The sequence below is a fragment of the Sorex araneus genome, chromosome 1, assembly GCF_027595985.1.
Source record: "Sorex araneus isolate mSorAra2 chromosome 1, mSorAra2.pri, whole genome shotgun sequence".
In the NCBI taxonomy this organism is placed as follows: domain Eukaryota; kingdom Metazoa; phylum Chordata; class Mammalia; order Eulipotyphla; family Soricidae; genus Sorex; species Sorex araneus.
In genome coordinates, this window is record NC_073302.1 from 334,346,903 (window position 1) to 334,401,919 (window position 55,017).

Genomic DNA, 55,017 nt, shown 5'->3' on the forward strand with positions numbered 1-55,017 from the left:
CATGTGCCAGACAAGTGTCTTATCTACTGTTCTGTTATTCCTTTGGCCCTCAAGGTAGAGTTTCTAAGTGCCCTGACAGCACATGAAGGTACAGGCAAATGGGGAGGTTAGAGGAAGAACAGCCCAGCTGGGACATGGATCAGATGTTGTCCTGAGGCCTGCACGTCAGAGTGCTGAGATGGGCCCTACACAGAGGTGCGACTTCCAGATGCGCGTGGCCTGCAGTCCCCACTGCCTGTGTCCACGGCCCCCTGTCTGTGGGAGGTAGTGTGACACAGGGGCTAATCTACCTCCATATGAGACACTCAGTACACATTTGATGGTCTGGATCATGGCCCAGGCTCCCTTTGGCTCCCCTGATGCGCCCCCTACCCGCCCTCCCCGAACCCTCCCCACCCACCCCCACCCCCCGCCGGCTCTGCCTGGAAGTCCCTGTCCATTGCACCTTCACACACACACACAGACACACACACACACAATGTGCCAGCTTAGGCAGTGGAGGGTCTCAAGACAGGTGAAGGGATTCAGCTTGGAACTCATTGTCCCTAAATTGGACCTCTTTCTCATCATTGGGAAAATTATAACTGAGGAACTCCCCCCACAGCACCCCCCTGCCCCCAATTCTTCTTCTTCTTCTTCTTCTTCTCTTCTTCTTCTTCTTCTTCTTCTTCTTCTTCTTCTTCTTCTTCTTCTTCTTCTTCTTCTTCTCTTCTTCTTCTTCTTCTTCTTCTTCTTTCTTCTTCTTCTTCTTTCTCTTCTTCTTCTTCTTCTTCTTCTTCTTCTTCTTCTTCTTCTTCTTCTTCTTCTTCTTCTTCTTCTTCTTCTTCTTCTTCTTCTTCTTCTTCTTCTTCTTCTTCTTCTTCTTCTTCTTCTTCTTCTTCTTCTTCTTCTTCTTCTTCTTCTTTTCTTCTTCCTCCTCCTCCTCCTCTCTCCTCCTCCTCCTCCTCCCTCCTCCTCCTCCTCCTCCTCCTCCTTCTTCTTCTTCTTCTTCTTCTTCTCCTTCTTCTTCTTCTCTTCTTCTTCTTCTTCTTCTTCTTCTTCTTCTTCTTCTTCTTCTTCTTCTTCTTCTTCTTCTTCTTCTTCTTCTTCTTCTTCTTCTTCTTCTTCTTCTTCTTCTTCTTCTTCTTCTTCTTCTTCTTCTTTATTGAATCACCGTCAGATAGTTACAAGCTTTCATGTTTGGGTTACAATCACACAATGATCAAACACCCATACCCATCCCTCCACCAGTGTACATTCCCCACCACCAATATCCTTGGTATAACGCCCCCTTTCCCACCCTTCCCTTGCCTCCATGGCAGACAATATTCCCCATACTCTCTCTCTACTTCTGGGCATTATGGCTTGCAACACAGACACTAAGAGGTCATCATGTTTGGTCCATTATCTACTTTCGGCACGTATCTCCCATCCTGACTGATTTCTCCAGCCATCATTTTCTTAGTGATCCCTTATCTATTCCATCTGCCTTCTCCCCTTTGCTCATGAAGCAGGTTTCCAGCTATTGGGCAATCCTCCTGGTCCTTATATTTACTGTCTTTGGGTGTCAGCCTCATGTGATGCTATTCTATACTCCACAAATGAGTGCAGTCCCTCTATGTCTGTCCCTCTCTTTCTGACTCATTTCACTTAGCATGATACTCTCCATGTCTATCCATTTATAAGCAAATTTCATGAATTCATCTCTCTTAATAGCTGCATAGTATTCCATTGTGTAGATGTACCAAGGTTTTTTCAACCAGTCATCTGTTCTAGGGCACTTGGATTGTTTCCAGATTTTGGCTATTGTGAACAGTGCTGCAATGAACATAAGATACAGATGTCATTTCTACTGTGCTTCTTTTGCATCCTCAGGATATATTCCCAGAAGTGGTATTGTGCGGTCATATGGAAGCTCAATTTCTAGTTTTTGAAGGATTGTCCATATTGTTTTCCAGAAAGGCTGGACCAGTCGGCATTTCCACCAACAGTGAAGGAGTTTCCCTTTTTCCCTACATCCACACCAGCACTGGTTTCTTTTGTTTTTTTGAATGTGGGCCAGTATCTGTGGTGTGAGATGATATCTCATTGTTGTTTTTATTTGCATCTCCCTGATGACTAGTGATGTGGAGCATTTTTTCATGTGCCTTTTGGCCATTTGTATTTCTTTTTTGAGGAAACTTCTGTTCATTTCTTCTCCCCATTTTTTGGTGGGCCCCAACCCTCTTCTACCTAGTTACCTAGCTCCTTACTCTTTCCTAAAAATGCATCCATTTCCAATACCCATTTTCAAGCTTAAATATTTTCCATTATATCAAAATAAAATCACTTCTTCCTGTGGTCCATTAGATTCTTCACTGCTCTGCAGTCTCCTCTTGTGCCGAATGTTTCCCTGGTCTCACAGAATCTCTTAGAACCAAAATGCACCTTTCTGCCTGCCCTCACTTCCCCTGATCACACGTGGACCTAGGAAACACTACCTCAGACCCCAAGCTCCAGCTCCGACTTCCCCCTGCTGGAATGCATAAGGGCACACTGCTCTGTCATCCTAATGCTTATGCCTTACTGCTTGTCAGAATACATGAAAATCATCCCAGCTCAGGTCCCCTGACTGGACACTAGCTCCTGAGGGGGGAGGGGGGAAAGTGCTGCACTTTACCTTTTACTCCTCATTTAAACACAGGTTCTGCTACATACTAAGTGCTCGGTGCATGTTTGAGCTGCTACAGGACCTCCCAGTAGTCCTTTGGTCTGTGTACACTGCCAGAGGCCTTTGGTGGCCTGATACTCTCTTCAGTGAGCTAACAGGAAGCAGCACAAAAGCCCAGCAGAGAAGGAACCCTGAGGCTCTCTCCTTTATTCTTGGTCATAATTGTCCAACTTCAAAATAAATTCTGTAACACACCTCGTCACCAGGCTTATCATACTATCAAAGGTTGTTTGATGTCAGTTTGAGTGAAACAAAGTGGTAGAGGCAGAGAGGAAGCCCCATGCCACAGGAGGGGTGGGCGGGGGGGGGGGGAGCCCCATGCCACGGCAGTTGTTGGCAGCAGTGCGGACCCCAGGAAGTCAGGTCCAGTCTGGGGAGGTGCTGGGCACAGTCCAGGAGGCACTGCCCACTGCATAGGCCTGGATGCTGTGTCAATGGACTGTGGGGTGGGGGAGGGGGGTCTGGAAGAAGACCCAGTCATGATAATGTCTCTGATGGCATATATAAGAGCACTGTAGACTTTTGAAAAGCATCTCACAGGCTAGGGATGCAGCTCAGTGGTAGAGCCCTTGCTTGCACATGTGAGGTCTTTGGTTCAATCTCCAGCATTGCAAAATACTCAGCAGCAGAAACGGAGGCATCCCCCAGAGGAGAGAGAACAGAGAGTGAAGCACTGACAGTACAGCAGGTCAGGCACTAGCCTTGAGGTTCAGTTCCTGGTACCACACAGGAACTTCTGCGCTCTGCCAGGAGTGGTCCCTGAGAGCAGAACTAGGAGTAAGTCCTAACCACAGCTGGGTGTGGCCCCCAAACAAAACAAAACAACACAAATAGAAAAACAGCTCCAAGAGCAACAAAAGATCCTGTCAAGATTGTGGAACAGACCCAAGGAATCCAAGGAACACTTTGGCCACAACCTAATTCCTCGGTGGGATTTGGGGAAAAGGGGATTTGGGTTTGGGGAAAGATCTCCTATAAAACCTCCTTTTAAAGGAAAAAAAATCAGTCTCTGTGGCCAAACTGCGATGTATCCTCTCCTCTTTCCCACCTCTGCTTCCTCTTCTTTCTCTCTCTCCCTTTCTCTTTCCCCCTTTCCCTCCCTCTGTTCCCTCCTCTTCTCTTTCCTTTTCTTTTTCCCTCTCTCCTTCACCTTTAAGATTTTTTTAAATTGGATATCTAAGAGATAGACCATTACAAAGCTGTACATAATTGGGTTTTAGTCATACAATGATCCAGCACCCACTCATACAATGATCCAATACACCATAGTGTACATTTCCCACCACCAATGTCTCCCATTTCCCCACCACCATCCCCTAACCCTCCATCCCCTACCGCCAGCCTCCCTCTATGGGAGGCACTTTCCTTCTTGCTTTCTTTCTCTTTTCTTTTTGTGCATTATGGTTTGCAATACAGGTGATAAGAGGTCATGGTGGACATGACTATAAGGGTCACATGAAGTCTCAATCATCATAACATCTTGTTTTTTTTTTAATTGAATCACCATGAGATAGAGTATTACAAAATTGTTCATGGTTGCATCTCAGTCATACAATGTTCCGACACCCATCCCTCCACCAGTGTAATTTCCCAGCACCAGTGTCCCTAGTTCAGGGCATTCGGTATTTTTATCAGGATGGTAAGGCTGGAGTAGCTTTCCAACTGGGTGGAAGCTTTGGGATGTGGATGTGACTGCCAAGGTTCCCAAAAGTACAGGGAGGTGGGGGGGAGGTAGCCTATCCCATTCCCAAGAAAGCCCAGAGATTTCAGTCACAAAACCCACATACCCAAATTTTCAGCAGATTATATCTTGGTGAGGTCTGTCCTGAGATGGTGGAGTCAGGCCGTCTCCCTCACCTTTTTTCCCTCCTTTTCTCTTTCCTTTCCCCAAATAAAAATACTTTATTTTATTCCCCAAATAAAAATAATTTTATTCACTAAAATAAACAGACAAAAGCATGTCACACAGAAGGCACTAAGACTAGCCAACACTGAGAACAATGAAAGCAGTAGAAGGAGAGTAAGATATGATTCAGTGGTGTGGGAGATGGATGGAGTCACGATAGAGGAGGATCCTTTATGACAATACTAGGTGGAAATGATCTCTCTGGACAAGAACTGAGTGTTGACAGTAGGTGAAGGGATGTATATGATAACCTCTCAGCATTTGCATTGCAAACCATATGCCTAAAATGAAAGAGAGAGAGAGAGAGAGAGAGAGAGAGAGAGAGAGAAAGAGAGAGAGAGAGAGAGAGAGAGAGAGAGAGAGAGAGAGAAGAGCGGGGCTTGCCATAGAAGTGGTTGGGTTGGGGGGATGGCTTGAAGGGGTGGGAAGGAAACTGGGGACACTGGTGCTGGGAAATTACACTGGTGGAGGGATGGGTGTCGGAACATTGTATGACTGAGATGCACCATGAACAATTTTGTAATACTCTATCTCATGGTGATTCAATGAAAAAAACAAGATTTTATGATGAGACTGTTTGAAACCCTTATAGTATATAAGGAATGGTATGTCTTCTCTAAAAGACTTGCTGACAAAAAATGCAGACCATAAAAGAAAAAAGCAGTGGGGTTGGTGCACTTGCCTTGTACAAGGGTCAAGTCAGGTTTGATCCCCGGCACCCCATCTGGTCCTCTGAGCCTGCCAGGAGTGATCCCTGAGTGCAGAGTCTGGAGTAACCCCAGAGCACTGCCAGGTGCAGCCCCCAAACAAAACAAAACAAAATCTTATTCAAAATTTAAATTAAAAAAATTGAAAATAGATTAAATTTCATCTGAAATCAGCCAGGCACTTGGAGACCCCATTCTTCTTAAGTCAATTTAACAAATGCAATACATTAAATAATTAATTATAAATTAGATTGTTTCCTGATTTACTGAGTGGCATAAATCTATAGAAAATAAATTTTCTGTGCTTCTCCCCATCATTTAAAAATATTTAAAATACATTTTGTTATTTTATTTTATTTTTTGCTTTTTGGGTCACACCTGGCAATGCACAGGGGATACTACTAGCTCTGCACTCAGGAATTACTCCTGGTGGTGCTTGGGGGGGTGGGGATGACCATATGGGATGCTGGGTATCGAACTGGGGTCAGCCGTGTGCAAAGCAAACGCCCTACCTGCTGTGCTATCGCTCCAGCCCCCATTTTGTTATTTTTTCTAATTAAATAACCCTAATATCAGAGGTCAATTTCCATTTTAAGGAGAATGATTTTACAATTGACAATTATTTAGAACAGCTGCTAGTATGTTCACAGTTTTTAAGCTATTTGGATTTTACATCTGGATGTCAGAGCTAATCAGAGGTACTTTTCTCTCTTTTCTATCTGTCGTCACTATCTGAAGCTCAGTTTGAAACTTCTCACTATATTTTGTAGCTCATTAGTTTTTGGCATCTTCTCTAGCAGAATGACCGATGTGGTTCATTTCTTTCTTTGGGCACAATTAGCTGTGAAAACAGATCTTAGAACAGACTCGTCACCCCCAAAGGATTACTGCAGGTAGGAAATGCAGGTGATTATCAGAGCGCTTTGATACAGACATCCTGCTCTGGCTGGCCCTTTGAACTAACTTTGATATGCAATAATTAAGAGGGAGTCAGCCCCTGGAGGAGAAGCTGCCGCAGCCCTGCCTCTGCGCTCCCTCTATTGAGTCCTTGTTTTGAACTATTGATCAAACAGATTTGAAGGGATTTGTTGCAGCCTGTGTGGGGTAAGAGGAAGGAAATGAGAGGAGGGAGGAGGAGAGGTGAGGGGCACATCTGGCTATAAACTGTTTCAGGAGGAACCTGCTCCTCAGACGTCTCTGGGTCCAGCTTGCCTATTTTTACCGGGTTGCTTCTCTTGCAGAAAGAGCTCTTCCAGAGGGCCGAGAAAAGCCCTCGCTGGGTCAGAGTGGCAGCCTGGTCTGAGGATGGTGGTGGCGGTCGTCCTGGGGCTCAGCTGGCTCTGCGTGCCCCTGGGAGCGCTGGTTCTGGACTTCAATAACATCAAAGGCTCAGACCTGCAGGGCGCTCGGAAGGTACAGTGCAGCCAGGGAGCCGGCCCTGTGCTGGGGCTGGGGTGCTGGACTGGGCTCAAGCGACTTCATGGTGGGGATTTTTCATCATCAAGGCAAATGGGGTGGTTTACTATTGTGGAGGCGTGCACCCTGGCAGAATCTGATGCTTAGCACTCACAGATTAACCAATGAACAATATGGCTGTGCAGGGCATTCAGTAATTAATCAGCCTGCTAATCAGGAGTTGGAACCACACTTCTAATTATAACTGACTGAAAACAAGATAGAAATATTGAGGAATTTTTTACCCCTTTGGTACCTGGAATTAACCTAGCACCTCATATATATAAAGACTTACACAATGCCACCTGCACGCTAACCACTGATCACTACTCCAGGCCAACAGAGTAATTTAACCAAGGCCACATAGTCAAGAAAAAAATACTATATGCAAGAGTCAAGGAACAGGGCCAGAGCAATAGTACAATGGGTAGGGCATTTGCCTTGCATGCGGCTGACCCGGGTTTGATCCCCAGCAATCCCATATGGTCCCCCGAGCACTGCCAGGAGTTAATCCTGAGTGCAGAGCCAGGAGTGATCCGTGAGCATCAGCAGGTGTGACCTAAAAAGCAGAAAAAAATTTTTTGTTTTGTCATTGATTCATCTCATAGAACTGTTTTAGGGATTCTTTCATATATGTCTAGTATGTCGTGTGTGTGTGTGTGTGTGTGTGTGTGTGTGTGTGTGTGTGTGCGCATGAGCAAATCAAAAGGATCAATTATTGATGAGAAAATGTTTTTGATATCTGCTTATTTGATTCTTATAAGTCCCTGAAAATACCAAAGGACACCATTTGAATAAGGGTTGTCAATGTACCTTGACTAGTGGATGTTGTGAGTGACTTGATGACTGGACTAAGATATCAAATAGAAATGCCAGAAACTGCCAACTCTATTCCACTAACTGTAGATGTTAACAGATTTATATTAAAGATCTCATATCTGTAAGAGCCACATGGGGAAAACTTTTTCTTCCATTTCCACAGTGTAAGAAAATTAGATTCTGGGTTTTAAAAGCAGGGCAATTTTTCATACATGAACACTTTTGTAGTACATAGGTCTTTGTGGGTGATTCACCCGCTGCTTTGTGGAAGAAAACCAATTCTACTGAAAACTTGCAATGCTGCCCGAGTTCTGTCACAGCTTTATAGCAGTGCTCTGACTTGACTTCTTGACACTCACACTAAAGTGGCTCGTCTTAGATTCTGCTGGATTCTTTAGCCCTGAGACAAGTTTCTCTTCACAGGGTTCACAGTGTTTATCTGACAAGGACTGTAATACTAGAAAATTCTGCCTCAAGCCCCAGGATGAGAAGCCATTCTGTGCTACCTGTCGTGGGGTACGAAGAAGGTGCCAGCGTGATGCCATGTGCTGCCCAGGGACACTCTGCCTGAATGGTAAGCTGCCACAGACACTCGCAGGCTGCGTGCTTCACTCAACTGAAGACAGCAGCTGAGTCTCATAGACTGGAATACTCCAAGATAGGCACTGTCAAAAGGTTTCTCAAAGCCAGCTTGAAGTGGATTTGTGCAGCCTTTTCTCAATGCCACAAAATTTATTTCCTAGCAGCAACACTAGGAGCCCGTTGGGGAGACTGATTTTATAGAAAAGGTTGAAATTAGACTCTTTCACATTCTCCCATTTTTACTTGAATTCCATTAACTTCTTTGCCATGGGTGATTATATGAATTTTGAGTATGTAAGTCTCCAAATCTAGAAGATTCTGTCTAAATTAAAGAAAGAAGCACTGCTGAGCTGTTATCAGTGTCATCAGCTCGTCTGTGCTTCTGTTCCTGGAAGCTAATACCTCTGACTTCCTGGCTGTCTCCCAGATGTCTGCACTACAATGGAAGATGCAACCTCAGTCCTGGAAAGGCAAGCTGAGGAGCAAGATGGTGTAGGTACAAAAGGAACACCTGGGCATCCAATTCAGGAAAACAAACCAAAACGGAAGCCAAACATTAAGAAATCACAAGTCAGTAAAGGTAAGAGCAGCACATTGGTTTTATTTGGTTTTTTTTGTTTGTTTTTGGGTCACAGCAAGCAGTGTTCAGGCACTACTCCAGTGTAGTGCTCAGGAGTCATTTCTGGTGGTGCTTGGAGGACTTATGAGGTATATCAGGGATTGAACCTGGGCTTTCTACATGCAAATTCCTGCGATGCAGGGATCAGAGCACTAGTCCAGAGGTAAAGCCCTGGTGGCCCTGGGTCCACCCACATACGCATGTGCCTCCCATATTCAGCAGCACCAGGAGTGATCCCTGAGCACAGAACACAGCCAGGAGTCAGGCCTGAGAAGCACACATGGGTCCAAACCGCCCCTTACCTGCCAAAACAACACCTTTGAGCTATCTCCCCAGCTTTGACACTTTTTTATCTTTTTAAGAAAAACACTTTTCTGCTAAACAGGTTGAAACTGACTTTATTCTTTTCTACCCCCAAAACACTGCTTCCAACCCCTTTCCATAAGCAGCTACAGAGATTACATAAGAAACAGTACAGATAGCAGACCAGCTGGCAAAGTAACAAACCAATTAGCCATAAAATCTCAAAACGTAAACATTTTTATAGACCACAACTTGATAAATGACAATTTCCCCTCTCTAGAAACTTCACCAAGACCAAGTTACTTGGAAAGCTTTTGGCAGCCTGGTCTTTGACATAAAGTAGCCCAAGTGTTTGAAGGCAGTGAACTCAACATTCTTCGGGGCTCCAGGTTAACTGGTCCCCTCGTAAGGGTCCATCATTCTGCTGGTGTAAATTCCATTTTAGAAAACATGAAGCAATAATACTTCATTCTTTAAGACAGGGGAAACATTTTTTTTTTCATGTTTTTGAAAGGTCACAAAAGAGATTGTGCTGGGTAGACAGGGCCAACACTTTTGACCCCTACCACTGTGACATGCGCGCTGGCTGTAGAGCCACCTGCAGCCTCTACTTCCCTTCTGCGGCCTTCAGCACTGTGCCATGTCGTAATTCTCACGCAGTCTCTCCTGCCCTCGCCCTTGTCACTCCCTGCTGAAGCCTCTGGTAACTGTGTTACAGGACAAGAGGGGGAAAGCTGTCTTAGAACCTCTGACTGTGGACCTGGACTCTGCTGTGCCCGTCATTTTTGGACTAAAATGTGCAAGCCAGTCCTTTTAGAGGGACAAGTCTGCTCCAGGAGAGGACACAAAGACACTGCACAAGCGCCAGAAATCTTCCAGCGCTGCGACTGTGGTCCTGGGCTAGTGTGTCGGAGTCAGGCCACTGGCAACAGACAACATGCACGGTTAAGAGTCTGTCAGAAGCTCTAGCAAGCTGCAAATACTTCAGAATAAACAAGACTCCCAGCTGTATTCAAGCAGCAGTTTGTTACAACCGAATATTATAATAACTGATCTAGACTGTGCTAGACAACATTGCTGCAGCTTTGAGGTTAATGGAAATTAGTTTGGAATTTGTTTATTTCCAGGAAAGTGCCATAATTCTGTAACCAAAAAAACGCTTAACTTTTATCTAGTAATATCAGTTCAAATTAATTTTTGAATAATTTCTGATTAAGTTTTGGTACCTGACAGAACTTTTGGGGGGGGGGGAGATATGACGTGAGGGAAAGTGATAGTATCTATTCTTCAGTAAATTCTTGTAACTTACCAGGGAAAAATAATCACAGCAAATATTTTATTTTTCCCTAATAACTCTATAGTTCATTTTTTTCCTTCTGGAAAGGAAAATGACATTTTATTACAAAATAATTTGGTTAAAAAAGATTTAATAGGAAGTAGCATTTTTATGCTTGAATAGCCTTCTGGAAGTTACCAGTTTTCAATAATTTTACTTATCATTTAAAATTTTTTTACATTTTGTATTTATTTAACATATTTCAAAACAGTGTCTTTCAGGAATGTTTTTACTTATATATCTTGACCACATGAACTTAAAAGTTACTTGGGGAAAAAAACTAGGGCAAAAAAGTGAAAAATGGGGGTCAGGGCGACAGCACAGTGGGTAGGGCATTTGCCTTGCATGTGGTCAACTGGATTCGAGCCCTACCAGGAGTAATTCCAGAATGCAGAGCCAGGAGTCACCCCTGAACATCACCGGGTATGACTCAAAAAGTCAAAACCAAAAAAGTGAAAGACATTTTTCCTATTTAAGAAGTTGTACTTTGTATATGAGTGCCTATTAGACATGATTTTGCTTAAGGAAGCTCTTTCTGATTATAAGCAACTATTACAGATTTCATTAAAAGCTAAATCATATACCTTTTTAAAAAAGTATTTATTACAAAATCTAATATGAGCTAATAAAAATAATGAATAAAGGTCTCTAGTATCTAAAAAGTAATGACCCCTTTTCAGATTGGTCTCTGTGTACACCTTAGTAGACAAACTTACAATCAGTAACAGGGGAAAGGCAGTGGGACAATGGAGGTGAAAACTGAAAAACTAAGAATTTTCTTATTAAAGACTTTTATCTCTTAATTCCCTCTATTAAATTATTCACAAAGTATGATCATGAACACAGTATGCAAATTTAAGCATGTTTGCTAATAAAAGAGGAACAGGTACTTCACACTGGCACAAGAGGTTTTATTCACTACAACACAAGCCAAAGCGTGATGAGAAACAACCATTTAAAAACACCAAAGACCCTTACATAGCAAAGGTTAGGAAATAAATTAAGAACCCTCTGGAGCCGTGCCTGGAGGACGCGCTGAGAGGCTCATTCACTCCTGTCCTTGGGTTCTCGGTATTCCCACTGGATGTAGTCGAAAATGTCTCTCTCACTGCCCACAGGCAGGGGCTCGCCAGCAACTCCTGTAAACAGTCAGGAAAGACTTAGGAGCTCACTTCACAGCTTATAGTTTAAGACCGAGAGTTACAGAAGAAGAAACGGGTAACTGAGCCACTAAAAAAGACACTGACCACCCCATTCTCCTACATAAGCTTATTTCTGAGTTTTGTCAATACTAGAAAATGAACCTGAGTATCCCAACTAAGGCCAATAAAAATGGTTGAAACTCAGAATTTTCCTGCTGGCTGGATCTCTACTAAAGCCACCATGAATACATGAAATAATCTTGTTAGCTCCTTTGCAATTCAAATATAGCTCTCTGAATGAACAAAATTGGTCTCACCTGCAAACTTACTAGAAATGCAGAATTTGTGGTACATTCTGCCCACTAAATCAAATCTATCCTAAATTAGATTCCCACATAATGTGTATATGTACACTGACATATATGTAGCACTGCCTTGGTCTACCAAGAATAAAAGCTTGATTTTATACTTTTAGGACTAGATCTTCATTTTCCTAGCAGAGAAAAGTAAATCACACAGAATATTGTGAAATATTAAAAATATGTATAAGCTGTCTTAGTCTTTATATTCAAAAGCATGGGTTATCATAATGGCCTTCCACTAAAGGCAGTGAGAGCTGGGTCCTTTAGAAATACATTAAAACAAAAACCCACAGAAGATTGTTTGGTTTTTATTTTAACCGATTCTTGACCATGATAAGTAGAAAGGATTTCATTCATTCTTTAAAAATCAGAATAGGGGATGAGAGATAGTACAGCAGATAGTAAAGTGTTTTACTTGCACACATCTGACCTGGGTTCAATCCCCAGCACCCTACTTGGTTCTCTATGCCCCTTCAGGAGTGATCTCTGAGTGCAGAGCCAGGAGTAAACCCTGAGCACAGCCAGGTGTGGCCCCCAAACAAAACAAAATAATGTAACATTAGAAATGACTAATTGAGACCTAAAGCCTCTTTTGTTGATTGAGGGATTAATGATACAAACAAACTACAATTAACAGAAATTATTACCAAAAAGACTTTTTAGAGAAAGGTAAGCTGCTAAAACTTTGGAAAAGAACAATCCTCTACAGATGATAAGACCAATGCAGTCCCAGCTACTCACCAGTGACTCCCAAAGGACGAATTGTGTATTCGTTAATTGTGAAGCCCTTTTCTAGGGCATGAGCTCTCATATTTTTATTGAAAATATCACTTCCAGTGAAATAGAGAACTCCACAGTAATACTGATCCTTGGGTATTAACCTGAAAAAAAATCAAAGCACAAAATCATTTTAAACATTTTAAAAATTAGCAAAAAAAAGGACTTTCAAATCTCTTTAAATCACAAGGCACAAAATACCAAAAATGAGTCTATGGTCTAATAACCCAAAGAAGAGATAATCATTAGGTGCCAACTTTCAGCAAATGATGGTCTCAGGAGCTGTGGAGAAGTGAAACATACTGCTTCATCTCTCCACCTTCTCCAGTTTCCCCACCTCATTTCTACAAGTAACTTTCCCCGGCAGGAAACTACTTCTGAGCTTGGGAGGCATACTGGTGAGGCGCAAACCTAGAGAAGACAAATTAGATCCTTCAGACAGTCATTATTCCTTATGACTGTCTCACAGTTCTAAGCTAGATTCTGTCTGCAGCAGGAATATATGACACTTCAGAATGTTCTAGATATCTGTGTTCCAAGACAAACACCAGGATAGCAGAAAGGAAAAGAGTTAATAGTCAATAAGTTATTAATAATACCTGATATCAATTCTTCTGTGCGGATATTCCTTTTCATCATTTTTATTTGGAAGCTGGCAAACACCCTAAAATGAATATTTAAGAGAATGTTTAAAAGATGTCTATATACTTAAGGTTTAATGTTAATAAAATGTATTTAATAAAACGCTCTTTATGCTGGTGTTCTCCCTCATGGGAGATGTGTTCATACACACACCTCACTTGCTCGTATGTTTCTTTTGCTTACTCTTTCCCACTTTAGAGAAGCCTGTGTTTGCTCTTGAATACGTAATTTCTTTCTTTTCCCCTTATATCTTTCTAAATAAGTCTCAATTTTTTTTCTAAAAACAATAGGTTTCAATTAAAAAAAACTTGTTTCACCACAAAAAAAAGTTAATAAAATGTTATTAAATGAGGGCTGGAGTGATAGCACAGCAGGTAGGGCATTTGCCTTGCACGAGGCCAACTCAGGTTTGAATCCCAGAATCCCATATGGTCCCCTGAGCACTGCCAGGGGAAATTCCTGAGTGCATGAGCCAGGAGGGACCCCTGTGCATCGCTGAGTGTGACACCCTCCCCAAAATGTTATTAAATGTACTTTTGCTTTAAAGAGGTACTTTTAGAATTCCGAGCACCGTTCTGGGGGTGGGGGAGCATGTGATACAGTGCTTGGTGGCACCATGTGGTGCCAGGGATGGAATCTCAAGACACGCGTTCAAAGCCTGCACTCCAGGTCTGGCCCCAGGGCATCTTTTTTTAAAACTCTGGATTGTTTCTCAATGTGATAAAATATGTGTATTTTATATTATTGTATTTTATATTATCACCATTTCCTATGCTTCTTTGATAAAAAATTGTATGCAGTAATAGACAAGGAATCTAGTTTCAAAAACATAATAGTGAAGTCTTTGTGTGATTCAAAATAACGACATAATCAAGGAAGAATAAACATGAAAGGCAGATACACAACAAACAGAATAAAGCATGAGGAAAGAAATGATTATTCCAGGAGAATTAAAATAAGCAATAAACTATTAGTAATATTTTCAAATACTTAAGATACTCTCTCCATGAAATAAGAACAGAGTACTACAGAAGAAGAACACTCCAGGAAATATAGAATGATAGAAGTAGAGGGATTTGAAATGGAGAAATTCTCCCGGAAAACAGAAAAGACAAAAATGAAAAAGAAGAAATTTAAAAGAAAAATTAGAAAAACATTCTCTTCTATCCTACTAGTGAAGTTTTACTATACTTCCACAGTTTTGAAACAAAATTTAATAGGTATGTTTTGTCACCTTTTCCTCTTCAAGGAAAATGGATAAAAATTCTGGAAGTAGTTAGCAATCCTTGAATAAGCAATCCTTAAGTAAGGAGTTAAAAATAGCAGCAAGGGGCTGGAGCAATAGCACAGTGAGTAGGGCATTTGCCTTGAACGAGGTCACCCAGGTTCGATTCCCAGCATCCCACATAGTCCCCAGAGCACCACCAGGCGTAATTCCTGAGTGCATGAACCAGGAATAACCCTTGTGTATCGCTGGGTGTGACCCAAAAAGCAAAAATAAATAAATAAATACATAAAAATAAAAATAACATCAAAATTTCAATTGAAGTTTAAAATGCCACAATCTCAGTAAGATACCAAGTGACAGGATTCTAGTCCTAAAAACTACCCAACCAGTACATAAGTCATTAAAAGTCATAGTTCTTCACTCAGCCACACAGAAAAATTAAAATAATTAAAATAGAAAATTCTAAATTGAGTATTTTCTTTAGCTATTTCACTGGTTGAAAGATTAATGAAAGCTGTTTGTCTTCAAAATATGAAACTTACCTTCTTAGGCATTAACAAGTCTCAACTCAACCTTCAAATGGATCAGAAATGATTTCCATCTGGAATTACCATGCGGTATTAGCTTGCGGATACGGGTGTTCAGATGCCACAGGCAATGATCTTGCTGTTTGTCACATCAGTAACAGGATTTCATCTAATGGCTTTGTTCCTTTCCTCAAGGCTAATGTTATTTCCTGCACCTTTTTCTGAAGTGCTAATGTGCTAAGAATTTCTATTATTGTAAATTCTTTATTAGACTGAGTGGATTAGTTTTGTTTGGAACTTCAGTTAGCTTCATACAGAGTCTGAAATAAAGCCTCTTTCATTCCCCAGGGTAGTCAAAGCATCTTCCTATTGTCCTTTGAATCTTAGCTGTCAATTGATTTTATAGAAAATCATCCAAGACAAAACTCTGACAAAATGCAAAAACTTAAATGGCATTCATCATATATTAAGTAATCAGACCATCTAAATTCAGAAGAGATTGGTTGACTTCTTCCAAGTGTTATTCTCACAGAGGCTGAAGGATAGACATAGTACGGTGGGTGGAGCACTTGCTTTGCACTGGGGCTGAGCTGGGCTTGATCCCTGGCACCCCATATGGTCCCCTGAGCTTACCAGGAGTGAAAATTTATCTTTTTATTTTTAGGTTTTAGGACCACATCCATGGTACTTACAGCTAGTCCTGGCTCTGTGCTCCTGGGTCCCTCCTTGTGATCAGGGAACCATGCAATGTTGAGCTTCAAACCAGCCTTGTGCATGTAAGGCGCTGCAGACACTGAGCTACCTGGACAACCCCAGATGACCTTTAGGCCCTGTCACGATTAGCTGCCAGTTCCTTCCTGTATCTCCCAGTTATAAGCTCTAAGGATTCCAAGGACGCAGGACAGGAAAGACTTACTATGAATATGCTCAACTGACTGACTGTATCTTCTCATTCTACTGCAACTCATTCTCCCCCACTTTGTTCTTGTGTTTTACTTTCTTTTCTTTTTTTTTTTTTTAACATTTTTTGCTTTGGTTTGTTTCAGGGTCATACCTGTGATGTTCAGGGGTTACTCCTGGCTCTGTACTCAGGAATTACTCCTGATGGTGCTTGGGGGACCATATAGAATGCCAGGAATAGAACTGGGGTTGGCAGACACATTTCTCTCTCTCTCTCTCTCTCTCTCTTCCTCCCTCCCATTTTGGGCATTACAGTTTGGAAGGCTATTCTACATATTTTTTTACTAAAAAAAAGTGTATCACTTGTATCACTTGTTATCCCATTGCTCATTGATTTGCTCGAGTGGGTGCCAGTAATGTTTCCATTCCTCCCTGTCATGTGCCAGTGTAGCCCAATGGTGTCTGCTTGCTCCAGGAGCATGAAGAGCCTCAAACCATTTGTTCAGGGCCTTGACAAAGAAGTCTGACCACCTCATAGGTGGGCGACCAGGCATTCATTTGATGTCCCATGGAATCCAGTTGATAACAGCTCTAGTCTAGCGGTCATTTCCAAATCTTTCTGCATATGTTAGTGCAGGAAGAATGGTGGAGTCGAAAAGATGTGCCAGGAGCCAGAGGTTCTCTGTCCTCTTAACAACTTCTTTGACGCTCTTGAAGGCATTCCAAACTGCTCTCTTCCTCCTGCACAGCTCAGGTGCCAGGTCATTCATCATGTTGAGTTCTCGACCTAGGTCACATAACTGCTGCATTCGGAGACGTTCGTTCCATTCAGAGCAAATGGAACGTCAGGAACTAGTTCATTTTTTATGAACATTGTCTTCATGAGATTAAGCTGCAGTCCGACGTTTCCACACTCATGGTCAAAGTCAGCCAGCATTCGTGCTGATTAGCTAATGGTTGGAGTTATTAGAATAATGTCACCAGCGAAGCAGAGGTGGTATAGTTTCCGACCGTCTATCTTCACTCCCATTCCTTCCCATTCCAGCCATCGATGATGTTCTCAATGGTGGCACTTAAGAGTTTTTGTGAAATGGTATCGCCTGGCCAAACCCCTCTTTATGTTGATTATCACTTCCTTGTAGAATGGTGAGATCCTGGTGGTGAATCCGTAATACAGCTCATGGAGGATGCTGATGTACTGAGTTTAAATGCCCTGTTTGGCTAGGGCTTCGATGACTGTTTCCGTCTCAACAGAATCAAAAGCCTTCTTTAAATCAATAAACGTTTGACAGAGCAGCATCTTGAATTCTCACAAAACCTCAATGAGCTTGGTCACCATGTCGATATGTTCGATGGTGCTGAATCCTTTTTGGAACCCGGCTTGCTTGCATGGTTGTTCTTCATCTCGTGTTCTGCTAATCCTATTCAGGATGACTTGAGTGAACAACTTGTAGATGATGGACAACAGGCAGATCGGGCAATAGTTACCAAAGTCGTAGATGTCTCCCTTCTTGTACAATAGGACAGTCCTGCTGGTTTTCCATTGGGATGGAACCCTGCATTTGACAGGTAGCATGGGAAGAGCCGAGCCAGTGTATTGATGAGTACTGATGGCAGATTCTTCAGGTGTTTGGGTCTGACCTTGTCTGGACCGGGTACTGTATACTTCTTTACCGACATAATGGTGTGTTGGATTTCGGAAGGGAGAATGCTGGGAACAACATATCCATCCCTCGGAATTTGGTATGTGGGCAGGTAGGTGTGGCTATTGAAGGATTCGAGTAGAAGTTGTGGATAACATTTTCCATTGCCCTTCTGGAAGATGTGATAGATCCATCAGGACGTTAGAAGGCAGTCATCTTGGTCTTATAGTTGGTGAAGGACAGGCGGGCATTGTGAATACTTTTCCCGGCTTCTGCCGTATTGGCCAACACTGCTTCTCTTCTCTTTTTGAGGTCTTCCTTTATCGCTTCTCTGTACAGCTTTGTGAGTTCAGACGTTAGCTTATGATTGTCTGAGGCTCATGCCAAACCACGTTGGTGAATGAGCTCGAGAGTTTCCGGAGACAGGCGTCTTTTTGTGGCTTTCTTACTCTAGGCGTTCCTCACACAATGATGGAGGTGCTGAACCAGTCGATTGTATTCCTCGTTGATGTTGTCAATGATGGCATCTTCCCATATTGCTGCAATAGTGCCAAAGAGCACCCAGTTGGTGGTCGTTCTGTGAGTTCTCTTCTTAAACTTTGCAGCCCTTCATCCCTGCTCCGTGAAGTAGAATTTCACACGAAGGAGACAATGGTCTGATCTCATTTGGAATTTTGGGACAACAGTGACATTGGTCAGGCAAAACCATCGATTGAATATGATGTGGTCAATTTTGTTGTGGAACTGTCCACTGGGAGACTCCCATGTCCAACGTTTAGATTCGGCCTTCTGGAACTGCGAGTTACCATGGATGGTCTTGGTGAACATGATGAACCCAGACAGTCTCTCACCTGTTCATTCCATTCTAAGCCGTGGGTCCTGATTTGGAGTTCTTCGGGTGACCTTCTTGGTCCTATCTTGGCGTTAAAATCACCGACAACGACCTTGTAGAAGGTGTGGTCTTTTTTATAGAACTGCTCCAGCTCCATGTAGAACTTCTCAATTTTTTCTTTGTTGTTGTTGGATGTTGGTGCATAGACAACAAAGACAGAAACTGCCGGCAATGAGCCACATCTATTCAAACATAAGCATCTGATTCAGGTTGTTAGGCATTTGAATGAATCAATGCTCATGGCTAAGTTTGTGTTGATGAGGACACCAATACCACCAATGCCTCTACTGTCGCATGTTCTGAGGAACAGTTTTTCTCCTGTGTCAAAAACGGCATGATGTGATCAATGCCTTCTCATCTCGGTCAATCCAATGATGTCATACTTGATCTTCTGTGCTTGCACCATCAGGTCCTCAATGGATGCTTCCGATGCCAGCGTACATGCGTTAAAAGTGCATACAGTCTGGGGCTGGAGCGACAGCACAGCAGGTAGGGCATTTGCTTTACACACCGCCGACCCGGGGTTCGATTCCCACCATCCCATATGGTCCCGAGCACAACCAGGAGTGATTCTTGAGTGCATAAACCAGGAGTAACCCCTGTGCATCGCCAGGTGTGACCCAAAAAGAAAAAAACAAGTGCATACAGTCATTTTAGTCTTTGTTTTGGCAGTCTAGTTTGACACTGGGATTTTAGCAGCCTCTCCTTGCTTGACCTTCTCAATGCTTCCATATTGGGGGCTTTTTCAGGGTCAGGGGAATGAGGCCCATTTTTGTTACTGTTTTTGGCATATCGAATACACCACGAGTAGCTTGCTAGGCTCTGCCATGCGGGTGGCATGTTGGTTCTCTCTTCATGAGTTGGTACTGTTGCCACCCCCTCGCCACGATGAGGTGGTGAACCATCGTGTATGAGATTAATATTTGCGACCAGGAAAAATGGGGCCAGGAGGAATGGCCAATAGTTGGAAGCCTGCCACAAGTGAGTGGGGGCTGAGGGCAGTTAGGATGGAGAGGGGACCAGTATGACAACAATAGTTGGAAATGATCACTCTGGACAAGGCAAGTATCTTACTCACATCAGTATCACTCTAGCCCCCAGACTGTGTACTCAAATCTACTCTTATCTAGTGCATCCTATCTTTGTGACATGATACAAATCACCTGTTACTAAGTAAAAATTAAATGAGTACAGGAATGCTTCTCAGCTACCAAATACTAATCATAACCACCGAGATAGAGGATTCAGACCTGTCACTGTCATCCGAGTGGGAGTTGCTGCCTCTGGTGTTGGAGGCCACCACAGCTACACAGAGCAGTACCAAGACAAAATCTTATGCAAACCGGCCATGGCACCGGTCCTTTGAGCTATTTCTCTAGTTCAAAACTTTTTAAGCTTCAGAAAATAGAATGAACTACATACATGATATCCAAGCTTCATGTATAAACTATCCACTAAGATGCATTCCTATGTCAAGTATAAAGTCTATAGTTTTCTTGTTCTTGTCATCCGGGCTTTCAATACTTAAAACCTAAACCAAAAAACCATCCATTTTATTAGTTTTAAAAAAAATTGTTTGATTAAAAAAAAAAAAGACTCGGGGGATTCCTTTTTCTGGCATCACCTGTGTACAGGCTGCCAGATTTACTACTGAGAGTAGAGGAAAGCAAGGTAAATTAGCATTTTTCCAAAGACCCAGTCCTATTCTAAGGCAGGTGAGTGGCCTGAGTTTGCCACATATCAAATGTAAAAGGTTGGAACTGGAGTACTCCTAGTAGTCACTGTGATACCTACTCTTGCTCTTCTGAAGCAAAGGTATCCTTTGAATTGCTACTAGGCTATCCCAATTCCTCACTGCCAGCTAGTTTTTATGCTCAGGAATACCTGGCAAGTGTTACCTTTCCTTTTCAGATGGCGCCCAACCCATCAGTTTGCAATTTATGTTTGTTTGTGTTCTTGCTGGCCAGATTACTATAGTCTCTGTTGGTTTTCCCTATGGATCTCTCACTGAGTATCAGACATTGTTTGGAATGTAAAATAAAATTTCTGCAGTTTTATTTCCTGAATTCCCTCCTGGTTCCTAACTCTTAAAACTGTCAGCACAAATCGCTAGTGGAGAATCCCATTGCCCTCCCAGAGAGAACTCAGAGTTATGTAAAACAGTGCTCAGAGAGGAATGGGCAAGAATTCAAGGGCAGAGGCATATGTTTTGCATGAAGGAGCCCTGAGTTCCATCCCTGAGCACTGGCAGAAGCAACTACCCCAATCCAATTTGTCGAGCATGTATTATTACTTTTTGGTTTTGGGTCACACTCAGCTGTATTCAGGACTTATTCCCGGCAGTGCTCGGGAGACCATATGGCTGCTGGGAATTGAAGCCAGGTAGACACACGCAAAGCAAAGACAACCTACCCACTGCACTACTGCTCTGGCCCCTAACATATGTTTAAGGATTTTATCTGATTGAATGTTCCTTAAATTTAAGATTTATCAAAATTCAGACACCACCACTTTGACCCTGCTAAATTCCCAGGTGAGTGCCCCAGGGCCAGCTCCAGGGGAGGTAACCTAGAGCCAGTGAGTGGCTTGAGACCCAGCTAATGTCCGGACAGTCCCCACTCCTGAGAAGTGCCAGGTATCAGTACCTATCTGCAGCAATGCCACGCCCCGATTTCAACCCTAACAATTCCCCAGGTGAGCCCCCTCGGGCCAGGCACACATGGGAGACAGCCTCCCAGAGTGAAAGGTGCACTGCCTGGGTCTCCCAGAAGATACTCTCTCGCAACAAACAGTGAACATAGTGGAGGCAGGCAATAAACACAAGACCTGCAACAGATGCTGTGGGAAAGCAGTGCAGAAGCCCACTGTGCAGTGAGCGAAGACAGCACCCCAAAGACTAGCCAGGACTAGCCAGCTGCAGGATACTTCACAGAAGGACTTTAATACTGAGGGTGTTCCATACACTCAAAGCAATGATGGTTAACATTTAGCCAGTAAAACACAGTATGGCATGAGAGCAGAAATGAGAAAATTACAAGCAGAAATGACAGAACAAAAGAATTTGGTAGGTGAAATGAAAAACTCACTGGAAGGCCTCAGCATCAGAGTAACAGCAGCTGAGGACAGAATCAGTGAGCACCAAGATGAGATGCAGAAAACCTCCAGAAATAAATAGCATAAGATGGTAGTAAGCCTCAAAATTAATGAATGGCAAACAAAAGAACTTTGGGATAAGTTCAAAAGAACATAAGAATCATTGGGGTGTGAAGAAAGGGCCAGGAAGGCAACTCTTATGGAGAGGCAACAGTCAAAGAACCACTGCTGAGAAGATCCCAGAGTCGAGGAGGGCATGCACCCAGATTCAAGAGGCCCACTGGGTACCTGACAGGAGAGACCCAAATAAAAACATTCCAAGACACATCAGAATGAAAGCCACAAATAGAAACATTAAAAGCAGCATGATCAAGGGTGGAAATTACATACAAAAGAGCATCCTTAAAATTTACAGATTTATCAAATGAGACCCTGCAAGCCTCAAGACAAGAATGGACAGAATTAACAACAAAAACAAACGTCCTGGGTCAGAGCAAAAGCACAGTGTGAGGGCACTAGCCTTACACAGGGCTGACCTGGGTTTCATTCCCAGCATCCGGTATTGTCCTTTGAGCTTGCCAGGAGTGACCTCTGGGTGCAGCTCAAGGAGGGAGTACCAAGCACCTCCAGGTGTAGCCCCAAACAAAACAAAACAAAACAACCCCAATGAAATAAATACCTCATCAAGACTGCTATACCAAGCCAGGCTTTTATTCAGACTTGAAGTAGTGATACAGAGCTTCAAATATAAGAAATGATGCAGGAACTTCAGAGACTCTAAATCAACTTTGTAAAAAGTACTGAAGTGGCTTAAGAGATGACAAATCTCACACAAAAAAGTCAAACTTCTACAGAAAGATGGCACAAAACTCCATTTACCATAAGCTCACAGCAAACATTATACTCAATGGTGAAAAACTGAAAGCTTTGCCTCAAATTTCTGGCACAAACTACAACATAGAGCAGTAGTAATTAAAACAACAATTAAAACAACATGGTACTATACTCTAGTAAGGTATGTATGCATGTGTATGTATGTATGTATGTATGTGTGTGTGTATACACACACATATACATATCTATCTCAGTGGTATAAAACTAAAAATCCAGAAGAAGATCACAGTTATATACTCAGTTAATCTCAACAAAAGAGCAACAAGTATGAAGTGAAGCAAGGAAAGTCTCTTCAACAATTAAAAAAAAAAAACACAACTCAGACCTCTTTCTAATGTCATACACAAACCAAAAGTAAAATCAAAATGGATTAAAGACCTCAATATCAGACCTGAATCCATAAGTTACACAGAAGAAAACATAGGCAAAACATGGCACGGAAGCGAGGGCCATCTTTAAGGATATAATACCACTGGCCAAGCATGTGGAAGCAAAGATAAACAAATTGGACTACATTAAGAAGCTTCTGCACCTCAAAATAAATGATGACCAATATACAAAGATACCCACAGACTGGAAGAAATTATTTGCTCACCATTTATCTAATAAAGGGTTAGTATTCAAGTTATATAAAACACTTGCAGAATTTTACAAGAAAAAAAATCCAACCCCATCAAAAAATGGAAAGAAGAGATGAACAGAAACTTTCTCGAAGAAGACATACAAATGGCCTAAAGGTATATGACAAAATGCTCCATATCACTAAGCATAAAGGAATACAAATCCAAACAAAAATGAGATATCATCTCACACCAGAGAAACTAGCATTCATCAAAAAGAAACGCCACCAGTGTTGGTGTGGATGCAGAGGCAAAAGAATCTTCCTTCACTGCTGCTGGGAATGTTGATTGGCCCACCTTTGTGGAAAGGTTTGGTCATTCCTCAAAAACTAGGAATTGAGCTTTCATACAACCCAGCAATTCCACTTCCTGTAATATACCCCTAAACCCCAAAAACAATGAATAAAAAGACAGCTATACTCATGCTCACTGCAGCACAACTGCCAAAATCTGGACACAACCCAAGTGCCCAATTACAGGTGACTAGATAAAGAAGCTATGGTACATACACACAATTGAATACTACTCAGACATAAAAAAAAGATGAAGTCATGCAATTTGCTGCCACATGGATAGATAGAGGGAGTATCACATGCTGAGTGAAGTTAGAGGGAGAAGGACAGAAAAGAGAATGATCTCTCTCCTATTTGGGATATAAACAGCTGCAGAGTAACAAATGCTCCAAAGAAATAGACACAAAGAGCATGAATACTGGTCTTCATTATGAATGCTGCCGCTGGAGGTGGAGGGGTATAGGTCAGAGAGAGGAAATAATGGCAGCTGGAGACGGATGGGGTGCTGAAAGGAGATAAAGTGATATGTGTAATTCCTATCAGCAACAGTACCATAAACCAGTTTCCACAGTGGCAGGCTGGCGGGGGAAAGGGGATGTTGTGAGGAAAATTGGGGAGACTGTTGAACAAAAGTGGACAAGGATGAAGGGATTGATGCTAGAACACTCTATGCCTGGAACTCAATCATAAATAACCATGTAACTTTGTAATTCAATGTTTCAATTAAAAACATTTTAGATAATTTAAATAAGATTTATGAACAGTCATTTTGAATGAATTGAAATCAAAATAATTAAAAATGGATGTTCATGGAGATAAATAAATCCTATCTTTACTCTATTTTATTATTTTTTTTCTTTTGGGGTCACACCCAGCGATGCTCAGGGGTTACTCCTGGCTCTGCACTCAGGAATTACTCCTGGTGGTGTTTGGGCAACCAAATGGGATGCCGGGAACCAAGCCCAGGTTGGCCTCGTGCAAGGCAACAAGGATAGCAAAGCCCTACCCACTGTACTATCATTCCAGACCCTAAATCCTATCTTTAATGACACACAAAACATGTACATACTTTTGGGCTTAGAGGACTCAAAACCAGACATATTCACACAGATATTAATGCCCAAAGACTAACTAGAATTATTTTTGCCTTTCCCCAACTTCTTTTGAAAATACTGGTAAAGTGAGAAACTCAACAATACATCTCTTGGAAAAGAGCACAGGATGAGACACCATACCCATGCCTCCAGACCCCACACCAGGCTGTTTAGGGGCGGGTAAGGGCCCTCCCAACCACTCCGGAGTCAGCCTCAGCAGCTGAAAACCTCCAGAACTCAACCGCCCCATGCCCACAGCCACTCTCCACATGCTCAGACGGGCGTCACCCATGAGTTAACCTATTCCTAGACGTCTCATACTTCACACCACTGATATTCCAAGAGCAGCTGATATTCCAAATCACATTTGATGAAGTTTAGAGTAGAAGGCAACCAATCTCAGGGGGAAATATATTTTTACAGCACACAGGTAAGCACACAGGCTCAACCTTTAACAACCTGTTACTAATCTCATACAGAAGGGATAAATGGCTTCTGGGTAAAATACAGTCTTCACACACTTTCTTCTAAGAAACCTTTTTGTCTCATTTTTAGTGGCTTATTCATAACAAACAATACAAAATAAATTATTTCGGGGCTGGAGCGATAGCACAGCGGGTAGAGCGTTTGCCTCGCACGCGGCCAACTCGAGTTCAATTCCCAGAATCACATATGGTCCCCAGAGCACCGCCAGGAGTGATTCCTGAGTGCAGAGCCAGGAGTAACTCCTGAGCATTGCCAGGTATGACCCCAAAAGCAAAACAAACAAACAAACAAAACAAAATAAATTATTTTGGTTCTGCTTTGGGGGCAAGGGTTGGGGTTAAGGATGGAAACATCCAAAATATGGTGATGAAAGGTGTAATGGTGGTGGGATTGGTGTTTGACTATTAAATGCAATCAAATATTGTGAACTATTTTATAAAAATAAAATTTTAAAAAAGAAAAAGAACTAGTAAAGTGTAACCAACTTAAAGAATATATTTCATAATACGTCAAAATTACCAAATATAATTTAATGGCAAGACTTTTTTGTTTCAGCATAAAGTTTATCACTTTAGGCATTTCTAAGTCTGTGGTTCTGTTGCATTAACCAAGTTGGTAAAAGGTGCGCAGAGAAAAGAGATTCGAATGCTATATTTAAGTGAGAAATAGAATAAGATTAGCCTTTATTACCTAGTTCCCTAGATTTCCACTTGCCCTCATGTCAGTTTTTAAGTAAGACTATTTTCTAATGTTTTCAATCCATTTGTCATTTATATCTTCAATAAACTTTTTTTGGCGGGGGGAAGAGCTTCAGATCTAGTGGCAGTCAGACTCTTGGTGAGGGGCCTGGAGGGGTCACACCCAGCTGAGCTCTGGGACAGAATCCAGGCCACCCAAATGTAAGTATGTGCTCCAGCCCTTGGAGAGATTTCTCCTAGTCCTTGAATCTCCAAATGTTTGTTTTTGTTTTGGGGCCAAATCTAGAGGTGCTCAGAGCTTACTCCTCAGGGATAACTCCTGGCTCTGTGTTCAGGGCTCACTCCTAGTTCTGTGCTCAGGGCTCACTCCTGGCTCTTTGTTCAGGGCTCACTCCTAGCTCTGTGCTCAGGGATCACTTCTGGAGGAGCCCAGGTGTCCGTGTGGTGTCGGGGATTGAATTAGAGCAGTCATGTGTGAGGCACATGTACTATCTGCTGTAATCTCTTTCCATCTTAACTCCCTAGGAAGACGACAGGATTCTGACAACTCACACTGAAGAATTTCACTGCCATCTCTAGTCCTATTAATTTCTATTAACTCCTATACTTACTTTTCTGCATAATATGTTTGCTTCTCATATATTTTATCACATTTCCTGACTCCTTTTCTTTCTTTGGTGTTGTGATAATTGCTCTTCAGACAATAGTAATCTCACTTATTGAAGAATTCTAAGCCAGAGAATACAAAAATATTTGCTATTTAAATAAAAACTTATGTACAGATATTAAAAGTAATATATATGTCTAAATAACTACTCAGATGGCATTTTTTAACAAGTGGGTGATTTAAAACAAAATTTGTTATCTTTCCTTTTCTTATTTGTTTTGTTTATTTGGACCATACCTAGTTGCTCAGGGCTCACTGACTCTGCATTCTGTGATTACTCTTTGGGGTGCAAGGTAAATGCCCTACCCATTGTACTATCACTCTGACTCCTAAAACAAAATTTTTTACTAAAATATTCTAGGAATAGAATCCTGTTAATTGGTCTTCTCTATGCTCTCATGATTGTCTTGTTTATCATACTGTTACAGAGTTAACACTCAGAAAGATTACTGAGTCTCCTAGGTTTCTTCAGACATGTTTAACTGGAAGGAGCACTTACCATGAACTTCGTTTCACCCTTTGACAGAGTATCTGTAATAAAGTGGACCTTCTGTAACTGTTCCACAACCCGATGTAACAACTTTGGCTGCAGAACCACAAGTAAGGAATAAGACAAAGAGCAAATACTGTTACAAGAAAACATTTCTGACACGAGGGTTTTTTTTTTTTTATTATCCTAAGACCAATGTCTATTTTTCTAACAAGATTCAACTTGTGTGTGTGCATTTTATTCATTACAATAACTCATGACATTTAATATTCAAACACAAATCCCACACCATTGTACCTTCTCACCACCATAAAAGGGTGTGAAGACTGTTGCATTTCATCCTGGGGCCACTGAGCCCCTGATAAGAGATTACAAGCATGTATGTTTAACCCAAACAGATATGTGCTACTCTTGGTACATCAGTGGGGTAGAATATGAGAGGTCCAGAAATTATGAAATTTATAATACGATTGTAGAGCATATTCACTCATGGATAAGGCCTATGTTGCTCTCTTCTGGGAGCTTTATTTCTGAGTCTTCGGATCTTGGCCATTAATGAAATTATATGGTGCTGGAGGCAGTTTGTGAGTATGACTGCCAAGCTATTGGAAAACTATGGAGCTGGGGGGCAGAGGCCCAGTTCTACTCTGATAGAGGTTGGAGATTTCAGTCATGGGTCCCCTATACCTAGGTTCTTCAGCAGTCTCAAAGATTCATTTTATTAGATAAACCTTTTTTTTTTGGGGGGGGGCACACCCAGCTATGCTCAGGTTACTCCTGGCTGAGTACCCAGGAATTACACCTGGTGGTGTTTGGGGGACCATTTGGAGTGATCTCTACAGAGCCAGGAGAAAGCTCTGAGTAGCACCAGGTGTGACACCCCCATCCTTAAAAAAGAAAGAAATTTTCACCACAAGAAAATATTTTCTAATTATGTACAGTGATGAAAGTTAACAAATTTATGATTCAGTATCAAATTATGATACTGAATCATTAATCTGTATATCTGAAACAAATTCAATGTTATATTTTAATCATATTTCAATTTAAAACAATTTAAAATTTGCCTTCACGGGTTTTCTATAAGGGGTCAAGTTTGTTAGTATTCTAGAAAACTATTTATGATAAACAGTAATCCTGAAAGTATTTCACTACTTAAAAACGGTCTTTCCAAATCTCAGAAGAGATTAACAAGCTGCAGAGATGCCTCTAGACCCCATGCCAGGCTGAACCTCATATCTGAGACAGCCTGGAGTGGGAGGTGGGTAGTAGGACCCATCCCAAAGAGCCCTGGCAGCTGAAAACCTCCAGAACCCAATCAATGCCATGCTTATGGCTGATCTCCATGGATGAGCATCATCCATGAGTGAATCTGCTGAAAAACTCAAGGATGCAGGTTTTGTGACCGAAATCTCCAAGCTTTCATGGAGTCAGGAATGGGTGACCTCCCTCCATCTCCCTGTACTTCCAGGAACCTGGCAGTCACACCCATGAACTGCATCTGATGCCATATAAGCTCATTGACGGCTACAAGCCAGAGACTCACTAATAAATCTAGGAAGAGAGCAACAAGCTGCAGAAATACCTCTGGACTCCAAAGTCACCATCCAGTTGAAAACTTAACTCCAGCTGTATCGACCTATTTAAAATTTTAGAGTTTCTGGAGTGCAAAACTGCAAAGCATCTCATACTTTATACCACTGATATACCAGGAATAGCACACCACATTGGATGGGGTGTAAAGTAGAAGGAAACTGATCTCAATTTAAAAACAAATATATATATTTGGGATATTCTTAATAAACAATAAAAAATAAATTATTTACAGACTACTACTGGGGCAGGCTTGGTTGTGTTCAGAAAAATTCAAAATATTGGTGGTGGGAAGGTATAATGGTGGTGGGATTGGTGTTGGAATATTCAATGTAATAAATTATTATGAATGTAAAAACCCATCTTTACAATTCCTTGTGCAAATATCTTCAACATCTTACTTTGCCTTTCACAGAATCCAATCAGTACAAAATATCCAACTGACTTCAAAATAAAAACTTACCCCAAGATGACTAAACTATCAGAGAAAAAATTCTATTTACTGCTGTGTAAGACTGGTTGCATTTGATAAAGTTATGACATACCTGTTTGGCTGATTCAGAGGTAAAACTTGGATGGGTCAAAAGAACATCCATGTCACCACTCGATTCTGCACCTATGAGTAAATGAAAAAATATATCAGATTCTTCAGGAACACTTATCAACAGGTAAACACAGAACTAAGATAATGACATACACAAAAGACTGATACTATTTATAACTCAACTTTCATTTTTTGTTGTTGTTGTTGTAGAAGGAGAATCATCATCTTATTTAGTTCCTGACATACACAAGCTGCTCATTCTCGGCCGCCTGGGGAAGGTGGTAGGGCAGGGTTGCTCGGATGGCTGCCCAAGGTGGATAGGCGCTGCCCACTCCCTGGGGGCCGCGTGGGTGGGCCTGGGCATGGCGATGTAGCCCAACTTTCTATTTCACTGTCTTTATATATAGAATAAAAAGATTTCAATTTTCTGTTCTATCCATATATATTTATGAAAATAGCAGTATTTGGAGTAAAACAATTATAGTAGTAATTAGTATTAAATAGAATATACATTGCATATAATTACCTCATTTATATATTAAATATACCTAAGTAACTACTCAATGAGTAAAAACAACATTTAAAAAAATATTTATTTTGACTTTCTAGGTCACACCTGGTGATGCTCATGAGTTACTCCTGGCTCTATGCTCAGGAATCACTCCAGGTGGTGCTCAGGGGATCATATGGGATGCTGAAAATCGAACCATGGTGAGCCATGTGTAAGACTGCTGTACTATCACTCCAGTCCTTAAAAACAGAATTTTACATTAAGTTTTTGAGTCATATGTGGAAGTGCTCAGGGGTTACTTCTTTCTGTGCTCTGGAGTCACTCCTGGGGTTGGGGCACCAAGCCTTGCTGGGAATCAAACCTAGGACTGCTGCAATCAAAGTGTGCTTAGCCCATTAAGCTCTCTCCGGTCCAAACAACCTCTCTGTTTGGTGTTTGGACACAACCTACTGGTGCTGAGGTACACCTGGAGGTGCTTTGAACTAACTGTCATGGGTGTAACTGCATATAAGGCAAGTGTCTTACCCTTCTGTCCTATTGTCTCAGCCCCCAAAAACATTTTTACAGGATCCTTTGATACCCGTCTATGGATGAGGGCGATAGCTGAAAGGTCAGAGTACATGCCTGACATGCAAAGGGCCTCAGTCTGGTTCCTAGCATAACACTACAATGTGCAGCTTTGGAGGCACCTGACCTGCACTGGGGTGAACTGGGTGGCCCTTGGCCCTACCAGGCCCAATAATTAAACCTTTTTTTTTTTTAGCCAGTGAGAAGAGCAGATTAGAGTGCACACTTTGCATGGGCCGACCCAGACTCGATCCATGGTACCACATGACCTCAGGGCATTAGTGGGTGCAGAGAACCCTGGAGGATAGAGAGACCAGGTACGGGAGGGCCACTCTGCAGTTCAAGAGACCAGATACGCAAGAGCCTCTGGCCTCAGAAGTCTCTGGTGCCGCAGGAGCCAGGAAGCACTCCATCCTTGGGATCTCGATGCTAGTCCAATCAACCAAATAGCACGGAATGGGCTGTCCCAAACTGGAGCTGCGCCAAGTACCAAGGAAACCCAGGCCCCCTGAACACTGCCTGGTGTTTCTCATAGAAAAATTTAAAGTAAAAATAAAATATTTCTCTGAATTATACATATCCAAAAATCTCAAATTAAAAATCTCAAATTATATGTATCCAGAAATCTCAAAACAGTTAAACATCTCTCTTTAAATGTCTTTTCTTTTTCAGTATTGCAAATGTGGGCTATATATTTCTCCAGAGAAGTTTCCCTGTTAATAAATTACTAAGTTTTTTTTGCATTAATAAGAATATATGCAGAAGCACTTAGAATTCTTAGCAAACAGCTGGCAAAAAAATAATTTTATTGATCTTTTTTGTAAGCATATCAAAAACATACTCCTGTCACTCCTGCAGCATGTCTATGAATTATCCTAACATCAACAATCTTTAACCAGGTCCTTAAACATAAAGACTAGATTGAAGGTATGCCAAAAGGACATTCATAAAACTATTTTCTCTTTTGTCTGTATATTTATTTTCTTGCTGGAACCACCAGGCCAACAGGCTCAGGGTTGTATCATGTAGGGCTATGATCAAATATAGGGGCTCAGCTATGAAATATTTATACTTCTGTCTTTGGGTTATCTCTTTGACCCCTTGGAAGATATCTCAAAAACATTTTTTTTTCTTTTTGGGTCACACCTGGCGATGCACAGGGGTTACTCCTGGCTCTGCACTCAGGAATTACCCCTGGCCGTGCTCAGGGGACCATATGGGATGCTGGGATTTGAACCCGGGTCGGCCGCGTGCAAGACAAACGCCCTACCCGCTGTGCTATCTCTCCAGCCCCAACAATTTTTTTTAATTGCCCTGTTTTCATTTCTTTCTCCTGAAAGCGGAATAACTTTTATCACTCACCTACCATAAAAAAAAGTATCTCTATTTATCTAGAAAAATAAACAAACAAAAAAATCAGAGCTGGACAAATAGATTAAAGGGCTGCAGACAAGCTCTGTGTGCTGGAGATGTGGATTCTATTCTCAGCTCTGAACAGCCCCGTGAGCACTGCCAGGAGTGGCCCCTAAGCACTGCTGGCTACAGCCCCAAGCAAAAGTGATTTAGAGACACATATATGCCCCAGCTGGGCAGACGGCTTAGAGGCAGAGCCCACTCTAACAGAGGGCAGGCCACATGGGGCTGACCCGGGATCCATCTCTGGCACTCTTGGTGATCTCCCCCGGGCACAGAGCCAGAAGTAAGCCTTGAGAACTGCCGAGTGTGGCCCCAACACAACAACAAGATGGTGGGCAGGTCTTGGTGAATTCCTGGCACTATTGGGAGCAGTCCCTGAGTACTGCCCATTGTGGCCCCAAATCAAAGGAGAGTGTGCATGTGTGTGTGTGTGTGTGTGTGTGTGTGTGTGTGTGTGTGTGTGTGTGGTGCGGGGACTGTTCTGGAGTGAAACAAGGGAAGAAACCTGAGGATGCAACAGAAGGTGAGATAATCAAGTATGGAATGCACTCAGTATGTGGGTATTCCACATCCCCAGTAGTACTGAGGGTTACCGGGGCTCTATCTGACAATGCTCAGGGCTCCTGGGCTGGTCCGAGTGGTGTGTGTTTTTTTTCCTGTTTTGTTATTTGTTTGGACACCACACCTGGCCATACTGTACAAGTTAATCCTGAAACTCGGGTCTGAGCTTCGGGATCACTCCTGGTGGGACATGGGGGACTACATGGGGTATATGGGGTACCAAGGATGGAACCCTGGTCAGCTGCATGCAAGGCAAGTCCATAGCTGTACTTCTGCTATGGACCTTGTCCATGATAAATCTCTGAGTGGTAAAAAGGCATGGAAGTTGGGCTGAAAAGATAGGTTAGGGGGAGGGATGCATGCTGTGTACATGTTCGACCCCTGGTACCGCTTTTGTACCCCACAGTGGCACTGTTGGGTGTGGCCCCAGGGACACGGTCCAGGTGGCATTTGAGCCTTGCCAGGAGGCAGTGGTTGCCTGAAGCACTTCTGGGCCCCAGCGACACCATAGTCCCAGGCCCTACCAATGAGCCATCCTACCCAGTTGGCTAAGTAAGGCTGGGGATGGTCCCCTGGTCACCTGAACATTGCTTGGGAGGCCCCTAAGCTTTTTTAACTTAAAAGGTATGCATATAATTAATATGTTAGCTGTGTAAAAAGGAAACAGAGGATTTATGTTTAAACTGTGTCATAGTTGCATGCAGAAACATTGGAAGGATACATAAACAAGTGGTTACAAATGAGGCAGTGATGGGAGGAAGTAGAGACTGGACAGGTTAAAAGAAAGAGTTCTCAGAAAATGTCCTTGGCTTGGAGTACCTGCCTTTTGTATAGTCACATGTTCAAATCTCTGGTATCCATATGCACAAAGCATGATTTCGCTCTGCTGTCTGTGATCTCTGATATCACAAGCAATTTGAGCTGCAAGTAGCGAGGAGAATGCAAGCACCACAAAAAAGTGCACAACCCAGCAAGCACTGCATCTAAAACAGATGCATCTGCCAGTCATGCAGCGCAACCTCCAGAGGGCATGCAATGATCCCGAGAAGCACCAGCAGGGCCTGTGTGCCTCCAGGTGGGCAACTAAGAGAGCGTAATTCAATGCGCAGCACAGCTAATGTGTGATCTCTGATGGATGCACAGCTGGACATGCATATATGCTCCGATCACTGCAATGACACCAATAACCCCCACACCCACCCCAAAAAAGGCAGGAAGGAAGAAAAAAAAGGAAAAAGGAAAGGTGGAAATGTTTGGGTTTTGTGCCACACCTGGCAGAGCTTACTCCTAGCTATGCCTAGTCATCACTCTGGGTGGGGATCAGGGGACTACATGGGGTGCTGGGGATCCAACCTGGGTTGGCTAATACAAGGCAAACACCCCACCTGCTCCATCCCTAGGGTGAAATATTTTTTTAGGAACACCTGATCCCTGGCACAAGATCCCAAACACTGCCAGGACTGATGCCTCAATGCAGAGCCAGGAATGGCCTTTGAACACTCCTGGGTGTGGCCAAATGAACGCCCCCGCCACCAGCCCATAAAAAACAACAACCCAGAAGATCACAAAGGGACAGACTGGCCTCAGAAACCAGACTTGGGCTAAGGAGATCATTCAAAAGACCATAGTCCAGAGTTTGATTCCAGCACTGCATGACCTCCCAAGTATTAGCTCACACCAAACCAAAAGTAGCCCCTGAACATTATCAGGTGTGGCCCCAGACCAGAAAGAATCCAGGTCTGAGACCAAAGAGATAGTACCAAGAGTAATGTGCATGGTTTGCACACAGCACAGCCAAGTTCGATCCCTAGCACCAGATATGGTCCCTGAAGCCCAGTCAGGAGTGATTTCTAAGCACAGACAGGAGAAACCTGAGCACTGCTGGGTCTGACTCCAAAACCAAGAAGAACAAAAGAATCCAGGTCTTTTGGTCCCTGTACAATGCTCTTTCTACTTATCAGCAACTACTTACCACTGCACTCTCCAGCCCCAAGTTACGTATTTTTAATATATATTTCTCACATACATCATGGAATTTTTAACACCAAGAATCACTGTCATAATATCACTGTCATCCCATTGCTCATCGATTTGCTTGAGCGGACACCAGTAACATCTCCATCGTGAGACTTGTTATTACTGTTTTTGGCACATCGAATACGCCACAGGGAGCTTGCTAGGCTCTGCCGTGTGGGCGAGATACTCTCGGTAGCTTGCCAGGCTCTCCGAGAGGGAAGGAGGAATTGAAGCTGGGTCGGCCGCGTGCAAGGCAAATGTCCTACCCGCTGTGCTACTGCTCCAGCACAACACCAAGAATAATACCACAAATAACCTAAAATTAAAAAGTATATCACCAGGGCTAGAGTGATAGCACAGTGGGTAGGGCATTTGTCTTGCATGCAGCTGACCAGGGTTTGATTCCCAGTATCCCATATGGTCCCCCAAGCACCACCAGGAGAAATTCCTGAGTGCATGAGCCAGGAGTAACCCCTGCACATTGCCAGGTGACCCAAAAAGAAAAAAAAAAGTATATTACCTCTTCTGAAGCTGCCACAGACTGTAGCAATGTACTCAGAATCCACTTTACTAACTTCATTTAGTACAATAGCCTAATAGAAAAAAGATCATAAATCAGTATTAGAAAATGGTTTTTCACCACATGATATTCTTAATTCTAATAAAAAGAATACAAATCAGCACACTCTTACTTGCATTTGCAACATCTCTTCTCGAGGAATTCTTTTCTCAAAATCCTCAAAATATCTATAAAGACAAAATAAGTAAAGAAAAAAAATTTCTGTGAATGACTGCATTCATTTGTAATTGACTGCATTTGTAATTGTGAATGACTGCACTCATTTGTGTCTTCATTTATTATACTTCCAGATACTCCCATTAAATATACTCATATTCACATAAGTAGGCTAGGCCGTATCCAAATCAGACTGCTCCCATTTGGGAAGTCAAAATATTACAATTTATTTATTGTTTTTAAATCCTATAAACATTTAAAAATATTCTACAACATGAGTGAACTCAGACAGTATACTAAGTGAAATAAGGCAATCATAAAAGATCAAATATGTTATGATTTCAATTATAATAAATATCTACATTAGACAAATTAATCGCGTCAGCATTTGCGTGGCTGCAGGGAATGCAGGGAGGACATGGGCAGCTGGCAGGAACAAGGAGGGGCTGCTAACATGGACAGACAGGCTCTTCCAGTGAAAACAAAAAAAATTCTAACATTGAAGTGAGCTGTATGAATGTATAAAATCCCAGTGGCTGTTATTATACAACTCAATGGGTGAGTTGTATCACATATAAATTACACTTCAATAGGTTGCAATAAAATATTATCTTAGTAAGATGCACCATTAAGAATAGTAAAGCAATTGCACAAAACTGATTCTTACAATCACCAAGTTCTGCAGATCTCTACGATGTAAATACCAGGAAAATAAGAACCATTACCATGCTGATCTCTTACTGGGTCACAGTTTTGCAAGGACAACATAAGTTAAAGAAATAAACAAAAATATTCAAAAAGTCAAGTAGACTGACTTGCCAGAGGCTGGTGGGCAGCTCACAGCAGGGCACTTTCCAAGCACACATGAGGCACTGAGTTGGATTCCCAGCATCATGCACTCGCACTCCCCAAAACAGAATAGCTATCAAATCTTGTTTATTTTAAATTTTTTAAATTTAGGGGCTCTGTAGTCCTGGCTCTGCAGTGCTCAGGGGACCATGTGTGACATTGGGGATGGAGTCCAGGTCAGCTGTATGCATGGCAATCGCCCTGCCTGCTGTACCATCTCGCTAGTCCTCACTATAGAATCTCTGCTCTATATCTGAAACTAATCAAGCTATATGTCAATTATATTTCATTAAATCCCCTTCCCTCAAATACCTGAACTGCCAATCAAACTATATAAGAACATAGGAGCTACACATTTCTGCAAGTACTTAGCTAAGCATGGGGAATAATCAATTACATTGGGGTTCCACATATATCTGGCAAACAAAATAACTACTTGTCCTGAGATACCACATGTCTACTAGTTCTTCTTACACTGTTATTTAGTTATTTGGGTTTTATTTCCAAATTAAACTTGTTTCATAGTCACTTCCTATCTTTTCAAAGTGTAATCTATACTAAATTTGTTTATATCCTTCCCAAACCTACTCCAGTGCTTTGTACAATGTAAGCATGAAATAAACACCAGCTGGCTGACTGATGCCCTTAGTACTATGCATTTTAAGACAAGTTCCCCAAGAGAGCCAAAAGAATGAGGGGATAGTCAAGCAACCAAAAGGAATTAAAGTAATGACAAAAATGTGTGAATACAGGTATAAACTCAACAGGTACAATCTGCATTATATATTTGTAATTTTATATAGGAAAATGGCTGAATTTAGTTAAGTTTGAAAAACTATCACAGTCTACTAAAGAATAACCATAAAAATTGTGCTTTTATATTTCATATCAAAAGAAAATATTCTCAGTTATAGCCATGCTGCTGGACTCCCCTTCCCCCTCTCCCCACACCAGGCTGCTTCATTACAGGCACCCAGGAGGGCGGCAGGTGAGGCCCTTCCCCAGTAGCCAGCCAAAGGGACCCAGCCCCGGCAGCCGAAAACCTCCAGAACTCAACTCCCGCCATGCTCATGGCCACTCTCCACATGCTCAAGCAGAGCCTCACCCACGAGGGAACCTACTCCTGGACCACGATGACATCTCACACCTCACACCACTCATACTCCAAGAGTAGCGCACCACACTGATGGGGTTTAAAGTAGAAGGCAACCAAGCTTAGAGGGAAATATACAGATATATGTGTATATATATATATATATATTAGCACACAGGTCTCAACCTTTAACAACATGTTAGTAATCTCTTATAGAAGGCCTTAATTGCCCCAGGGCGAAATACAACAATCTTCACAAACTCTCCTCTAAGGAAAGTTTTTTGGAGCATTTTCAGTGATTCAGTCATTACGAAAAATACAAAATAAATGATTTTAGTTCTGCTTTGGGGCAGGGGCTGGGGTTTGGGATGGAAACAACCAAAATATGGAGGTGGGAAGGTGTAATCATGGTGGAACTGGTGTTTGAATATTAAATATAATCAAATATTGTGAACTACTTTATGAAAATAAAATTTAAAAAAAGAAAATATTCTCTTACTTCAGCCCAATTCGCTGATGATGGTTCAATTTATCTTCATTTTTTCGGAGGTCTGTATAGAAGATAAATGTGAGGTAAAATTTAAACATTTTGGGTGGGGAGGAAATGCTAAATTCAGTGTTCCTATTTACAAAGAACTTTCAAGAAAATACATAATAATTCTGAAAAGACAATGAAATATTTTTTGATATTAAGAACTAGATGAAATTCTTTAAGTCAATACAGGAAAACTTAGCAGCTGATGTCATGATCATTTTAACTTCCTGAATCAAAATTTCAATTAGTTAAAATAAACAGAAAAAATATACATGGATCATAGCAAATTTCATTGACTACAAAAAAAATTGCAGGCTTATAAGAACTATATTGCTTAATTTATGGGTAGCAGTAGCAATATAACCACAATTTCTCAACATACTATTTTACTTAATACTAAGTTCATTCATAGTGCCCATTTGTTCATTCATTCCTTCATTCAATTAGTATTTATAAGTAACAATTTGTGAAGCAAATAAATGATAATCCTGAGAAAGGAAATTGATTACATTCATTTTAAAATTTAAAATCTTTCAATTGTATGGTTGTATCTTAAGTCCAAAAATTACTTATTTTCTTTTGGGTATTCTTTTGCTGCACACAAGTATAGGACTGAACTTTGTTAAAGAAATAGCAAAAAATGTATGCTCTGAAAGCAATTTCTATAATCACTTATATATTCAAAATAACAAATCCCTTGGAGATCTAACATGAGAAAATAAACATCTTTATTATATTTATGTGTGTACAATAAACACTAAGGACTATGCTTGGACATAAGGACTGGGGATGCGACTCAGTAGTTGCGTGCATGCTTTGCATGCATAACACCTGGGTTTGACTGCTGGCACTGCAAGGGAAAAAAAGACTGAAAATAAAACAAATACTAAATTGCTATTGAGAGATAATGACAGAATATGTATTTGTTATATTATAAGCTACGAGCTATAAAATAATATAAAAACCATTACACTGTAACAGATTCATTACACTCCTAAGGGATGCAACTCAATGTTTTAAAAAATCAACTCTTGACCTCTTTAACCAATATTTCATTGAGGTAAATGATATATGTCATGAGCCAAAAAGCATAAACCCAGTCTGAGATGCAGATGTAATTGAGTTATGCTCCAACAATGTGAGTCACACAACTGTTCAGGTTTTGCTTTGGGGCCACACTGTTCAGCGTTTATGACCTGCTTCTGGCTCTGTGCTCGGAGAACACTCCTGATGAAGCTCATGAGGCCATATGGGTGAAAGGGACTCAAACTGGGCCATCCTTGTGCAAGGCAAGTACCTCACCCATTGTACATTTGTCTGGCCCCTCAGACAAATTCTTAAAGTACTAATATTACTAATTTATGCTTACAAGTCAGTTATTTTTAAGTACTGACTAAATCACCAAGCACTTTGTTAGGTGTATTTATTTATGACTACACTAAATCAGAAGTGGCAGAAATCACGATTCAGAATTACAGTTGAAAAACTGAAGTGCCATGTTCATCTATTCTAATCTGTTTTGGTTTTGTGTTTGTGCCACACCCAGTGGTTCTCGGGACTTATTTCTGGCTCTGTGCTCAAGGGGTGACTCCTAGAGGTGCTCAGTGGGTCATATAGTGCTGTGGATTAAACCAGGTCAGCTGAGTACAAATAAGCATTTTTTTTTTTTTTTTGCTTTTTGGGTCACACCTGGCGATGCACAGGGGTTACTCCTGGCTCTGCACTCAGGAATCACTCCAGGCGGTGCTCAGGGAACCATATGGGATGCTGGGCTTTGAACCCGGGTCGGTCGCGTGCAAGGCAAACACCCTACCCACTGTGCTATCACTCCAGCCCCACAAATAAGCATCTTAACCCTAACCTTGTTCCATCTTTCTTGCCCATTCATCTATTCTAATAAAGTCGTTGAGATTATATTCAAACCCAGGCCAATCACTAAATCTGACTATATAAATTGCCCATAAGCATTTGGGTTGTTTGTATAGAGAGAAATACACACACACACACACACACACACACACACACACACACACACACACACACACACACTACGCACCACTGAAAAGTATGGTTACAAGACCTAGATGCTATTATACAGTCTTTGAAAGCAAAAATTTCTTCAGTAAGTATTTAAGTATCTTATAAACTCTTTCTTAATACATGTAACTTAGATTTTAAGCTGTAAAAGACTTTGTCTAAAACTTTCAAAGATTAAGGAAACAAAGTTAACTTAAATAAAATACCGTAAATGAAATCACTCCCTTTAAACAATCAAAAAAATAAACTTCCTACTATTCTTGAATTTCTACTGAGTTGCAAACCTAAACATGTTTGACAACATAAACTACTCTCTACTGTAGTTAAAAATAAAAAACTAAAGGCTGGAGGGATAGCACAGTGGGGAGGGTGCATGCCTTGCATGTGGCAGACCTGGGTTCACTACTCAGTACCTCATATGGTCTCTGGAACTTGCCAGGAGCGATCCCTGAGCACAGAGCCAGGAGCAAGTCCCTGGTGTGGCCCCCCAAACCAAAATCAAATAAAAAAATTAAGAATCATCACTTGTATCTATTGAGAAGTAGTTTTTCAAATTTTAACTTTTAGGGCAATTAACAGTCCTTCATGACTATATTTAACTTGCAATTAGTAACCTATTATACATATTCATAATATACCTATTATACATACATATTATACACACTCACCTTCTAATGTTTTAATCCCTTCATCAACAAACTTCCTTGCAGCAGAGGGACTACAGAGAAAGTAAAGTATCATCTCAATATTAAGTAAAATTTTGGATTCTTATAACAAATAACCAACTTGTCACATTCAACATAGAAAAATTACTGAGTTTAACAAGACTCGCTAAGACATTAAATGGCTACTTTGGTAATGTTCAATTTTATCTAAAGAAATTTCTTGAAACCTCAATGAATAAAAACAACTATGATCCTCAACTGAGAAAATCTAAGCAGCTAGGTTTCATAATATTCAAATGCTTTACTTACAAAACAGACATAAGGCACTTGAAAACTTCAAATGAAATTTACTGGGAGTCTATTATGTACCATATACTCATTTAAATGCTGAAAGTACTTATATTCCAACTGGGGTGAAGACAGAACAGGGAGAAAGATAATAAACAGCTACATTAACAAATAAGAACTTCAAATTTATCATAATGTTGTTGGGTTCCCAAGGTGTTATGCCCATTCTTATGGAAAGATAAATTATTTCTAGCAATGGAATCAAATCAATTTCATAGTAGAGGTAATGTATGAGGGCTTTTATAATAGAAGCAGCAACTACAGAACCAGCTTTGGTAAAGTAAGCAGTGGAAGAATGAATTTCATAATTAAACGGGCAAAGTTACAAGCTGACAGGAAGCAGCATGTTTGGGTAAAGGTGTGTGGATGATTCAGTGGTAATCCCAGTGCCACTGGCACATGCCAAGCACAGTCCTAGAAGCTCTGCTGGGGGGAACTTCAGAACCTCAGTAGTGTATAACATCCAACAGACTGCACCAGGTTTTCATGACCCTTGGCAAGCACTGATGCCAAGCATGAAACCACTGAGGAAGCAGGATATGAGCACCACAACCAAAGTGTGTAATTCTCTCATGAGTACCACAACTGTGTGTGCAACCCCTATCAACACAACAACAAATGAAAGAGAACGGGAAAAACAAAATCAACCCTGGGGCCAGAGAGATAGTACAGTGGGCAGGGCGCTTGCCTTGCACCTAGCTGATCAAGGTTCGTATCTTGATCAGAGGGCCATATGGGATCCCCAGCATCCCACATGGCCCTCCTAGTATTGCCAGGAGAAATTCCTGCGTGCAGAGCCAGAAATAACCCCTGAGCACCACCATGAATGTAGCCCAAAAACAAGACAAAAAAAACCAAGCTTATTTCTGCTGTCTACTTGAACAATAAAATAGTTCTTACCCAATCCCAGTAACTCGAGTGAGGAAATTAATAGATGAACTTGTATCATCCTGCCTAATCTTTAAGGGAAAAAAACAACAGAATTATTGAAATGCTTTAAAGACCAGCTTTTTCTTTTCTCCTCTTCATTTCTAGGCTACACCTGACTGTGCTTGGATGCAGAATGGGTGCTGGGCTGGAACTCAGTCTGGTCCTGGGGAAGGCAAACACCTTAGGTACTGTTCTCTCTCCAGCCCAGACTCAGACCTTCTCAGGGAAATACATCAGTTTGCTAAGGGACCTGGGTAACATACATGGAAGCATCATATATAATGTTGGTGGTGACAGAAGAAATCACGTAGCAGCTAGAGCTTAGCTCTTGAGTCAACAATTAAAATAAATTCATGAAAAACCAAAACAGATTATTATCATTTTATATTTTTATAAATTAAAATAAAACAGTAAAAAATGCCTGGGGGAGTTTAGGCATAGAAATTCTAAAAGATAACAATGTAAGGGGCCAGAGAAAGAATACGATAAGGGTTTGATCCTCTATACCTTACGTGGTCCCTAAGCACCTCCAGGAGTGAGTGATCCCTGAACACAGAGTCAAGATTAAGCTCTGAGCACCACTGGATATGGCCCCCAAACAAAAAGATAACAATCTAGTTAAATCTACAGTCTGCTTCTAAATCTTACTAAAAGAAGAGTCTGTGATATCATAAATATTAATGAAGACTTACTTCTGACTCTGTGCTCAGGGATCACTCTTAAAGGGGTTCAGGGGACCAAATGGGGTGCCAAGGGTTGAACTTGGGTCGGCCTTGTGCAAGGCAAGCACTCTGCTGGCTAAACTACCTTTCCAGCCCCAATTTCAAATCTTAAACAATAGAACAATTTAAATCATAAACTCCACTCCTCTTGCCTTCTTGTCTGGCCAAAATGACATTAGTCATCCTGTAAAGACACATATAATAGTTGCCAAAAGTGTAGATACGACAATCAACGTAAGTAAATATCTTACCTTTTCCAGTTTCCGCAATTTTCCAGTTGCTAAAAACTCATCAATCTTTTCAGCAATTTTTGTCCCTACTCCAGGCTGCATAGAAAAAACAAAAATTACAAATAGAATACTAACAAATTACTGTAAGTTAAGTAGAAAATGAGAAATTACAAACACTGCAGTTTTAGAAAATAGGATACAGAAACAGCCACAGGGAGGAAAACATACTCTCAAAGAAAAATGTCTGCACGACTGCCCCGAGCAGCTTGACCATGTCAATCCTGCGGGCAGGGAGAGGGGACTGCACGGGAGCTGGCTCCTGAGGATAGAAACGTCTGTGTGAGTAACTAAGTGCCCTGGAAAGATTTCTCTCCAACAGCGGCTCTGGGTAGAAGCAAGCTGGGGTGCGTGGGCAGGCTGGCTGTGGGGCCTGGTGAAGACGGGCAGTCCCGGGGGCTCACTCCCCTGGCAGCACAAGCTTGTGTGAATGAACAGGGCTCTCCAGTCCAACGGGCACTACCGTAGGGGATGGAAAATATTATGGAGGCAAACCTCCCTGAGCACCGCGTCTGGAGACCCAGCATGGGGGTATGTGCCCCCTGGGCAGGATCTGCCAGATTTGTGGCTACAGCCCACCCAGAGCTCCCAAGCGCAACTCGAAGCAGCCCTGGCTTTGATCCTGGTCCCTGCTGGGGTCCCAGCTGCTGCTGCCACTGCCACTGCCACTGTGGCCCAGAGGATGCATCACCATTGACAAATCAGCCTAGACAAGGGGGATGTTGGGGCATGGCAGCCTGATGGTGCCCTCATTCTTCCTGACACCCCAACATCGCCACTACGCCTCTAGACAGAGCCCAGCAAACTCAGACCAAGTTTTCTGAGAAATTTAATTGCTAAAATTTAGGTATGTGGGAGCCACACCCACAGACCACTTCCAGCTCAGCCATACAAGCTCATTTATCCACCTGGCTCCAGAGCCCATAAATAAAAGAGATGAAAAGTTGCAGATAGTCTCGGACAGTGCAAGGCTGAACAAACAGGAGTAAATCAGACTGGGGTGGGTTTGCCTGGTGGCCGCCCAAGCAGAGCCCCCAGCAGTGGCTTGCTCCCAAAATCCAGACCTCCATCATGCCTCCAGCCAGGATCCACCAACCTCATGGAGATAATAACCTGCTGAAAACTCAGGTATGAGGGTTTGTGACTGAAATCTTCAGGCTTTCTTGGGGTCAAGATGGGTTATCTCCCCCCAGCTCCTTGTACCTCCGGAAGCCCCAGCAGTCACCCCCACAGACCAACCCTAGTGCCACCATGTAAGCTCTTCTGACCCTGCTTCAGAGACCCATAAGTCAATCTTGAGCGAGATCAAGCTGCAGTTAAACAAGAGTAAATCAGAGCGGGGGCGCATTTGCCTGGGGCCCGGCCAAGCAGAGCCCCCAGTGGCTGCTCGTTCCCACAACCCAGATCACTGCCATGCCCTGGCCAGACTCCACCATTTTGGAATGAACCTCACTGAGATATTAATCTGCAGCTATTCAGGTGTGCAGGTTTTGTGACTGAAATCTCTCTTGGCTTTCTTGGGGTAGGGACAGCTACCTCCCCCCACCACCCTGTACCTCTGGAAACCCCAGCAGTCACATCCACAACCCAAAGCTGCCACCCAGTTAAAAAAAAATCTCCTCCAGATGTACCTTCCTGATAAAAATACTGAACACTGTAAACAAACACAATACCTCTTAGCAAGCACCTGTATTGCAAACCACAACATACAAAAGGAGAGAGAAAGAAAGGTGCCTGCCATAGAGGCCGGGGAGAGGGAGGAAGCAGGTGGGGGGGATGGGAAACAGGGGACATTGGTGGTGGGAAGGCACACAGGTGGAGGGATGGATGTTGGAACATTGTATGACTGAAACCCAATCATGAACAGTTTTGTAATGATCTGTCTCAGGATAATTCAATTTTAAAAAAAGAAAGAAAGAAACAAGGTAAGGGAATAGAAAATAGTTAATGAAAGCAGACCCCGAGATTCTACAGATAGAAACTGAGCTCTTAATATTAGGGAGGAAAGGGCAGGAGAAAACAGTGGTAGAAAGTGGAATGTTGGAACTTGAGTGGTGGGAGTGATACAGTGACACTGTGTACCTAAAATATTAACACTATTGTAAGTCACAGTACTTCACTTTTTAAAAAGTGAGGAAGTAAATGAGGTGGTGAGACAAAACTTAACCAAATGCAGAGGTGAAAGGTCCAGGCTGTGTTGGTGAAAAGTTAGGCAACAGTGTACACCAAAGCCATCACTGCCAATCAACATAAGTGGTGGGAGGTGTGGGAGGGAGATTGTAGGGAACATCCCGCAAGGCCCTAGCAAACCACTCCAGGGACTCACCACCCGAGTGCAAAGCCAGTCGTAAGCCCTGAACACAGCTGGATGTGGCCCCAAAACAAAATCATGTGTGTGTGTGTGTGTGTGTGTGTGTGTGTGTGTGTGTGTATGTGCGCGTGCACGTATGTGTGTGCATAATGCTTTGTACCTATTAGAATGCCATTATAAAAAGACAAGAGCTAACAAATACTGATAATTATTGGTGGAATTATAAACTGATACTGCTACTATGAAAAAAAAAAGATATAGTGAATCTCAAAAAAATCAAAACCAGGATAGAGAAAAAGTTTAGTGAGTGGGGGTCTTGCTTTGCACCTGGCAGACCCAGGTTCAATCCCTAGCACCCCAAATGGTCTTCCAAGACCAGCCTTGAGTAATCCCTGAGCACAGAACCAGAAGTAAGTTCACACAGCCAGGTGTGGCCCAAAAACAAAAATAAAAATTAGAACTACTATATCCAGTAAACACACCTTCAGAGAGGCATATACAGTTTAGTGCAAAACCAACAGATTCATACATGTGTGACCTCTTCAAAGAACTTCCCTAATACACTCACCAATTTCTTAGCTTCTGCTCCACTCTTTATTTTGTGTGGGTACTTTGCTATCACAGATGCTGCTTTTCTACGAGACAGGAGAGAAAAAAAGTCAGTTAGAATTCAGTCCTGTCAAGCCTAATTCCCTTACAGTGCAATACACATAACAAGTAGCTCTCACCAGGTAAATAATTTTCCACCTTATGTAAAATCATACCAGAGTAAAACTTGAAAAACTCAGAGGAGCTGATAGGCCACTTAAGAGTATCTTAAAAATATTTGAGAATATGACTTTATTTTGGGAGGGTAGAGTGGGAAATCATACCCAGCAGTGCTCAGGACTCAGGGACCACTCCTGGTGGGGCTCTGGGGACCTCATGGGATGCCAGGAATCAAATGCAGGTTGGCCCCGTGCAAGGCAAGCACCCTACCTGCTATACTATGGCTCCAGCCCAGAATAGTATGACTTTAAAACTCTCAAGATTTATATGTATCTTGCTATATCTTGTATATATGTATATAGCAAGATACATATTTATATTATATCATCATCATCATCATCATCATCCCGTTGATCCTCGAATTTCTCAAGCAGTCTCAGTAACGTCTCCATTCGTCCTAGCCCTGAGATTTATTTATATTATATACCAAATATAACTACCCAAAGACATTTCACTGCAGCTATAAGGAATTTTTCTTCCCAGATTTTTGAATGAAACATGGAGGAGAAATAATGACTTTGTGCAAAATAAAAGCCTAGGGCACCAATAATCCACTTGTTTTAAAGGTTCTAACTGTTAGAAGGTCATGGAAAGTAGGAAAGAAGAGAAAGCAAAAAAGGAGGTCTCTGAGAACTACCAACATTAACAGATAAAAGAGGTGAAAGAACAGAAAGGTATTCCTCAAGTAAGTCATGGGTAATATTTTAATGAAATGAGCTAGTGGTTAAAGCAACCAAGAGTCCAAAAGATGAGAAGTAGAATTTTCAGAAGAATGGTTGAAAATAAGAAATGAGCAGGGTTGAGGCCATTCAAACAAATAACACATTATTCAAGAAAGTTAACTAGGAGAGCCAGGGTCTACCAGAGAGAAACAACAGTGAGGGCTTTGTTCCTATCTTGCAAAACTGAGGGACTCTGACATGCTCAAAGGCCGAAGAGGAGCAGGTGGGTGTGGGGTTAATGGGTAGGCCAGGGTCTCCTGAGATGGACAGGAGAAACAAGGTGGTGACTGGGACAGTGCAGTTTCCTACATGGAAATTACATGATTGGATTGGGAATGAGAAACGAGAGCTCAGATGGTGTCTCTGGGATTCCCAGTAACAGGTAAGAAAAGAACTAGACTTAGTTACTTGGGCCACGGCTATTTCACTGGGCAGATTTCATCAAAAGCACACTGCCCTTTCCGGACCTCACGAATGACGATCGGAAAATAATGCCTATTTCCAGTTAGACTCCGGGCAGCGGGGCTGGCGGGATGGCACAGGGCGAGGCCCCGCTGGACACCCCTGGGCAGGCAGGCGTGGCCCAACCCGGAAGCCGGACAGTCCCACCTGTAGGCGTTGGCCTTGTGGATGGCCTGGTTCACGTTCTTCTCGAAGTTGGCGAGCTCTGCAAAGGCGGCGGGAGGAGGCTGGTCAGCGAACACGCGAAACCGGCTCCCGGGAGACCGGGGGGGGGGGGGGGCAGTGCCGGCCAGGAGCCCGACCCGGGGAGGGGGACGGGGCAGCCGGACCCGGGGAGAGGGGGGACGGGGGCAGCTGGGACGGGGGAGGCACAGGGGATTCCAGGGACACGGGGGGAACTGGGGACAGCCGGGACCCGGGGAGGGGGACGGGGCCGCCGGACCCGGGGAGGGGGATGGGGGCATCTGGGACGGGGGTGGGGGGCACAGGGGACAGCAGGGACTCGGGTGGGACACGGGACAGCCGGGACCCGGGAAGGGGGGTGGGGGCAGCTGGGACGGGGAGGGGGCACAGGGGACAGCAGAGACCCGGGGGGAACAGGGACAGCCAGGACCCGGGGAAGGGGATGGGGGCAGCTAGGACGGAGGAGGCACGGGGGACAGCAGGGACCCAGCGGGAACAAGGGACAGCCGGGACCCGGGGAGGGGGCAGCTGGGACAGGGCGGGGGACGAGGGACAGCCAGGACCGGGAGGTGGGGGGAGACAGGGGACAGCCGTGACTGGGAGCGGGGAGGAGCCGGGGCCCGAGCCGGAGAGGGACGGGGGGCAGCAGGGACCCGAGAGGACGGGGGCAGCCGGGACCCGAGGCGCCGGGGGGACAGCGGCCTCGGCCGGCTCACCGATGAGCATGTCGGTGATTCCCCCGTTGAGCGTCTCCTGCGGCGCCTTCCGCTTGCTCATGGTGGTCTGCAGCGCACCCGGTGGCCCGGCGGCCGGCCGGGCCCCTCTCCAAGCGCCAAGGAGGGGGCGGGACCTGGGGGGCGGGGCCACGGCGGCGCAGGCGCGACACGCCCAACAATGGCGGCCCGGGGCTCGGCGCCGCGCGGTGACGTCTCTGCAAGCGCCGGGGCAGGGCGTGGGTGAGGGCCGGGTGGTTCGGCTGGTTCCTCCAGCTAGTAGTCTGCCTCCTGTGGCCACGAGCGCGCCGGGGCAGAAAACTCGAGCGTTCGTTTTCTTTTAGCTGATTGGCTTTGAGTGATTTACTGTATTCCTGATGGTTCTCCCTACCCGTGCTCGACACCACATCCACCACCTCCCTTCCGTCCCGAGGGTCCCAGCCCCCGGCCCGATTCAGCCGCTCTGCCTTTGGCCCTTCGTTGCTATCGTGCTGAGTGTCAGAGTCCCAGCACCGGGACAGATCATTCTGAATCGTGCCTTTCCTTCTGGCCACACTCAGCATGGTATCTCTTGTTCTTAAGCTGCATAGTATTCCACTGTGTAGATAGAGCACGATTTTTTTGAGCCCTGCGGCTATAGTTGGGTATTTGGCATTTTCAATATTTTGCCAACTACACTAAATGCTGTGATGAACACAGATGTGCACATATCCCTTGGAATTAATGTTTTTGTGTTTGGGGCATAGATGCCAAGAAGTGATATCACTGGGCTGTATGGTAATTTCATTTCGATTTTTTGGTTTTTTTGCAAAGCGCACACCGAGACTTTATTATTCCTGCTAGCTGGGGCCGAGGTGTCCTGACTTCGCAGTCAAGTCGGAGCTCGACCCTGGGTGTTTGCAGCCAAGGGTTTATATATCCATCCTGGGCGCGTAGGCCTCAGGAGCAAGCTCAAAGAAAAACAATTCCAAAGGCAAAAGTAACTTCAAACATTCCAAAGCGAACAAAGGCAAACAAAGGCAAATTATCAAGAAAACAAACATTCCCAATTAAGAAGACATTCCCAGTTCCCATATATCAAGAAAGCATCTTATCAGCTAGACACAAAAGTATGAAAGGATACATCTAAAGAGGGGCGATTTGGGCAACACATGTGCTTGGGCACATGTGCTAGACCACATGGGCACAAGCAGCACATGGGCTTTTGATAGACCTCCTTATTGCTTTACATAGAGGCTGAACATGAAATATACATGTATATATTTCATAATGGGCTGGAGCAATAGCACAGCAGGTAGGGCGTTTGCCTTGCACTCAGTCAATCCGGGTTTAATTCCTCTATCCCTCTCAGAGAGCCAGGCAAGCTACTGACAGTATCTCACACCCCTGGCAGAGCCTGGCAAGCTACCCATGGCAGATTCCATATGCCAAAAATAGTCGCAAGTCTTACAATGGAGACGTTACTGGTCCCCAATCCAGCAAATTGATGAGCAATGGAATGACAGTGATACAGTGATATTTCATAATATAATAATGAAAATGTGAAATCCATGAAAAAACACTTTATTATTATTTGTCTTCTGATTCCTCTGTGCCTCTTGGAGAACCGGGCAATTTACCAAAAGTATCTCGCCCGCATGGCAGAGCCTGGCAAACTGTCCCTGGCGTATTCGATATGCCAAAAACAGTAACAACAAATCTCACAATGGAGACATTACTGGTGCCCACTTGAGCAAATTCATGAAAAACAGATAGTGCTACAGTGCTACAGAGGCTGAACAGATGATATTTCCACCAACAAGGAATGAAGTCTCCATTCTCACCAGAATCCCGCTAACACTGGCTGTTTTCAAACTCTTTGTTATGTGCTATTCTTACGGGAATGTGATGATATCTCAATGTTGGAAAACCTGTATTCTTAACCTGAAGCATTATCTCAGTTTTTCCAATACATTTCTCTGAAATTCTCACCTTATAGTGGAGAAAAAAATGAATCCAAATTTGATTCTGAGGTTGAAACTTCAAATGATGGGAACTCTAAGATAGTGGAGCGAGAGCTAGAATGCCCCTTCATATATCATATTTACACAGAATGAGAAGTCATTGAATACATGATGAATTTAATACATGATTAGGCAACACCAACTCATTCTTACTCTCAGAACTTTCTGAAAACCAAAATTCAGACCCTGCTACAGTGGTCCAATGGCATTCTTCCATCCCAGAGAGCTGCAAGGCCCTGATATGGGATATGCAGATAGTAGGAAAATCTTCATTACAAAACATTTACAACAGATGTGACAACCAGCTCCAACAGATGTTTATTTTTAAATTCCTTTGCCTTCTGCAGTTGAAAAAAAACATCTGAAGAAAGAGAATCCTAATTTAGATAATGAGGACTGAAAGTCAAAATATGATTTATAACTAAGAAAAGTACAATTCTGCTTGACAAGTGGAAATATGACTTTATCAAGGTTTATTTTACAAGTATAATTTCTAGAATTCATATGGAACTGCCAATTACAGGCTTTTGTGTATGTGTAAATAAAGCAAAGGCTTATTATAATGCTGATACATGGTTACTAGAGAAAAATCTGAAAAGTGTAAAAAGGAGAAAAGAAAATTGAGTCTTCTAATCATTTAGGACTTCTAAATGATTCTAAATGATCATCTTCTAATGATTTAGGACTATTCCCATTATTTTTCAATAGTAAGGACTGGTTTAAGGACCGGAGCAATAGTATAGAAGGGAGGGGGCTTCCCTTGCACAAGGCCAATTCAGGGGCGATGCCTGGGATCTCACAGGTCCCTCTGAGACTGCCGGGAGTTCCCAGAACCAGGAGTAAGCCCTGAGCACCTCTGGGGTGGCCCCAAAGCCAAAATAAATAAGTGAAACAATGGTTTTAAGATTCTCCTTATTGGTGAGTATCAGGCTGGAGAGTTTGTAGGGCTCTTGCCTTCACACACACAACCCAGGTTTGATCCCAACAGTCCATAAGTTCCCCAGAGCCTGCCAGGGATCCTGAGTGCAGAGCCAGAAGTAAGCCCTGAGCACCACCTGGTGGGACCTAAAAACCTAAAAAAGAAAAACCTTAAATATAATTTTTTTAAATTATCAAGGCTGTTACTTGGTTGTTTATTTGCTGCTGGTTTTGTTTTTGAACTATGCCCAGCAGTACTCAGGGCGTACTCCTGGCTCTATACTTAGAGTATATTGTGTTTTCACATTTTCTAATTTCCTATTTATAGACTTTGTTCCTTTTTTTAGTGGGGGTAAATGCTTATTTGTTTTTAAAGATCTTTTAATATTTTAAAGATATGTATTACTACCAACCATTTTTCCATTTTGAATCTGTATTTAGGCAAATATCTTATTTTCCCTGTTTATCCTGTTATTGAGAATGAAACATGAGTTAGGAATAAATAAATCACTGTGGAAGTAAGAACAGATGAGGGAAGAGAATTCCTAGGGATTAGGGGTAAGGGGACCTCCAACTAGTTTAGTAATCAGGAAGATATCAAATCAGCAATCAGGAAGAGCCACCAGTGGACAGGGTTAGATCAGGTGAAAAGTGTGAGAAACTTCCTATAAAGAAGACATGGCACAGTGAATATTAGTGGGCAAGCGCATACATAGGAAGCTGGTGTCATACGCAGTTAGATACCCAGGTATGAATCAGCATATACTAGATTGTGGAGATTAGATTTTAGTCACTGGAAGTCTCAGACTTTATAGACTTTGTGATAGGGCCCCTGGAAGGCTTCATGTAGTTTAATTGACATTTAAAATTTTTCATTTAGCAAAATCAGTCTAGCTGTGCAGTAGAGGAATTTTGTTAAGTGGGAGGTATTAAAAAACAACCCCGAAGCAGGGAGACTAAGAAACTGAAGCACAAGAATATAAAGGAGAAATATATTGTATAATTAAGAGGTGAAAATGGGCAGTCTTCGATGAATGTGAAGATGAGTCTAACTCTGAGATAAGGGATAATGCATAGCAATGCAAATTGAGATTTTTAAATATATACAACAGGGAAGCAGGGAACAATATATTAAGTGCCCTGGTGTTGAGGCCACACCCACCTCAGTGCTTGAGGCACACTCTTGACAGCACCAGGGATCAAACCCAGACTTCAACATGCAAAGCACTGAGCCATCTCACAGTCCTATATGCAGCATTTTTCACTTTTGATGTGTTTAGCTATGTCTGTCACAGAAAGGTACATAAATTTGAGGTTTAAGAATAAAAATGTAGATTTATGAGTCATCAGAATAAGACTAGAGAAAGCCATTAGTCAGTATTTCCTTCAAGTACATATAATACACATAAAACTTCATTCTGAGTATGTCCATGGATGAATCATAGGCTATTACATATGCAAAAACAAATGTAAAAGGGTTCGTGAGACAGCACAGTGTTAAGGTGCTTGCCTTGAATGTGATCTGATCCCAGTTTGATCACCAGCATTTCATGTGGTACAGAGCACTACCAGTAGTGATCCTTGAGCAGAGGGCCAGGAGTAAGCCATGAGCACTACTGAGTGCGGTACCCAAGCCAAAACAAACCAACCAAAAAATCATCACTGGATTCACAAAACTCCATTCCCCATAGAAGTAATGGTTTCTGATCACGGAACTCTTCACTGCAAAGGAAGTACACCCACACCCTTATCATTTAGAAGTAACTCAGATCACTGAAACAGGAATGGTTGGATAAAGGCAACCATGCAAGTTGGGGTACATTCTGAAAGGACAGGATCCTGTCTTACAGGTGGTATTCTATGCATCTAGTCAAATATCATTATGTAGGGCTGAGGCAGAAAGCTCCAACTGATGGATGAATGCCTTGTAAGCACTTGACCTCAAGAGCCAGTTTCTGGCACTGCTGGGGAGCACTCTACTGTTTTTTAAAAGTTAAAGGTGGGTCAGAGCCATAATACAGTGAGTCAAGTGCTTGCCTTGCATGTGGTGGACCTGGGTTCAATCCCTGGCACCACATGTGGTTTTTAGAGCTCCACCAGGAGTGATCCTTGAGTACAAAGCCAGGAATATGCCCCAAGCACTGTCGGAAGTGACTACAAATCAAAAAGCTTAGTGAATATAGAAATACAGCATAAAACTTCAGAAAAACTGATTCATGGTTTTGGACTCAGATCCAACAAAAATGAAAACCACTACACTAGGAAAAGAATTCCAGTGCCCTGAGGTTTTGGCTGTGGGTAGGAGAAACATAGGATGGATGGTAGGAAAAGCCATACTGTTTATATAGACTTCCTTCATGGAGAGCGCAGATACCAAATACAGAAACGGATTGTAGTACCTTTACATGTTTTCTCTTTGCTTATTAAATTTGTGTGTACTAACATATTCCTTTCCCTCTTCAACATTATTTTATATACAAGCATACAATTAGGTCAAATTGGGGAAATAATCAACAAAACCTGGCATGGCCCTAGTGACTGTTAGGTCTTTATATATCTTGAGTTTTGGGAAAGGGTGAGGAACATTTTACTTCAATAAAGATAAGCTATATCTTAGTGGTATATCTGTAGGTGGAAACACTAGTTTTCAGTTTATGGAAGCATAAATGTGTGTAGTAGGATGCATACCTCAGAGGCTAAGTAGTCATGGCATGGACTGTTTATTATTAATCTATTGCCTCTTAATAACCAATTTATCCTTCAATGTCTGATACTGGAATAGCTTTTTACAGCTCTTATAATCTCTTGTCCAATTTTTAGGCTGTGTTGGAGTCATCCCTGGAAGGACTTTAGAAGAGAAAGAAGAGGTTCTTCCTGGCTCTGATGTGCCCCTAGGATGTTTGCCAGCAGAAGGAAGATATTCCTCACATCTTTGTGGCTTTCACTTACCACCACCACATCACTGTAGGCAATTCTTGGTTATTCCTGGGGTGCAGCACCCCTAAAGGAGTTTCCCAGTGAGGTCTACCAGCACAGTATTGATGCAGTGTGCCAAAGCCAGAACTCCTTGACTGAATTCGGACCCTAACTATAAAGTGATTTGGTCCTTCATTTCTTCCTTGAGTACTCTGCCCCAATCAATGGGAAGTGGCTGCTCCCTACTTTTTCCATTCCTCTATTCAGTGTGTGTGTGTGTGGGGGGGGTTCAGGGGTAGGGGAGAGTGTCTCCCAAATAGTACTCAGGAAATTCGAGGCTCTCCTCATGACTCTTGGCCATCTGGACCAGCAATTCACTGTGAGGCCTCAGGACGTGGTGTTGCTCAGGCCACACTGATGTTGAAATTATGATGCAGTCCCACTCACTTGATTAGGATGAATTATAACTAAACGAATTGTCATCATTCTAGTGATTTTTTTTTAAAAACAGCACTAGTGTCAGAGCATTATTAGAGCAGCAGATAGGGTGATTGCCAATATGTGGCACCACCAGGAGTACTTCCTGAGTCCAGAGCCACAAGGAAATCTGAGCATCACCGGGGGTGACCCAAAACAAAACAAACACATGAAAGGAGCATTAATCTTCATTGACATGTATGGGTGAAATATAATGAGGTAGGGGATTTGCTTTATTAATAAAGCAGAAGCAGAGGAAAAAACGTGATTGGCTATACTGAAATATAAAAGTTAATTAAGAGAGTTGTTTTGGGGCGGAGTATTCAAGGAAGAACCAAAGGACCAAATCACTTTATAGCCAAAGTCTAATTCTCCATTAAAAGGTAAAGATAAAAACAAAAACCAGTCTCGGTGTTCCTGCCCCGTATTCTGTGCAAGAGCACGTGCTCACAAAGTGGGAGGCAATTTGTGTGGGGAAAAATCCAACCCCTTCCCACTCTCTGTCAACCTCAGGAAAAGCACTCATCTTGAGGGACTTCTTGGCTCTCTCAAGAAGGTTAAGTTTAATTTAGGCTTATTTAAACTCTCCTTGCACCATTTTCTTCATGGATAAATAAGGATAATAAAAGCATTTATACTGTTGATATTTAAGGACTATGGGATACTTTTAAAAACATAAAACCCATGTGTGGTATGAAACACCACTGTTTAATGTAGACTAAGAAAAAATATTCTATCATTTAAACCATGACACAATGTCTTAATAATAATCCTCCAAAACAAATGGATTAGACACACTATGCCAAGAGATTTAGCCATTTCTCTTGCCCTTAGTTTTTATTTCAGGCACAAAATGACAGCCTCACCAACTTATCTGTTCCTTTTTTTATATGACCCATGAGAATTTGGCTTTCACTTTAAAAGGATACAATGAAATTGTGGTTATACCCTCACACAAGTTTATTTGACTAATGTCAGTGAATACTAAGGGATGGGAGGCTAGAGAGATCATACAGTGGGTCAGTCATTTTCCTTGCACACAGCCAAACTGGGTTTTATCCTCAGCATCCCTGGGTCCCCCAACCTAGCTGGGAGTAATTTCTAAGTGCAGAGTCAGGAATTAAATCTGAGCATGTCTGGGGATAGCCCAAATAACAAACAAACAAATGAAGGATCAAGGGCTGGAGAGAGCACAGTGAATAAATACAGTGCTTGCTTTGCATTAGCCAGCCAACCCCTCTTTAATTTCCAGCACTACATATGGTCCTAG

The 55,017-nt window shown here is 42.5% G+C and overlaps 2 protein-coding genes across 2 annotated transcripts; one reads left to right on the forward strand and one right to left on the reverse strand.

Annotated features, from left to right (window-relative positions):
• Positions 1-6,607: 6,607 nt before the first annotated feature.
• On the forward strand, positions 6,608-11,423 carry DKK4 (dickkopf WNT signaling pathway inhibitor 4). The gene is made up of 4 exons (XM_004606838.2): positions 6,608-6,715; positions 8,000-8,150; positions 8,586-8,738; positions 9,799-11,423. Exons 1-4 carry the CDS (start codon positions 6,608-6,610, stop codon positions 10,047-10,049), a joined length of 663 nt encoding a protein of 220 aa, XP_004606895.1. The 3' UTR covers positions 10,050-11,423.
• POLB (DNA polymerase beta) lies at positions 10,324-47,619 on the reverse strand. The gene is made up of 14 exons (XM_004606839.2): positions 47,437-47,619; positions 46,685-46,742; positions 45,154-45,220; positions 42,239-42,313; positions 41,236-41,294; positions 39,991-40,040; positions 37,250-37,301; positions 34,765-34,819; positions 34,593-34,665; positions 29,003-29,073; positions 26,874-26,960; positions 13,297-13,361; positions 12,662-12,801; positions 10,324-11,555 (listed from the first exon to the last, which is right to left on the reverse strand). The coding sequence occupies exons 1-14, from the start codon at positions 47,495-47,497 to the stop codon at positions 11,461-11,463; spliced, it is 1,008 nt and encodes a 335-aa protein (XP_004606896.1). The 5' UTR covers positions 47,498-47,619; the 3' UTR covers positions 10,324-11,460.
• Between the last annotated feature and the right edge of the window lie 7,398 nt (positions 47,620-55,017).

What these genes read in the sequence shown, in the direction of transcription:
- POLB (XM_004606839.2), bottom strand. Translation starts at nt 47,497, where the DNA reads ATGAGCAAGCGGAAGGCGCCGCAGGAGACGCTCAACGGGGGAATCACC. An exon ending in GAGCAGAAGCTAAGAAATTG is followed by an intron (nt 42,314 to 45,153) that starts GTGAGTGTATTA and finishes TTTTCTATGCAG; the next exon opens with CCTGGAGTAGGGACAAAAAT. An exon ending in CCTCTGAATCAGCCAAACAG is followed by an intron (nt 26,961 to 29,002) that starts GTATGTCATAAC and finishes GTGGTTCTGCAG; the next exon opens with CCAAAGTTGTTACATCGGGT.
- DKK4 (XM_004606838.2), top strand. Translation starts at nt 6,608, where the DNA reads ATGGTGGTGGCGGTCGTCCTGGGGCTCAGCTGGCTCTGCGTGCCCCTG. An exon ending in ACCTGCAGGGCGCTCGGAAG is followed by an intron (nt 6,716 to 7,999) that starts GTACAGTGCAGC and finishes TTCTCTTCACAG; the next exon opens with GGTTCACAGTGTTTATCTGA. An exon ending in AGGGACACTCTGCCTGAATG is followed by an intron (nt 8,151 to 8,585) that starts GTAAGCTGCCAC and finishes GCTGTCTCCCAG; the next exon opens with ATGTCTGCACTACAATGGAA.